This window comes from Gossypium hirsutum, chromosome D12 (assembly GCF_007990345.1).
Source record: "Gossypium hirsutum isolate 1008001.06 chromosome D12, Gossypium_hirsutum_v2.1, whole genome shotgun sequence".
Taxonomy (NCBI): domain Eukaryota; kingdom Viridiplantae; phylum Streptophyta; class Magnoliopsida; order Malvales; family Malvaceae; genus Gossypium; species Gossypium hirsutum.
In genome coordinates, this window is record NC_053448.1 from 16,103,714 (window position 1) to 16,175,802 (window position 72,089).

Below are 72,089 nucleotides of genomic sequence, written 5' to 3' on the forward strand. Positions count from 1 at the left end.
CTCACAAAAGGATTCTTACTGCTCTTAGGTTTAGAGCAACAAACATGTTTTAGACATTACTCTGAGTTAGGTCTAAAAAGTATAGGGATCTCTTCCACAGTCCCATTGTTCAAAACACTCCCAATATGTAAGGGTAGATATCTAATAAGGTCCTTTTTCAATTGTGTCCTCATGTATGGCATTGATGTGAACGTTTCCCTCCTTTTTCATACATTGTATTCACCCTATTATCAATGTGATTGGGTAACGGATTGTCTGCAATAGATGAATCATCAAATTTGACAATGCCCATACTGACGAGCCTTTTAACTAATTTTTTAAAAGCAGTGTAATTTTCTATGGAATGCCCCGTAATTCTCACATGATAGTCACATTGCGCATTTGTGTCGTACCATTTTGGGTACAGAGGTTGTAAAGGCTTCAAGTAGAAAGGGGAAACAACATGTGCGTCAAATAAACTCTGATACAGCTCCTGGTATGACATTGGGATTAACGCAAATTGGGGCTTCTCGATGTTTTGCTTTGTGCCAGATTCTTGTCTTTGGGGGACCTGATGGCTAGTGGTTTTTGTCTTTGACTGGTCCATAATGATTGGTTTTGAGTAGCCCTTGTTATACTTGCTCGCATTATCCCTTTTATCCCTATTCTTCTTTGAGGCTTTTATAGTATTTGGGTATTCTACCCTCGCTTGTTTCGGATCATCAAAGGCAATAGGCTTAACTAGATTGCTCCTCAGATTGGATCCTGAGCCTATTGAGAAATTCAGCGGTGTCAAGGTACCGGTCTGGTATTGTGGTCGGACGTTAACAGTTACTCTTTGTGGATATGTATTTGGTTGTGCTTGGATGTTTGTTGGGGTAAAGCCTAGAAAATAAGCAGGGTCTTCATCATCCCCAAAGTGGACCACTGGTTTTTTTCCTGTTTTTAACCCTCTATGCATTGGTTTGGTAGGTCGGTTTCCATTGACTCTGAAATGATTTCGTTTGATTAGGGTCTTTTAGTGAAATTTGATGCATGCAATGAAATGTAATGCAGATGCATGAATGCAAAAAAGACATTGACTCTGATTCAATTCCATTTAGAAAACTTTACTAAAAAACAAATTTCTTTACATAAAACGGATGCATGTACGGCCTTGTCTTCATACTCCAAGAAACAACATCAATCCTTTTCTTCATCCGGATGTTAAAATGAATCTCACGAAATGCCACTACTAACTCCTTCTTGCTTGATCCTGGTTGTGATCCATCATTTACCCATCCTCGTTATGCTCATCAGCTTCTTTAAGGAAGTTAGAATGTCGGCGACCCTCAAATAATTAGCTTGAATCTTCGGGCCACGAAATAAAGTCATGTATTTTTTCATCACCCTTCTTTTGTTGTGTTTCTTGGGATATATTCGGGCAGCCATATTATCTTCCACTTTATCAAGAAATTCGTTCTCCATGACAAGCTTTCTAATTTAGTAATCAAATTTGAATTAACACCTGTTTTCTAAGATGAAAATGCAATGCAATCATGACCAAAACAAAACGAGTTAGTACAAAGCAAAAGCAAACAAGAAAAATAAAGTACCTATTCGGGTAACCACTAAGGGTTTGAAGTGGCTCTACCTAGGCTGGGCTCTTAAGGTCTTTTACATGTAGTTTGGTTCTAAAGCAAAGGTACCCGAACCGACAGATTCCTCAATCCTCGCCCATTATAGGCTTATACAGACTGAGTTCAGTTCAGGGGAATACATTTCCCTATGGCTGCACAGAGATGAAAATCTCACGAAGACATAGGTATGGATGCATCCCGAAAGCGGTCCGCTATCCTACACAGAGGTGAAAACCTCACTAAGGAAATAGCTTCTCGCTCCCACTTAGAAGGATATAATTGTAACAAAAACGGGAAAAATACAACAAAATGATCGTAAATTTAAACCAAGTTTTCAGGTGACCTCTAGGCATTCGATGTGATTCTACCTAGGGTAGGCTCCTAGGCTCATTATATGCGGTTCAGTTCTAAAGTAAGGGTACCTGAACCAGTAGATTCGTCGATCCTCACCCATTATAGGCTCAGACGGACCAAGTTCAGCTCAGTGGAATACATTTCCCTATGTCCATATGGAGATGAAAATCTCACGAAGACATAGGTACGGATGTATCCCAAAAGTGATCCACTATCCCATGCGGAGGTGAAAACCTCACGAAGGCGTAGTTTCTCACTCCCACTTAGAAGGGGATGACCGAGTGGTCATACAATGCAATGTGCAGAAATATATATCTAAACACAAAATAACGCAACAATTATAAACAAAATGATAAAGACCGAAATAAGGACGAATGAAATACAACAAAAGGATCGTGTCGAATTTTCAATCTTTGACAAAAGACAAAAAGTACTCAACACATGGCTTGACACTCTTATTTTTTGTCCCCAGTGGAGTTGCCAAGCTGTTGACACCATTTTTTTGATAAAACGGGGTCGACTTAGATTTTAAAAATAAAACGAAAATGGGAGTCGCCATCGATCCTTTTGATGAGGTGTGATCGGGTCACCTCGTAAAACGGTTGTTTTCAATAAACGATTTAGATTTATTAAAACAATACTTTTGGTCTGCGAAATTCAAAAAAATAGGTTCAGGAGTCGGTTACGTACGACGAAGGATTAGCACCCTCGTAACGCCCAAAAATTGGTACCTAGTTGATTAATTAACGTCTTAATGTTGAAGATTGAAAGATTTTAAAATACAATCCTTGTATTAAAGAACTTGGATAAATCAAATTAGCCGTCATTTCAGAGAGAGAAAACGCCATATCCCATGAGTTAGGGCATAATATTTCACCTCCTCGAAAATGAACTTGTCTGAAAACTCGTACAATAAAGTTTAAAAGGATATTCAATTGTTTAAGTCAAATGAAAAATTGCAACCCAATACGTTAGGGCACAATTTCTCAAAATCCTAAACATCGAATATTACCTATACTATTTTTTAGAAAAAATCCTTATCTCGAGAAAACGTGTCATATCCAATGCGTTAGGGCACAACGTATTGAATTCCCGACAATGAGATTTTTATTTATGTTTTTTGATTAAAGAGCATTTTCGATTATTTAGATTCAATGAAAAAAATTGGAACCCAATACGTTAGGGCTCAATCTTCTCGAAGATCCCAAATACCGAGTATTGCCTTTATTTTCAAAATTTTCTTTTTTCTTTTTATGAATTTGGGGTAAAAAATTATATATGAAGGAATAACAATTATGATGATGTAAGTAAAAATAATACGAGCAACAGCAATAAAGATGAATAAATAAAAGGACAAATTAATAACATGCAAAATAATGAATACATGAACAAATTAGATTGAAATATTCCTTTTTTTTAAATAATAATAAAGACGTGAATAAATAATTAAAATGAACATGAAGAAAAATATAAAACTATAAATATGCATATAGATATGTACGTGGAAATTATAAAATCTAAAAACAAAACAACAAAGATATACGTAAATATACCAATAAACATCAAGTATAATAAAAATACAATAAATAAAAAAATTATAAAAATAAGTGTGTGTATATATATACATTTTAAAATTATAAAATATAACAGAAACATACGTATATATATAAATTATTAAATATATGTACATAAATGTATTATCAAAATGTATGTATGTATGTATGTATGTATGTATGTATGTATGTATGTATGTATGTATGTATACATAGATATATATAAAAAGAATATATGTATATATAGGGGTTATAAAATATACGTATATATTATAAAAACATATGTATGCATGTATATATTTTGAAATTCTTAAATATAAAAGGTATATATGTATGTATACATATATATTATAGAAATGTATATATACACATACATAACAAAGTTTGGAATAAAAAAATAAAATAAAAAGGACAAATAAACAGACAATAATATTAATATAATAAGACAAATATCTTTAATATTTAAATAAGTAACATAAATAACAATAACAAATGATAGTAATAATAATATTTAGTTTACTAATATTATTAATAAAATAACTAAAATAATAAAACAAACAGGTTAAATTGAATTTTGAAACGAAATCCAGGGTTTAAAACGTAAATAACAAAAAATGGGTCTTCAGGGACCAAAATATAATGCGCTCAAAGAACGGAGGGCTGATTTGGAAAATATCCTAAGCCCTATGCGCAGCGTTTTGGTGCGGACTGAAATGAAACAACAATAAAATTACACGGCTAAATTAAAGTAAAAGAAAAGAAATAGAGAGGGCCAAATTACAACGCGTTGCAAAAGCGAAGGGACCGCGCGCGCAAATAACCCTTTTTAAAACGGAGCCGTTTTGGTGCCTAGAAGCTTGCCCGAAACGACGTCATTTTGGGGGCCTATAAAAGTCAAGTTTTTAAGAAAATAAATTCATTTGACCTTGTTTTTCAGAAAAAAATTTTAAAACTCTCTCCCCCTCTCCTCTTTCAACCCAACCTCTGGCCTAAAGTCTGGCCGATCGCCGCCAATTCGGCCGCCTGGCACCGCCGCACACGATGGCTGGCGAAAGTGAAAAAGTCCCTCTCGAAGGTTTCGACCCCTCCGAGTCATGATCCGGCCTCAAAGCTTCAAAAAAATGAAGGAAATGGGACCATCGGCCTCTTCAATGACCGACTGAGCATCGAAGAAGGAGCCCGACGACAAAGAGGTGGATCGACTCCCGTAGGCTTCTTTTCTTTTTCTTTTTTTATGTTTTCGTGTATATAAAAAAGTAAAGTAAATAAAATAGAAGTATATAATATTAATAAGTATCTAAAAATGGAAAATAGATCACCTTGAAAAGTGTTGTAATTTTATTCCCTATTTTATGAAAAAACCGAGAGTTTACAAGCATTCATTCTTGGTTTTTATACATGATTCATTTGTGGTTTTTGTTTCTGTTTGCTGCTTGCGTGTTTATCCTTTTCTTGCAGGTGATTTGATGGCGCAAGTGGGGGTGGGTGGCAGACGCGCGGCGGTGTGTTGCGGAATAATTTGAAGAAGAGAATAAAAGGGAAGAATGAAGGAAGAAGAGAGAACGCAGAGAAAGAAAATTCTGTTGTATTTCCTCAATGATCGGTACCATGCAAAACATGCAGAATTAAAAGAAGTTACAACGTAATGACGTGGCCAAGTTTTTTTATACTCCAAAACGCCCCGTATCATTAATTCATAAAACGCTCCGTATATGCTTGACAAGGCTTGCTAATTTTTTTGTCTCGCAACAATACTCTCTCCCTGGAAGAATAGCCTTGTCCTCAAGGCTGAAAATTAGGAAATTTGTCCTGGAATGCAGTAAAAGGCTCCCACGTTGCATCTTCTGGAAAAAAGTTGGCCCATTCTACCAACACCTCAGTTACAGCTTGATTCCCTCTTTTAACTATCCTCCTGTCGATAATACGAACTGGCTCCTTTGGCAAGACTCCATGGTCATCCACAAGTGGCAATTGAGCTTGGGTTGGTGCCAAGCCAACATGTTTCTTCAGTTGAGAAACATGGAATGTCGGATGGATTCTCGAGTGCTGTGGTAGTTGTAGAGTATAAGCCACTTTCCCTACCTTCCTCAGTACTGGATAAGGGTCGTAATACTTCGGAGATAGCTTCTGATTAGATACCTTCTTGATAGATTGCTGTCTATAGGGTTGTAGGCGCAAATAAACCATATCCCCCATTTCAAAACTTCGCTCCGATCGGTGTCTGTCTGCCAATTGTTTCATGCGGTTTTGAGATTTCTTGAGGCAAGACTGGAGCAATTCCTGGGCAGCTTCTCTGGCTTGTAAGCTGCGATCCACCACCGCTACTAAAGATGCACCAGCCAAGTAGGGCATGTGAGAGGGAGGAGGCTGTCCATACAGTGCTTCATATGGTGTGAGTTGAATAGCAGAGTGATAGGAGGAATTGTACCACCATTCAGCTAATGGTAACCAGTGAACCCACTGGGTAGGTGTTTCCCCTGTCATGCACCTCAAATAGTTTTCCAAGCATCGATTAAGCACTTCCGTCTGACCATCCGTCTGTGGGTGATAGGCAGTCGATAGTAGAAGCTTAGTTCCCGACTGCCGGAACAACTCCTGCCAGAAGTTACTAATGAAAATCCTGTCTCTGTCTGAAATGATGGAATCAGGCATATCGTGCAACTTGTAGACCTGGTTCAAATACTCGTGGGCTATATCCTTAGCAGTGAACGGATGGCTCAATGCTAGAAAATGGCCGTATTTGGTGAGATGGTCAACCACAACAAGAATAGAAGTCTTCTTGTTGGAAGCTGGCAATCCTTCAATAAAGTCCAGGCTAATCATTGACCATGCTCTCTCGGATGTCGGCAGAGGCTGTAAAAGACTGGGAACAGCTACTGACTCTCTTTTGCATTTCTGACAAACTAAACATTCCTGAACCCACTTCTTGTAACACCCCTAACCCGTCTCCGTCGTCGAATTAGGGTTACGAGGCATTACCGAACAAATACAACCATTTCTAAAACCAAACTGATCACAACATGAAAATTTAATTACTTTCGCATAGCTATTATAATTTACAATCAAAATGTAATTAACATCGTACTCAAACCTATACATGCCATAAGATTAAGTTCAAATATTTAACAAAATACCAAAAGAAGTCGATAGTGTGATGGACTATGCTGATGATCCCCGAGCTCGTAACGCGTCTCCAAAATCTATAAAATCAAATGGACGAAAACAAACAAAGTAAGCTTTTATAGCTTAGTAAGTTTACAGCATAACTAAATGTATATAAATATATATATAATATAACCTTTTAATCTATTTCACTGAGATTTCAATTAACACGAATAACTAATTTTTTTATACATTATTTACTCAGACCATTTTATTTATATTCAGATATGTATGCCTGTCGAATGCGATCAATTGAATATTTATTTATATCAAACAACATTACAACCGAATGTATACAACCGATCATATATATATATTATACACATATCATAACCGAATGTGTATGTATACTCATGATAAACTTTAAACCAATACAAATCTAATACATATGAACGAATGCATTCATTTCATAAAATACTTATAAACAAAGATATATATATCTCGAATGCATATGTAGTTACTAATCAAGTATGCGTACCAAATATTTATAAGTATATATTTATCAAATGCAAAATCCCAAAGCATATATATATTTTACAATTGCATAAACCGAATATATATATAATCATCAAACACACTTAGCCGAATGTATATATAAATATACTTATCAATTAAATATATCCAAAATCATATAATTGTACACTTAATCACATGCTTAAAAACAGATTCACCGGCATTTAGCCTGCTAGGCTTAAAGCCTGATTCAGTACACCGGCACTTAGCCTGCTAGACATATAGTCTGAAATATTTCACCGGCATTAAGCCTGCTAGACATTTAGTCTGAAGTGTTTCACCGGCAATAAGCCTGCTAAGCGCTAAGCCTGAAAATTTCAATTTTCCCATATACATAATAATTTCCTCAAATACTTATTAATAGCAAACACACATTCATTGTAGTCCATATTCAATCACAAAAGAGTTTGCAAATCATACATTCAATTCAATTCAAGAATCTGCACACGAATATACATTTAGATATATTCGAACTCCCAAGTACGTATTTAACATTTATACCTTAAAATATAATCAAGACCTATTCATATATATATAGATGTTCCAACTCCCATATACCTACTTATTCGAACTTATCTGTACAATTACAACATACATACCTTTAATCAAACCCAAATGTTTTTACCTACATATATATATGTTCGAAACTTATGTGCACATATATATATAACTCTCATACAATCAACCAAATTCAAGTATATATACATATAGATACATATATAATTATTTGAATATATATATACCTTTATACCATTCATACTTTAACTTAATTCAAATATTTATATAAGCATATACCTATATATTCGAACATTGTATATACATATTTATACCATTTATAATTTGAATTTATTCAATTAAATTACTTTTAATTATAGCTCAACAACAAACATAATAGATATACATACATATATATTGATTTGATAACATTAAATAGCTGATAGACTTACCTCGGATATCAGCAGACACGATCGACTATTCGATTACTTTCGTTTTTCCCCGATCCAAATTCGTTTTCTTCGTTTCTTGATCTAAACATAATCAAATTTAACCTTTTTATTCATCAAAACATTCAATTAAGTCCAAAAATACATAAATGGAAAAATTACCATTTTGCCCCTAACATTTTGCACTTTTTGCAATTTAGTCCTAATACAAAAATACACCAAATACACAAAATTCATCAAAATCATGCCTTAGCCGAATCTTCCAATGGTCCCTAGTAGCCCATATATTTCATTTATTTCACATTTAAGCCCCTAAATTTTCAAATTCCACAATTAAATCCCTAATTTGGATTTTTTATAAAAAAAACACTTAATTAAACATGATAATCAAACATCAAAGATTTATTTTTCATCATCAAACAATAAATTCCTCACATTATCAACAATGGCAAATCTCAAATTCATCATCAAATCCGAAAATTAAAGCATGGGCTAGGTAATATACAAAGCAACGATCTCAAAAACGTAAAAATTATTGAAAACCAAACAAAATCCACACCTCAATTTGAGCTTCAAAGTGTCGAATCTTTAAAGCTTTCAAATGGTTCTTTTTCTCTTCAATATTCAGCCAAAAGATGAACATGCATGGCCCTTTTAATTTGTTATATTAAGCATATATTAGCCTTATTTTTAATTTACTATATTAACCTTTATATATATATATGACATATATAATAAGGTTACATTAGTCCTTTGCCACGCACTAACTTACATAGTGGACTATTTGCATAATAAAACCTCTAAGTTATAAAGACAACAACAATTAGGTGCTTTTATAATTAACCCCTAAATTTTCATTTTACGCGATTAAGCCCTTTTATTAAATCGAACACTTAAACAACGAAATTAAAACACGAAAATTTCACACAATCAAATGCACACAAAATAAACACACAAAATAATATTAAAATATTTTTTTGACTCGGACTTGTGGTCCCGAAACCACTATGTCCGATTAGAGTCAAAACCGGGTTGTTACACTTCTTCACATCCGTTGTCATCCCCTTCCAATATAATATACTCGAAATTCTCTTTCTAGTAGCATGCACCCCCGAATGTCCCCCAATGGAGCTGGAATGAAAGTGAAGGAACAGTTTCTTGCGCAATTCAGTAGCTTTACCCACCATAATTTTCCCTCTTCTAAATAAAAAATGACCATCCCAAGAATACTTGGGGTCAGTATTTCGGGATTGTAAAAACTTCTGAATGAGCCTTTGTAGTTTGTCATCCAACACATATGACTGTTGTACCTGCTCCAAAAGACCCGAGATAACCGAACTAGTCGACATCTGAAAATATTGGTTCTGGTTGAACTGTGGTTGTCGAGAAAGAGCGTCCGTCACCGTGTTATTAATCCCCTTCCTGTATGATATTTCAAAATCATATCCCAACATCTTCGCTACCCACCTCTGTTGGTACGGTGTAACCGCCATTTGATCTGTTACAAACCGTAGACTTTGGTGGTCAGTTCTGATTTTAAAGTGTCGGCTAACCAAATAGGGATGCCACTTCCGAACCGCCAACAACACTGCCATCATCTCCTTTTCATAGATCGACAAAGCTTGATGGCGTAACCCGAGAGCCTTGCTAAAGAAAGCAATCGGTCTTCCTTGCTGCTGTAGCACCGCCCCAGTGCCAACCCCACTAGCGTCTGTATCGACCACGAATTCCAGCTCAAAATTTGGAATTGCCAATACCGGAGCCGAACTTATAGCTTGTTTAAGCATCTGAAATGCTGTGGTAGCACGATCAGACCATTCCCACCCATTTTTCTCTAAAAAATCGGTTAAGGGTCGAGCTATTGTCCCATAGTTCTTAATAAACCTTCTATAGTACCCAGTGAGGCCAAGGAAGCTACGTAGTTCCTTCACTGACCGTGGAGTAGCCCAAGCAAGTATGCAGTCGACTTTAGAAGTATCCATGGAAACTGTTCCTTCTTGCAGGATGTGGCCTAAGTAATGAATTTGAGAGGATCCAAAACAACACTTGTTCTTCTTTGCATATAACTGCTGCTCCCTTAAAATCAACAAAACTGACCTTAAATGATGTAGACTTTGAGTAAACAAGAATGTCGTCAAAGAATACCAGCACAAATTTCCTCAGCAACGATTTAAAGATGGAATTCATGAGGGCTTGGAAGCTTGATGGAGCATTAGTGAGACCAAAGGGCATCACTAAAAATTCATAGTGCCCTTCATGCGTACGGAAAGTAGTTTTATGCACATCAGGCTCCCACATACGAATCTGATGATAACCGAACCTTAAGTCCAGCTTAGAAAATACCTTAGCCTCCCCTAGTTCATCCAACAATTCTTCAATCACTAGAATAGGGAACTTATCTTTGACTGTATGTTGGTTCAATTGCCTATAGTCCACGCAAAGTCTCCAACTACCATCCTTCTTTTTGACCATGACAATGGGAGAAGCAAAGGAGCTGGTACTATCACGAATGATCCCCGCCTGCAACATTTCTTGAATGAGCTTCTCCATTTCATTTTTTTGGAACGTTGGATACCTATAAGGTCGCATTTTGACTATTGCTCCCTCGTCCCTTAACGGAATCTTGTGGTCGTGCAACTTTCGAGGTGGCAACCCTTTTGGAACCTGAAAGATGTCATCAAACTCCTTCAACAGTTCTTAGAGATGATTACCCTGGTCCTTGTTTGCTGGTGTTGAAAGTATTACTTGTTCGGGTGAACTCAACACTGCTGTAAAAGGACCTATTGACTGCCCCACTGCTGTAAAACAACGTGGTTTAATTTCCCTGTCCACTACCGCCAGTGAACCAGGAACTATGCCTCGAAGTATACAAGATTCCCCTGCAACCTTAAACTGCATAGTGAGAGAACCAAAATTCCACATGATATCCCCAAGAGTTAATAACCATTGCACCCCCAATACCATATCACATCCTTTCAAGGCTAACACCATGAAGTCCATGGTAAACTTATGTTGCTGCACTTCCCATGTAACCCCTTTACACAAACCTCTAGTAAACAAGCAGCTCCCATTCGCCATAGAAACTCTCAATTGTTCTTGTCGTCCCACTGGTATAAACAACCTATGAACCAATTTTGAGTCTATAAAATTGTGGGTACTTCCGGAATCGACTAGAATAATGGCCCACTGAGTTCCCATTTTAGCAACCATCCTCATCGTATTATGCCCTTGCATCCCTGTTAAAGAATTTAGTGAAATGATAGGAGCTTTGATACCCTCACCATCATTCTCATTTTCTTCCAACTTGTCAGCACATTCATGGAACTCCTTGCTCTCTCACTCCGAATAAGGTTCCAATAAAACTTGATAAAGTTGCGATCTCATGCACTTGTGACCCGCCTGATATTTAGCCCCACACCAATAACATAGGCCCTTCTGCTTCCTTTCCGCTATCAATGCTGGAGAGATGTTCCTAGTCCCCGAATTCATGGATGAAACCTTAGTACTCGCCTGACCATTGCTCCCTGATTTTGTGAAAAAAATAGAGTGCCTCGATATAGCCGGAGGACTGCTAACATTTCTGGTTAAATTAACTCCCAATGTCGAAGGCCCTTTCCTAGAGTGGGAAACTAATATTTCAATTTTTTTAGCTAATTGAAAGGCTTCCATTAACGTCGATGGTGCGAAAAGATCTAAATAGTGGCCTATTTCAGTTTTCAAATTCCCTAGAAATATACTAAGAGCATACTTTTCAGGCAAATGCAATTGATTAAGTAACCCCACAAAGAGATCTTGGAACTGCTCAACCGTACCTTGCTGTTTCAGATTGACCAACTCTCTCATAGGATCCCCGAAAGATCCACAACCAAAATGATCCTGGAGACTCTTGATGCATGGCGACCAGGACAGCATCTACAGGCCACCATTTTGTTGAGAATAGAAATGATGCCACTCCAACGCTCGCCCTTCCAAGTTCAGCATTACCAAACGAACCTTGCTAACGTCCGGTACCTCCTCTGCTTTGAAATACTGCTCCAACTTGGTCCACCAACCCCGAAAATCGGTTCCATCGAACTTGGGACATTCCAATCGGCTATGATTCACCGAACCTCCAGTCGCAAATGAAGAATCCTTCATCTGTACACTGCCTCCATTTGTTGGCATCTGGGGTAACTCCGTGTTCTTAGGTACGAAACCAGGCGGAGCCCCCAACACCCCTTTGCCCTTATCCCCTGAAGCATTCGCCGACGATCCTATCGGAGGGGGCCCAAAGTACTGACCTAGCAGCGCTTGAAGATCTCCTTGCAACTCCGATTTAAGATCCTGCAGCCGATGCTCCAACTTTGCTTCCACCCGAGCGATTTCCTCATGGAATTTTGAAATCTCCTGTTGTAAACTGCCCACTTCCTTCTGTAGCCTAGTAGATACTCCATCACCAGTCATCTTAAGGGATCGTAGAGGCTCTGATACCTTTGTTGCAGAATAATTTGAAGAAGAGAAATAGAAGGGAAGAAGGAAGGAAGAAGAGAGAACGCAGAGAAAGAAAATTTTGTTGTATTTCCTCAATGATCGGTACCATGCAAAACATGCAGAATTAAAAAAAGTTACAACGTAATGACGTGGCCAAGTTCTGTTATACTCCAAAACGCCCCGTATCATTAATTCATAAAACGCTCCGTATATGCTTGACAAGACCTGCTAATTTTTTTGTCTCGCAACACGGTGGTAGAAGGCAGGTGGCTGCGGCGGCAAGCGTCAGAAGGGCTAGGGTTTAGCTTTTCTGAAACCCTAGTTTGACTTGGTTTGTTGGGCTGGGGTGATTTTGGGCTTGTTGGGCTTGCTGATTTGTGTTTAAATTTTGTAATGGACTGTGGATTTTGTTTAATCTGGGCCCCGGGCAAAATTTGGGTTGTAAATTAATTTTGCAAAGTTTTTTTTTAAGTAAAACATTGAAATATTTTTTTGTGTTTTTAACATATTTTTATTTTCATTTCTCAAAATCCAGTTCTTTTATATTTTGTTTTTCAAGAAAATGAACCTGATAATAAATTTGGGTTACTTTTCCTTCACTTTCCAAGAATTCATTGTTACGGGGCAAGATTCAAAGATTATGAGATGACGGCGTTTAGAATGAATGAAATGAAACGGGACATATTGAGTAAGTGAAACGGGGCGTTTTGGGTAGGGTGTAGTCAGCAGCGATTATCAAATCAGTTTGTGTAATCAATCAGAAATTTGTGTTTCTCATTCTTGTTCATTATTTCAAGGTAAAAGAATTCATTGCTATAATAATACAATTACGACAAGTGAGATGGAAATAATATACACCCACGGATTAGTTTAGTTTGTAAAGACGATTATATTCATGGGGTGAGTTTAAAAATATCAGCTTTCTCTGGGTGTTTTCCTTTTTTTTTTAAAAAAAATTTTCAGAAATATTTATATCAGTTACTTTGTGTTAAAATTGAAGTACAAATATATTCTTGAACTAAAAACTGAAACACAAATCCTTTATTTTCCGTCAACGGTTCAATCAACAAATTAGATACGTATTTATATATGCAATATTTATAAAGGTTATAGTTAGGGGAGTAAAATTCGATTTGATTCGAAAAAAAATCGAATTGAGTTATTTGAATTATTCGAGTCAACTCGAATAAGTAATTCGAGTTTCGAGTTGGAATTAGTTAAATTTTACAATTCGAATAACTCAAATAATTCGAATAACATATTTGTATAAATACTTTTTTGATCCCTGTTAAGTTTGAAAATGAGCAAATTGGTCCTTTAGTGAAAATTACAAAATAATTCAAAATAATTTTCATAAATTCAAAATAACTTTGAAAATTCAAAACATTTATAAAAATTCCAAAATTTATATTTTTTAAAAAATTCTAATTTTTTTTAAAAAATCCTAAAAAATATATAAAGAAAGTTAAAAACTTTCTAGAACAATAATTTTGGGACCTAAATAAGTTAATTAATGATTCTAATTTATTATATTAAAATATTTATTATTATTATTTTGCTTTGAATTTTTTGTCAAATATATATGGTTTCAAATTTTTGTGCTCCAACATGGAATTAGTTATACTGTAACAAGATTTTAATTTGACATGTTTAACTTTTTAATTTAACTTGAATAATTTCACTTGATTCGATTCGACTCGAATTTCATTTCACTCGACTTGATTCGGAAAAATTTCAAATCGAGTTAAGATGATAAAATAAGACTTGTCAACTTGATTAACTCAAAATTTCTTCACTCGATTCGATCGAATGCTCATCCCTACTCATACTAATATAAAATTAAAATAATTTTATACTTTACTTTTTGTACGATTGATATTTTAATAATTTGACCGTGTTATTGTAATATTATACTTAAATAAATCATGCATCTCAAGAATGGGTGAGCAATTGATCGAATCGATGAAAAAATTTCGAGTTAATCGAGTTGAAGAATCCTATTTTATCATCCTAACTTGATTTGAAATTTTCTCGAATCAAGTCAAGTGAAATGGAATTCGAATTGAATTGAATATATTTGTTCAAGTTAAATTAAAAAAAAAAGAATTTGAATCTTTGTAACCATTGTCACCCACTATAATCAGATTTGTTATTAAGTTTCATCTTCTCATAATTTATTTATTAATATTTTATATATGGGTTAGCTTCTTTGCTTGCTTAGTTGCTTCAATTATATTTTGATTTTTGTCACTATGTATTTTGAAATTAAAAAATATATTAAATATAAAAAATGTGATTTTTTAATAAAATTTACTTTAAAGATAAAATGTGAAATTAATACCAACATAAAATGTTAACACAAATATTTTATGACATCATCAATAATTTAATTTTAACATAAATTTATAAAGATTTAATATGATTAAACAATTCAATAATAAAAATAGTACAAAATGTGAAATTTAATTTAATAATATAAATAGTAGATATAAATAAAATTATTACTATTTAGGTTTAAGGATTTTTTTAGATAATTTTTTATTTAAGGGTAAAGGGTGAAAAGTAAAAGTTTAGGGGGAAAATATTAAAAAAAAATTGGGGGAAAATGGGTTTGGAGTAGATGAGAGGTGGGATGGGAGGGGAGTAAAAGCTATGGGGGAAAAGTGAGAAGGAGTAACAGTATTAAGGGAAAAGTAAAAATGTTTGGAGATTTGTGGTAAAAATGTAAAATATTATAAGTTGATATTTAGTTTATTCAAATTATTTTTGTTTTATTGAAGACAAACAGGAATAACTAATTAATTTCATCCGAAAGGTTTAAGAAAAAACTCCTAGATTGTTCCAATTCTAAGAAATTTTGGACCATAACAGGGGGAAATTCTAAAAATTGCAAATAAACTCTAGAGGATAAAGCTTATTTTGCCATACAATCTGCAACTTAATTTTGTTCTTTGGGAATGTGACGCAATAATCATAATTCGCCGAATTATTTGAGTTATTCAAATTTCAACATTAAACTCAATTTGAACTCAAAATTAAAAAAAAAAAGTTAACTCGAATAACTTAAATAACTCGATTCATTTAACTCAGATTTCAAATTTTTTTTTTGAATTGAATCGAATTTTGCTCATCACTAATCTCAAGTTGTGAATAAAAAAATATTTAATATAATTTACTTTCAACCGTCAATTTAATAAAAGATTTTAAATTTGCATGATAAAAATAGATTGATTTGAGAAATACAATTATATTAATATATTCAATAAATAAATTATTAAAACATCAATCTAATTTTACACTAATTTAGATGCTGATTAACTTCTCGACGAGGAAAAAAACAAATCAATCTCTGTGCTGAGAACATAAAAAACTTAATGGATGGAAAAACTTGATTTAAAAATTGAATACAGTGAAAAGAGGAAGCTAAAATATAGACTACAGAACAGAGATAAGGAAAACAATTGCATGCATGATATATCTTTTCTATTTAATTCATATCATAAAATCAAATATTTATAAAATCCAATTGTTTTTGGAAACTTCAATTATTTGTTTCTAAATTATTACTAAATTAGTGAAATAAATTATCACACACAAGATGCCATAAATAATTAATATTAAAGAGCTGCACTTTAATTGATATTTACAAAATAACACATTACTACGGCTTTTTGACTCCGTTCGCGTATCAAATAAAGATAATAGATAAAAAAAAAATGTAAATAATCTATTCCCTTGTATCTTATTCTTTAGGCAAGAATAATTAAGGCGTCAATTCTTACAACATGAATCCCATAAGAGAGGGTAAAAATGGGGGAGGGAACGAAAAACCTGTACATTATTTTTCTTTATGCTCACATAGATTATAAAATTAAGATTTTACTTTGATTGTTCTCTTTTACTAATTCTTGACTAAAAATAATCTGTTCTAATTTGATTCCCCTTTCTGAATCCAGCCAATACCGCAAAGCCTGTGGTATTCCAATACCATTAAAGAACTCAGAATTATCACTACCACCATACCTTTGGCTTACCCATTGTTCGCAGCATGATAACAAATTTATCCTGCCTATAACTATATGTCAACTGATAACTTGTCCCCCCGCATCATACGGAGCACAAACAAAGAGCTTGTCATTGCACCATCATTGCTTGATTGAACGAAGCTCCCACTTACCCTCGCCATCAACAAGTCGTAACTCCAAAGCATGGAATGGTATTAGAGCTGGTCGCTGAGGAATCACAATAAATTACAAAAGAAATGGTTTAAATTTTAAATTTTAAATTAGAAAGGAACTAGTTATGTTGCTATTTGCTTCAGGAAGTGCTGCAGCAGACAATGACAAAATCAAGAAGAGCATCCCAAGTGTTCTATTATTTGTCAAATTCTGAAAATAACTAGTTGCATGCTTGTCTCTAATTAACTATCTGATCGAACTACTTGCCTGTGATGAGGTAATAACAGTAATACCCAAATCTTTTGCCAGTCTATAAAGTTGCTCCTCAACATCAACACTCGTGGCACTGCCATTGGAAGAATACCAAGGTAAATTAGACAACTAGTTACTGGTTTTTTAAAAGAATGCATAGTGATTAGTTACATACTTTGTACACTCGTCAAGGATTCCAAATTTAGGCGTGTGGAAGAACAACCTTGCCTGGTAAAACAGAAAGTTTGATATCAAAATAACAGAACTCTGCCGGGAATGAAAAGTAAAATATTCTAGTCTGAAAAGTGTTGAAGTTAGCTTGACTCACCATGCCTAATCTCTGCTGTTCTCCGAGCGATAGGATGTCTTCCCAATTGAGATTAGCATCCCAACCACCTTCCTCCCGTTCTAAAAGATAATTCAATCGAACATTTTCAAGAATGGTTTTCAAACGTGCATCAAGAACGCTGGCACTGTCCACTGGCTTTTTACCTGAAATTTTACATGTTCAGAATTCCCAAAAACATAGACAGTTTCAGTTCATTGTTTTCCAAGAGGTCAATGAAGAAATAAATTTTTACCTCACCATCACACAATAAATTATTTGTCATTCTACCACGCTTTCTAAAGTGTTATGGCATTCTTAATTAATAGTGAAGGGAGACCAGATAAAATCTCATGTGAACCGCCAAGATCAAAATTTGAGCATTTCAGACTTAATTACAGTCTATGTCCCTTGATAAACTCATCCCCAGAGAAAAAATGCAAATGTCAGTTGCCAAAATTCCGGATAATTTTGTTCTCTTTTGTAACACGAAAACTTAATGTAGTTTTCATTAACTAATTTTTAGGGAACAGGAAGACCAAAATGTTAATTGATGAAAATTGTATATATTAAAAGGGAAAAAGAAAAAGGACCTCAATCTTTACTGACTGTTAAAGTTGTATATTGAGGGAAAAGGCTCAGTTTCTTCTTGTAGCAAATTGTTAATGTCACTAGACAATTTACACATCAAAGTGGTACCTCTTTCTTTACTATATAACTCAAGAGTCCAGAAAGTAGTCAAATTAACCAAGCAAGGGCATGTTTCATGGTTATACTGTTGGAACAAAATGGCTATTCAATCATAAATAAATAGTAGGTATCAAATTGGAAACTCAAAAGATAAGGAAATCATTGCATCTTATGCAAGTAGATTACCTTGTCCATACAACTTAAATTCTCTCAGCTCTGCTTCCTCACAGGAGAGAGGATATATGATTTGATCCCTCAAAGTTCCCAAGCATGTATATGGGCGCTGAGGAACATAGAAGATGCCACCAGAAGCTGTTTCTTCATCAAAATGGTGGGATGGTTTATAAAGCCTTCCACTCACGATGGGCCACAGACCTCGAAGTACTCTGAAAACAGAACTTTTTCCGCTCCCATTGGGGCCTTAAGAGATTAAAGGTAAGTCAGATGCAAATATCTTATCAATGCATACAATAAAAATTTCCTATACTAACCAGTAACTAGCAGGCTTTTTCCTGGTACTACATCACATGTCAACTGTCTAGCCAATAGCTTCTGTGCTGGAGTAATTATATCCACCTCAGCAAAAGAAATAACATCTTCAGCAGAGAGAGCAGTCCTCTGAGATCGAGATAAGTTATCAGTGCTCAAATCCCCTGATTAGATGACAACCTTGTTAGATTAATGTGCAACATTTAGGCAACCAAGTCAGTCTTAAAATAAATAAATTGAACAACAAAAGAAGATGGGTAAGAAAAGAAGTTGATCCTAATCAAATAGATAGGACCAGTAGCTGATCAGCAAGAATAGTTCTGAAGGCCAAAGCAGATGTGTAGCACAGAAGCAAATACATCAGAAGAAAGACTTTCTCAGGTGATAAATATTATGAGCATAAGTACGCCAACTTGAAACACAATCTACGTTACAAAACCTATGTTTTGGTAAGGCCCAACAATTCAATGTATTCTGGTTTTTGTTGAAATGTCCCGAGGAACAATGTATGCAGTGTTATATTGTAAGCAGCTTATATGCACTTGCACCTAACAGTTATATCAACCTACTTCAGTCGTAATTGTATCAATAAATTTACAAGAACTTCAATGGTCCATTGGTACCTTATCAAACAAGCAAACTAACTTCTATGCAGTTATATTGGTGTAGTTTATAAATTATTCCTTGAAGATACAACAGAAAACCTTCATCTCCAAACATGTGATATTTCACTTTTGTAAAGCTTTTTCACACTCATAAGCAGTAGATTGGAAAAGAAGACTATCAAAAGAATGATAGCAACCATGCGAATTTGACTAAAATCTTTTTATGCCATTGTTTCAACAAAAATAATGAAAATACACATAAAAAGGAAATGCAAAGTCAAGATTTTAAATATACCAGACTGAGCAGCATCAAGAAGCTCTTCGAGCTCAAAAATTCGGTTGATACTCCCAGACAGCTCCAGAAACTTTCTATGCAGTTCTAGGATGTCACCAAAGGCTAAAAAGCTTTGAGACACAACAGATGCCAGGAACCTCAGTGCATGTGCCAACTCACCTAAAAATGGTTAAGTACTTTTAGAGAGAGATGGGGGGACCAGAAAGTACTGTAAAATTGAGTCAGATATCTCACCTTGGGTAGAAACTAAGGCTCGATCCCCCTTGTGTTCCAAGGCATATAATAAGCTCAAACCCCAAGTAACATTATGCGGAAGCTGTTTTGTCACAAAATCATCAAGTATACCAAACAGCCATTTCTTCTTCAAAAGAAGCAAAGAGTGATCAAGAAGCTCCCTAAATCTTGAGTCAACCATCTGTTAAATATAAGAAACATAGAATAAGAAACAGGAATGCAAGTTTGGAGACATAGGAGTCTGGTAATGCTGCATAGTGCATGCTTAGAAGCAAACCATGCAAGGTGGGGGGGAGGGGGGAATCAGTACTGTGATTCGTAAAATGTTCACTAAGTCATGTCATTTCACTGTAAAATATTCCTTTACATCATAAAATAACAAGAGGCAGGGTGTCAATCAACCAGTATCTGCCTTTAAAATAATAGCTAAATGCATCAATTAAACATAGAATTATAGACAAGGAACGGAAATTATAGAGAAATAGGAGTCTAGAAATGTTGCATGATGCATGCTCAGCAGCAAACCATGCAAAAGGGGAAAAAACAGTAGATCATGATCCACAAAATATCCCTGAAGTCATGTCATTTTACTGTAAAATATTCCTTTATATAATATAATAACAGGAGAGGGAGGGCACCAATCAAACAATATCTGCCTTTGCAATAGTAAGCTAGAAAATATTTATACCTAGCTTAATTAAGTAACACATGGAACCTGCAACATGTGGGTATCTTTTAATCAAAGGATTGACATTTTGAAAAATTCTAAAAGCAAAGTTCAAGCCTGTATCAAACCAGAAAATGTAGGAACAGTACAAGAGTTCTTGTTTTTTTTTTGTTATTCAGTCTAACATGTAAACTATAAATTATAGTTGTGCAATTCAAACGCAAGGTGCATTCGGACTTGCAGCCTATAGAAAGATTTTAAACTCCTCCTGATTTCAGCCTAATTTTCCACAACAAAATTTCCACATCAGCATCAGAAATGATGGAAACAACAGTTGGCATTCAAATTTATTGGATCCTTAAATATCTTACAGCTTTTTCTCGAGCACCGCCTCCAAAGAATGCAACAGATTCAGCATGAGTGCGCAGTCTTTCATGCATGAACCTAATTAAAATATAGTATAAGTTATTAGAATGATATATGCAGAAACATCCTCATATCCATAAATTACACAGAAGTACCTACTTGGATACATGTATTTATATTATGTATATTCACCAATATTTAGGAACTTAACAGGTGAAGAACTGTAAGTGTATGAGAAGACCTAAAGTTGAAAAGTTGAACGAACGCAAAACTCATTGTTTAGAGAAATAAACCTAGAAATAATTAACAATAAAAGTACAAATAAAAAAAAGAGATAGCAACATATTAGAGACTTTTAATTGTTCTAATCAATCCACTGTATCACGTAAGTCAGCTCAAAACTACAGTTTTTAAACATACCATTCTTGCCACATATCTTCACAATCTAACTTCCTGAGCTTCTCTTTTTAAACTACCAGACTAGTCTGGATTCATGGTATTACACGTGGAGATACTTGCATGAACATGGATGTGCCAGTTTAGATTGGCACTTCAGCACATCCATGTTCATGCAAGTATCTCCACGTGTAATACATCTAGCATTCATAGTATTAGTAACATGGATTCTAGAATTACCTGAAGGTTCCCTCAAGCTGTTGTTCTCGACTTGTCAAATCACCAAAATCAGGAGTAACAGTCCTTAGAAAACCTAGACCAAGAAACATATATGCATACAAAATGGAAACACCCCTTCTCCCAGTTAAGAGCTTCATTCTCCAGGTGAACCTAAAATTTGCAGCATTGGTTAAGAATTTTTCTTAGAAAGATAAATGAGGCAGGAAAGGAACATATGCATTCAAAGCCTAGAATCAAGATTAGACAGAAAACAAGTCCTGTGATCAAAATAATGTACTCACCACAAAATGTCAACAGATGGCTTTACCATTCCAGTAACCAGTCCTGATAAATCAGTTGTTAACTTTTCAAGATCATGAGTTATTCTTTGATCTGCATCAATATTTTTGCTTGACATGTGAAAAACCTACAATGATATGCATGAGATGTGAATTTAGTATTTCTGAATTCTCGGTAATAGTATAGACCATTATAAACATTGTGCAATGTCTGCCAGGTACACAGGCATCAGTGTATCTGAGCTGATCAAACTACCTGGTAAAATGCATTATTTCTTAAGTAGTTCTTTAGCAAATTTTGGGTCAACCTAATCCTCCATCCAAGGGCCAGCCTAGCAGTCAAGTGCCTGCAAACCAAGAAAAAGGATATTCAAAAAACTATTTTTCACTAAGAAGGCATGAAACTAGATGTGAAAAAAGCAAGGGATGAGACTAAAATTTGTGGTAAAATTCATACCACCAAAAACCAAGTATAATCAAAGTCTTTTGAGCACTAACAACATAAAGATAATATAAAAGAAAATATTGCTGGAGATTATCCACGAAATTCTTATGTGCATGACCTACATTCATTGTCTTCATATGACCCAAAGATCCACTCAGAAATTTACCAGCCTGGTATGAAGTAATGGAAATATAATAGGATACAAACCATGACAAAATTTAACATGAAAGCATTTATCATTTAAAAGTCACAAATTACGGGCAAATACAAGCCAACAAGTTAGACAAGCAGCCCTCTGCATAGGCTACACAATCTGTACATACAGAACAAAAAACATACTGAAACACAAAAAGGATAGTCTTAAAAAGCATTATTTTTACAGTATAGGAGAAAAAGCACACTAATATGAATGAAGGTGAGATCTCTCCTATTTAGGAAAATCTCAGAAGTCAGAACTTTGTAAGAGATTTGGTGACAAGTTTAACTGGGAAAGCACAGTATGATAGAGAAGTCAGAAAGCTGAGAAATCAATTTCAGTAACTTCAGGAGAAAACAAGAAAACTTTCTTTTAGACTTCAACAACATGTAGACACTGGAGTTAGGGCTTAACATTCATACTAACCAATCACAGATACCAGTAAGATATCACTTTCTTTAGACTTCAAGAGAATATATGCATGTCTACATATCTTATGCCTATATTGCAGATAAGTAAAATAACAGTACTATATTAGCATAGATTAAATAGATAATTATACTGATAGATCTTTTCTGTATTAGTATCTCCCTCTTTTAGTTTACATGGAGGTCAAAACCTGCTCTTTAGAAAAAAGTACCTTAAGGAAGGTGCAATGAAAGAAGATGCACCACTTTGAAGAACACTTATACCAATTAATCGGATAAAGGCTGCCTTATTCTGCTCCAAAACATGCTTCACAGTCGTTCCTGGAAGTGTATGCATTTAAATAACAATAAAATAACCTCTCAGATTTTAAATTGGATAAATAGTAAAATGATGGATTTGTAATACCATTCAATGAAGCAATCCGATCTGATATCCATGTTCTTGAGACAACAAGAAAAGCAACTGCAAGTAGTTGAGCCCCCTGTTTCTCAAATAGCGTAGGCACCTGAATCCAAGAATTTAAGATTGTAGATAAAGAATTAAAAAACTAGTGTTAGTAGATGAACACAACATTATCTCATTACTTATATTAAGGACTTTGAACCAGATTTACTCAAATTCAAACTTTGAAGAGAAGTAAAATATCACAAAAAGAATGCTCCTCATGCTCAACAAAATGTTATACAACAGTGTCTAAGCAACTTGTATCAGCTATGTTACAGTTATCTAAGTATATTAGAGAAGATGTAGCAAATAAGGGTGGTTCCATCTTTGCTAATCCATAATGGCACTTTCAGAACAGATAAGGATATAATTTTAAACTGTATATAAATAAAAAAGGATATAACTTTAAACATTTACTCTCTAGGATTCAAACTCCGCGCTTAAAGCCAATTTAATAAAAAATGTTGTTTTTACCAAAAAAATTTTCCTGGATTTTAAAAGCTAATGAAAAATCACTTCAGGAATAAGCAATATCAACTACATAAATGTCCTACTCAAGGACCAAGAAAGACATAATGATCTACATTTTTGGGGAACTCATCATTCAAATTCCATTAACATTTAGAACTTTACATAGTCAACTACTGATACCAACTTTGGGCACAATAACAGGCAAATCATCCCCTAAGTTCACAAGGCTAGTTTACGAGAATAAAGAAGGCTAGTCCAAAACATACCAATACTTTAAACATGGCAGCTACTCTCAATGGCAGTGCTCTTGGAACCTTGTGGAGTTGAGGAACAATAGGCAATTTAACACCATGGTTCACAGAGGGCGATGTTGTTATAACCTCTGATACATATGATTGAGTCTTTGGACTTGAGAATGCAGAGTCCTAGAGAAGTTCACTCAACATGAGATATAACAGATACAAAAAAGAAGAAAAATTACAGGAACCAGGTTTCAGAAGTTTTTAGACCTTTTTAGCAGCAGTGAATGCCCGTTGAACTGCAATTGCATCATTTTGGCGGTCTGTCTCAGAAAGTGCGGTTAAAACAATCCCACCTTCACTTTGCACTGAAGAATCCTCCCTGCAGGTTACATAAAAATTTGAGTAATACACCATAGCTAATGGTAATGCCAATACACACAACTTTATGCTTGGTACCTTTTGTAATGAACTTTCCATCCTCCTTCCCCATCCAAGGACAAAACCACATCATGGAATGCAACTAGTGCTGGACGATGTGATATGGTTATGCATGACGTACCCATTGCTCTAACCTTAGCACAAAATCGCTCCTCCATATCAGTTGTCACAGCACTAGTGCACTCATCAAGAATTGCAAATTTAGGCTTATGGTAGAACAGTCTAGCCATCCCCAATCTCTGTTGCTCTCCAAGAGAGAGTTCATCACCCCAGTTGACCTCTTTCTCAGGAGGATAACGATCCAATAGGTAGTCAAGGTCAACCTAAAGGAACAACGAAATGAAGAAATATTTTAAAGGTAGCCTATAAAACTCAAAAGGAAACAAAAAGCATCAATACATAATCAAGGAAGAAATAACAAGAAAAACATTATGAGATGAAACTCATACATTTTTCAACAGGTCCACCATTCCACTATGTGTAAGAGGTTCAACCTCCTGATCTGCAGTAAGAGGGTAAATTAGCTGGTCTCGAAGGGTTCCAACAGCTGTATATGGTCTTTGTGGCACATAGAATATTTCTTTATTAAGATCGGAACCAACCCCAGGTTTCACAATATGGCCAGATACCAGTGGCCAAAGACCACCTAAAACGCGAAAAAGGGAACTCTTTCCACTGCCATTTGGACCTTCAGAAAAAAATAAATGAAGATTTATATATGCCTAAAAACCAGAACACAAATTTGAAACAAGATTAAGCACAGACAGATTAATTTTAAAAAAGATAAACTTAAAGAGCTCTGTGTATATAAATACACACATACATAAAAAAGAACAAGGAGACTTTTCACTATTCTCTGGAAAAGAACAGATACAGGATACTAATGATAATCAATAGTTAAAGGCAGGTAAGGTTGCCAAAGGCCTGATGAGGATAAGGTGGAGAGAGAAGAGTATATTCTCCATCTTCAACCCATTCTTGCTCCAGGACTGAAGCATAAATCCAGGTATCTGCCTTGTCCGAATAGAGAATGTTCACTCAAAGAGAAAAGGAACTCTGCTTCTTTTCATGTAACTAGAATTAAACATATAGTATTTTTTTGTCTTTCTCCCTCTAAACCAATCTCTGGTCCTCTTATTCAGCTTTCCTTATCTTCCAAGTAAATCACAGAGAGTTTGTCTTTGGAGACTTAGCAGAAAACAATGTAATAAAAGAAAATCATAGATGCCAGAGAAAATGTGAACCTTTTTCCTGCTTTTATTTAAAAGCTAAAGCAAAGGGATTCTAAAACAACAACAACAATAATAACAATAGTAAAGAACTACAAATTCATGTTCTACACCAGTTAGTGATTTCTATTCTACTTTAAAATTAAATATGTTCTGAAATATATGCTACAAAGCAAGATTGTTATCAAATAGAACTGTTACCAGGTTTGATATTTAAATTATGCCACTTCGGTAAATATAACATACAAAGAACAAAACTCCAAGAAAAGCCCCACCGCAACCAACCAAAGCTAGAAGTGAATCATCACTTTGTAACAAAATCTACAATTTGTTTATTGTCACTCTCACTTCCAATAAAAACACATTATGCTTCCTCGAAAATAATAGAAAAGGATGAAAAATAGCAAAAAATAGAAGAATGTTTAAAACATGAGAAAATGGCAACATAAGACATATTAAAGGGACAAATGTAAATCAATTTTTTTTCAAGGGAAAAAGCACCTGTAATCAAAAGATTAGAGCCCGATTCAACCCTTAGAGAGAGATCCTTCACCAAAACATTTCCGGTTGGAGTGACAACCTGGAAGGCATTATAACTATTACAACAAAAAATATGGCCAAGGCATATTAAGAATCATAAAGGATTCAATGTTCTCAAATACCTTGACACCAGAAAACTCAACATAGTTAGCTTCAGTTAAGTAATTCCTACTTCCAGGTCTTTGCAGGGATGACTTTTTATCATCAGCACTTAACTCTCTTGTTATGAGCATCAACTCATGAATACGGTCAGCATAACCACTAGAAGATATTAAGAGAAATGATAAAAAGAATAAAACATAAGGTAATAGATGAACCAGAAATATGTCTCACTCACGTTTTACTTGTAATAATCAACAATTATTATTGAAGATGCAATGAATTTTAAGGATGCTTAAGGGGTAAGATTTCAGAGGTTTCTAGAAAATTCTTAATGTTCCTCTATCTGTCCCACTGAAGTTCAATTTTGTAATAATCAACAACTCTTATTGACTAATCAACATATTGATTATGAATTTTAGGGATGTGCCTGGTAAGATTTCAGAGGTTGCTTAGAAAGTGTTTAATGTTCCTCCTAATGGTATTATCACTAACACTTCTAGAAGGCCAGAAATGAACAAAGAAATACCTGAGACGATTCAGCCGCCTTGAACTTATAGAAAGGGTTCCCAAGGCCTGAAATAGTGAAATTACAACACTCGTGTGGTATCTTAAATTGCTCAACATCTCTGCACGTCCCAATGTTGAAGCATCTGGCCTAAGATGGCCAGCAAAGAAAGGCTCAATAATCAAAACAACAGCCACAGTAGCACCAAGGTACTTCAATAAGAAGTCCTGAATCATGCCAAACCACCAATGGTCATGAAGTACAACCCTCATGTGCTTAACAAGAGTCTTAAACTTCTGTTGAATATGAGATTCTTCTCTACTTTCTCCACCATAAAACGCTATACTCTCTGCATGGGTCCTTAGCCTTGAATGAAGTTGTCTGTATTCTCCTTCCAACTGTTGTTCTTTCGACATTAGCTTCCCAAAAGCAGGAGAGAAGTTTCTTATTGCAGCTCCGGCTCCCAAAACATAGGCCTGCAAAGAAATATCCTGTGTTAATTTGACAACAAGACAATATGGTAATTACTACATTCGCAGAGCAGTGCCAGAAAAATATGTAAGCCAGTAACAATACAAATAAATAGGGCAAAAAATTACCAAAATCCAGAGTATGTATTTTGGGCTAGCATAAGAACAAAGACGCCAAGTATAAAGCAGACCATCAGTAACTGCTGTCAAATCATCCTGTACAAGTTCACTCAATTCTGAACAGAATCTTGGTAAATCACTTGCGATTCGTTGTTCAGGATTCCTAATCCGTCCATCAACATGCGATATTTTGTAATATGCCATGTTCTGTAATTAAATATTTTGTCAGGAAACAATAACTAGAATATATTAAAAAAAGTAACGTATAGGGCATGTAAACCTATTAGGTACTTCTTACTTCATGAGAGAACAAACAAACTAAAGCAGCATCATTAGAGATGGAGATTGTATTTGCATTTCATATATCAGATAGACATTCTCATTGCAGTTTGAAGCAAAAAAGGAATTGGTAAACACCTTTCAAGGAAGGTGTAAGTGACTAGATATCAGGATTAGAACAGAATACTCAAAAATCTCAGCATTCATAAGAAAATATACTCAGTTCCAGGAAAGAAAATTTTATAAGATTCCAAATTTTTCATATCTTTAAGTCTAAGACAATTTAGACTTTAGTTCCACAATGCTTTGTTTAAACTTATTACGCACATTTTAAAAGAGATGATGAAAACTACCAGAAAAAAAGAATGTTAGAAAATTAAACATTAAACAACAAACGTGTATTCCACCCACAGTGGTTGATATGAGCAAACAAGATAGGTCATTTATGCAAGCACAGATGAACAGTGAAGCATGATTAAGATTTCTGATAGGAAATATACCTGATCCAACAAGAGTAAAAAATGAATAGCATAGGATAGAAACTTTAAAATAAAATAATAATAAATTATGCCAGCAGCAAAGGAAGAAAACTACCTCAAAGTAATGTGCATGGATGAGTTTTGTCAGTATTTTTCTGAACCTCAAACTTAGGGTACCCGTTATGTATTTTGAAGTAGAATGAATAGTTGACAGGAGAAAGCACAATAAAATGTTTTCAGATATTAGCCAGAAAAATGATGGTACACGCCGAAGAAAAGCAGCACGGAATAGAAATCCCTGAACTTTTGCTAATCTATTGCTCAAAGCAGCTCTCAGCACCTGCAAAAATTCATAAAATAGATGTTACTTAAAAAGAAAACAAAACTTCTTCTCTAAAGTTCAAGCTACAAAGGTCTCCTATGTCACATTCAATATAAGGAGATTTTTAGATATTTTCTGTCCCAATTGCTGTATCTGATGCATGTCAAAGAGAACTGCAAACTAAAATTGTAGTCATGTAAGGATCTGTCTGCACAAATACTTGCATAATGAGGGCAGATAGATAAAGTTCTTTGCCTTAACCAATTTCCTTCTTGAGTTCCTTAACCTTGTTTCTATTTGAGTAGTAAATATAGTAAGTAAATATAAATTTAATCATAAAATGATTTGATTCTCCCGATTTATTTAATTCTCTAGTTTGTGTACTACTTAAGATATTCAATAGATGGAATTCTTTCTTAAATATAGGAGACCCTACCAAGTTTCTTTCTTTCTAACCTGTGATGTTTGTGCTATGACCCTATTGAGCCTCTTTATTTTTGAAAAGGTCAATTCTTATTTACCACAACAAAATCCGGACACTTGCATAACGGTAATTTCTGATGTTATTCCCACAACATCAAAAAACACTGACCATAAACTTAGTGGCAAAAACTATTTGGATTAGAGCAAATTGTGTTGGACATGGGACACAAATAAGATGGCTTACCACAATGCCCACCAATGCCAAGAGATCTCTTGTACCTATTTTGCCCATCTCAGATAGAAGAATTGCTGCTAAAACCTGAAGGGACTTCAATCCACCTTTCTTTTGTTTGATTCTCTTTACATTATTATTCTTTTTGAGAACCTTATCAGGATTTTCTTTGTTTTCTCGGATCCCATTGTAATGACTATATGAATCAGCCTTTTTATTGCTAAACCTTGAATGTACATAAGCAGCAGTTCCACCAGCAACCACAATACCAGAAGCAAGCAGTAGTGCTTTCCTGTGAAATTATAAAAATAGAAAAATAGTAACATACTGGACAGTCACAAGGAGAGGAGAGAAGACAAAGATTATGTGGCTAGAGCACTGCAACATGAGTATCATAGCATGAACATCCAACAAAGCACCACCAGGCAAGTAGGTAGAGGAATAATATCATGCCACATAACATATCAATTAGTAAAACTATAGTAAGACACAATAGGACCTCGCTTAGATTACAAGTCCTTATCATAAGACAGCATGTTCTCCAACATCATCTTTTACAATAGAATACCCCCAGCCAATAGGGGTTTCCTAAACTAAACATTTTCCAGATGTCTTTTTGTGTTTTCTAACTCTTAAAAATATGCTCATTCCAAATAGTTGATTTAAAAATTTTCCAAGATAATTATCATTAACATTTCTTCTTTTGGCCTAAGGTAATTGGGGCATAGACCTAAAAGATAAAGGGAATGTGGGATTGCACCCCAGGCCCATATAAAATCACTTATCCTTTGGAGAAAAAGGTAACCACGTATGGGGAAAGCCCCAAGGTTATTTATGATTAAACTGATCAGGAAGGCATTTACTCAAGACCAGTTGCTATATGGCTAAATTACCCCATACAACGGTAAGTGTCTCAACCTCCTCTGTTGCTTGCTTGAAATAAAATAAAAAACACTGTGATTTCCCTTCTCTACGTTATTATCCCTCTAAAATGTTGAAATTTTTTATAATAATTAAAGAAACAACTTTCAAGGTTTCCTAATTGACAGAAATTATTGTGTTGATACAATGATTGTTTCCAAGATGAAGAGACAGAGTCAAAAACATGCCAGGGTAAAATAAAAAGGTAACCACGTATGGGTAAAGCCCCAAGGTTATTTAAGATTAAACTGATCATAAAGGCATTTTCTCGACCAGTTCCTATATGGATAAATTACCCCATACAACAATAAGTGTCTCAACCTCTTCTGTTGCTTGCTTGAAATAAAATAAAAAACACTATGATTTCCCTTTTCTACGTTATTATCCCTCTAAAATGTTGAAATTTTTTATAATAATTAAAGAAACAACTTTCAAGGTTTCCTAATAGACAGAAATTATTGTCTTGATACAATGATTGTTTCCAAGATGAAGAGACACAGTCAAAAACATGCCAGGGTAAAATAAAAAGGTAACCACTTATGGGGAAAGCCCCAAGGTTATTTATGATTAAACTGATCATAAAGGCATTTACTCGACCAGTTCCTATATGTATAAATTACCCCAGACAATAATAAGTGTCTCAACCTCCTCCGTTGCTTGCTTGAAATAAAATAAAAAACACTATGATTTCCCTTCTCTACATTATTATCCCTCTAAAATGTTGAAATTTTTTATAATAATTAAAGAAACAACTTTCAAGGTTTCCTAATTGATAGAAATTATTGTCTTGATACAATGATTGTTTCCAAGATGACGAGAGAGAGTCAAAAACATGCCAGGGTCTTCATCAACTAAATGTACAATGCTACAAAACCCCTACAAAATGACAATGTGTCACATTATTCTTCCAACATCTTCAAAGCTTATAAGATGTGTATAGTGTAGGCTTTTCTACCCATAAGGTCATTCACTATACTACTCAGCAGACCCCAAACAAACAGAAAATCTGAAGACATTTTTCTCTATGTTATTCACACTCATCAAAAAAGTAGATATGACGAAAAGTCCAGAGAAAAAAGAGAAATACAAGGTAATAATTGCCCTAGAAGAAACATAAAATATTAGCATCATCAGTAACAAACCGGTTTGAGAAAAGCACCAACCCTTGTCATTTGTACAAAAAATAAATTCATTCAATTAAGATACAGAAGTGTCAAATATAATTATTTAAATTGAAAATCGCCATAAAATACATCAATACCTCTTAGAAGCCAGAAGATTTTGGCCATGCTCAGTTAGCTGCAGCAATTGAAGAGAAGGCATTGTTGAAGGTGGAACTCTGCACGGTAGCAAAGATTAGCCACCAAGCAAGGATTGGAGAATCTGGGCTGCATTAACAACAATTGTTAAATGATAATGTTTAACTTCAGGTTTTCCCACAATCAATATTGGAAATCAATATATAGAAAGAGGGACAACTAGTACTCATTACTTTTTACGAAAAAGTGAAGAATCTTCACTAGAAATGTAAATATCGGTTGTTATATAAGATGATATTTATACCCCTATAACGTGATTTGTTGTAAATGACAAACAATAGGATACACGATTATATGTGAAAATAAAGTCGAGGAAGCTTCAAATTAGAGAAACTCTATGAGTGGTTTTTTTGTTATTGACCAAAACATCCCAAATCTTCCCCAACCTTCCCCCAAATGGAAAATCTCCAAATTTTATGGCCAATGCCTAACCAATTAGAATTAAATAAGCAGGGTAGTTGCAATACCATCTAATGCAATGAGTAGTATAGCAAAAGATAATGCTCTGCAGAAGGAAAGACAATTATAACAATTTCAAACTACAAAACATAAGATGATTCTCCAAAGTCACATCCTATTGTTTAACAGAATAAAGCAAATATTTATCTAGAAAAAAGGACAAAAAATACATTCTAATTGCCAGATTACAATTTCCTAATAAGGAATCTTGAGTGTATCAGATAGGATTCTGTAAATATTTTATTAATTGCTATCCCTAACTTTAAGGCTGTTTTTAAGGGACAGCATCCCTAGAATTAGTCTGTTTCCTAGTATAGAGTTTCCTAAGTTAGGCTCACTATGTATATAAATATTAGTGTAATTCCTTGTGAGAAAATATAATAGAAAAAACCTATTTCTAACATGGTATCAGATTAGCCCGACTTCTGGGAATTTTTTCTTTTGTCCAGAACTGAATACGAGGAGGATGATTGGACATGACAAGCAAGTAAATGGCCTATACTATCTTGAAGAATCCAGTGGAGAAGTTAGTGCTCTGAATTCCTCACCATTATCCTTCATATCCAAATCTGTTAAAACCAATAAAGACCAAATTTGGCTCCATCACCTCCGCCTTGGTCATCCATCATTTAGAGTCCTTAAAATTATGTTTCCTTCATTGTTCAAAGGGATAACAGTTGAAAAATTCCATTGTGATGTCTGTGAACTTGCCAAACATAAACGTACCTCTTTTCCGGTAAGCAATAAAAGAACATCCGCTCATTTTACTCTTATTCATAGTGATATTTGGGGACCATCCACTATTTCAAACATCTCTGGGGCTCGGTGGTTTGTATCCTTTATTGATAATTGTACCTGTGTGTCTTGGATATTTCTTTTAAAACAGAAATCTGATGTAAGGTCTGTCTTTTCAACCTTTTACAACATGATCAAAACACAATTTGGAGCTGAAATAAAAAGGTTTAGGTCAGACAATGCCAAGGACTATTTCAATCAATTTCACTCCCCATATTTTCAAGAAAAAGGCATTATACATGAGTCATATTGTGTTAGCATACCTCAACAAAATGGTGTTGCCGAAAGAAAGAATGGTCACATTTTAGCTATTACCAGAGCTCTCTTATTTCAAAAAAATGTCCCTAAACAATACTGGGGGAGGCTGTTTTAACTGCTCGTATGATAAATAGATTGCCTACAAAAGTCCTTAAATCTCAAAGTCCTATGCAAGTTCTAGCAAAATTTTTTCCTTATTTCAATACCTCAAACCTTACTCCCAAAATATTTGGATGTGTTGCCTTTGTACATGTACATTCTCAAATTAGGGGAAAACTCAATCTACGAGCTGTCAAATGTGTCTTTCTCGGTTATTCTTCCACACAAAAAGGGTACAAATGCTATCATCTAGCCACCAAAAAATTTTATGTTTCAGCGGATGTTACTTTTGCAAAATAAGAGAATTTCTTTACTTGTCCTTATCTTCAGGGGGAGAGCTTATTCACAGAAGATAAGGACAGAGAATTCTTTCTTCTTGATTTTCCAACTCCTGTCCAACAGCCAAACACTCAGTCATTGCCTACCAACCAGACATCCCAACTTGAACCTATGCAACCCGAACTAGAGCCTAATACACCCGAATCACAAAAAGGGATTCAGGACACTACTCGTCCTTTACTAGTTTACTCAAGGAAGAAGACACCAGTGCAAGTTCAATCATCTTCTTCGGATATACAACCTGCTACTCTACAACCCGAGGTAATTGCTGAACCTACTTTGAATACTACTGAAAATTCAAATCAGAGAGACTATGATTTTCCCATTGCTATTAGAAAAGGAACTAGAGCCTGTACAAAACATCCCTTGTACTTATTCATGTCTTACAAAAATTTGTCCCATAACCACAAAGCCTTTCTTACTAGCCTAAATTCTATCTCCATTCCCAAAATTGTAACCGAGGCATTAGATGATGAGAATTGGAAAAATGTCATGAAGATTGAAATGGAAGCCCTTGAAAAAAATAAGACATGAGATTTGGTAAAATTACCAAGAGGAAAGAAACCAGTTGGATGTCGTTGGGTGTACACAGTGAAATATAAGTCAAATGGTTCTTTGGAGAGGTACAAAGCAAGATTGGTTGCTAAATGGTACACTCAAATGTATGGAATAGACTACCTTGAGACATTTGCCCCTATTGCAAAGATAAACACTGTGAGAGTGTTGTTGTCACTCATTGCCAACCGAGGTTGGAAATTACAGCAATTTGACATCAAAAACGCCTTTTTACATGGTGCTCTTGAGGAGGAAGTCTATATGGATATTCCACCAGGATTCGGTCCAAATACAGGACAAGTAGTTTGCAGACTAAAAAAAGCTTTGTACGGACTAAAACAGTCCCCGAGAGCTTGGTTTGGAAGATTTACCAAAGTAATGCTCATGTTGGGGTATAAACAGAGTCAAGGAAATCACACTTTGTTTGTAAAGCACTCATCTTTAGGGGGAATGACCGCTTTATTAGTCTATGTAGATGACATTATAGTGACTGGTGATGATCTGGAAGGAATGGAAAATTTAAAGAAATGCCTAGTAAAAGAATTTGAAGTCAAAGAGCTTGGTAAGTTAAAATATTTCCTTGGTATTGAAGTAACACACTCTCAGGAATCTTCATATCTCAGCAAAAATACGTAATTGATTTGTTGACAGAGATGGGCGAGTTGGGATGTAAACCAGCAGAGACACCCATAGAGGTGAACCACAGACTTGGAGATGCACTAGAAGATGCAACAGTTGATAAAGGTTCATATCAAAGACTTGTGGGGAAGCTCATTTACTTGTCACATACTAGACCGGATATTGCCTATGCAGTTGGTGTTGTAAGTCAGTTCATGCACAACCCCAAAGAATCACATCTTCGATCTGTGTATCAGATTCTACAGTACTTAAAAGGCACTCCAGGCAAAGGAATCCTATTTAAGAAAGGGGAGAATTTAACCCTTGAAGCTTATACTGATGCAGATTATGCAGGGTCTATGGTTGATAGAAGATCAACCTCGGGCTATTGCACTTTTCTAGGAGGCAACCTTGTAACTTGGAGGAGTAAAAAACAGAATGTTGTGGCTAGATCTAGTGTAGAAGTTGAATTTAGGGTGATGGCTCTTGAAATTTGTGAATTATTATGGTTGAAAATTATTTTGGAAGATTTGAAGATCAAGTGGGAATGTCCAATGAAGTTGTATTGTGATAATAAGTCTGCTATCAATATTGCACATAATCCATTTCAACATGATCTTACGAAGCACGTTGAGGTTGACAGACATTTTATAAAGGAGAAACTTGACAGTGGCTTAATTTGCACTCCATTTGTGTCCACTGATGGTCAACTGACAGACATACTTACCAAAGGATTATCTGGGAAAATCTTTCAGAAACTAGCAAGCAAGCTGAGAATGGATGATATCCACTTCCCAGCCTGAGGGGGAGTGTCAGATTACAGTTTCCTAATAAGGAATCTTAAGTGTATCAGGTAAGATTCTGTAAATATTTTATTAATTGCTATCCCTAACTTTAAGGCTGTTTTTAAGGGACAGCATCCCTAGAATTAGTCTGTTTCCTAGTATAGAGTTTCCTAAGTTAAGCTCACTATGTATATAAATATTAGTGTAATTCCTTGTGAGAAAATATAATAGAAAAAGCCTACTTCTAACACTAACTATTGTGTTGTTTTTAGCTCTCACAATTTTACTTCAAAGGCCAATACTGTTAACCAAGCTCCAACAAAAGTAGATGTTGGCAAGTGGTAATACTTCATTTTTTTCTTAATATGAAAACTTCTAAGCTGTGAATACGCCTTGTAATATTGCTTCTTATCAAATAATTCTCAACAAATTATCAGGCATAACACATATGTGAGACAAATTATTAAAGCATAACAAAATTTACTAGAAAAGAAAAGCAGCAGCGACAAACAAATAAAAAATCATAATCCAAGAGAACTGTAGTTCAGTAAAATGTTCTTTGGAGAGACAAGAAAACACTGAAGAGCATATCTTAAAGTATAAACCGGTGGTGGTTTCAGGAAGTAATTTTATTCAATTTGGATCTACCATTAGTGGTGAGAAGAAATAGAAAAAATAGAAGGCTGAAAAAAGCCATGCAATTGTTTTTTGGAAAGCACATTCCATTCACAGTATTGCAATAACCAGCCCAATTAAAGAATCCAAACAACTTGAGTCCTTGAACACGATAGAGAAATGGAATTGCATAGATCAAAACTATTGCATACTCCCTACTTCAGAAGAAGAGGAATTAGTCAACAAAATAAACATGAGAAAAGGGGAAAAAAAACATTTTTCAAAAGCTGTGCAAAATGATAAAGTAAAGATGTGCAAGTGAAGTGTCTTGCATGGGTAAAATACTTATACAAGTTGACATACCTGGACAGATGAAGACTCAAAAAGACACACATAGTCAAATCGAGTGTTACTGGTTTAGTTCGAACCCTTTTTAATCTGTTGCAAACTCCCTTGCTTGAATATTTATAAAAAAGACAAAGATGAACATTCTTCATTTGATGTAAACGAATCTGAGCAACCCCACCTCCTTTTCATTAAACAATTGTTAAATTAATTTTGTGCCCACGTCCAACATGCAACAAACCTGAATTTCTAATGCTTAATTACCAGACTAGAACTTAGGGGCATTGAACCCTTTGTCACAAACCAGACAAGCTTGTCTCAAACACGAATACCACATAAAATTCTCCATTACTAACCACATGATTTGCCAAAGCAGATACCACAAGTGCTGAGAACTTAATGCGAATCAAGGTTGTGCAATTTAACCTTAATAGTAACCAGAACACTTCCAACTTAATAAATACACAGCTACAATTCATTACTTCCTTTCCTCTTTGACATTCTCGGCTCAAACTTTCGAAAATCAACCTAGAAGAGCTAAAGTCTCACTGTAGCATTAAATTTTACAACTTCAACAACGCAGAACTAAACTTTTAGAGCTCCAATTCAGTTAAGCTTTCTATAATTTGATCAAATACCTTACCATAATAAACATATTTTTTAAAAGAAGTACGCAGTCTTTTTTTTTTCTGATTTTTATAAAATTATTTCCTAAAAATATTATAATCATAAAATTGTCACCTAAACTAATCGAAACTGCTGATTCGAAAAGGAAAAAAATGAAAATTCAACTACAAGCGAAAATAAATCTAACTTGTTGGTAGCTTTAAACAATACCTGAGCAACTGCAGCAGCCGAAAGTTCTCAAAATCGCATCAAAACAATGCAAACCACATTAATCTTTGCAATTCCCGTCTCTCTCTCCCCCTCTCTCAATTGTTGTAACTGAAATTTCCAACGCTTTTTTCTTTTTTCTTTAAATATTAGTAATAAAATCGCCAAGCGCTACAATCATTGAACCCAAAATTCAAACCTAGGATGATTAGGGAAAAGAATGAGAGGTGGCTCGATAAACAAATTTCCAAACGAAAGACAAGGGAGAACGAAGAAGATAATTTTTCCCTTAGAACTAAGAGAGAAAGAAAGCCCCTGGCAGATGATATATAGATGATGATGATGAGCCTTTTACGGCGCCTTATTTACATGATTTTTTAATATGTTATTCCAACTTTTGATCTAAAGTACCGAAATTGTTTTTTCCTTTTTTCTGCAAATAGAAGTTTCTTTTGTTTTCTTTTATCTTATTTTTACTTTAATCCAATCAAACTTACGACCAAGCTGCTGATTCAGAGGCTCCACACTTTTAGATCCGATATTTAATTTTTAAAAATTGGTAATGAAATTATATACATCATTCTAAAAAATTTTACTTTTAATATATTTTTCTTAAATTTCCCAAAGAAATGACAACATAAAAGTCGTGTTTTATTTTTTTATATGAATTTAATGTGGGATGACTTAATACTTTTTTATCTTAAGTTAATAAATATATTTATAAAAAAATATTTTTTTCTAAATTAAATGGTAAAGTTTGAAAACTATGATATTTTAAGTTGGAAAATTTTATGAAGTGTATTTTTCTAAACTTTACCTAAATATAAAATAATAAAATTATCTTCATAATAATGTTTATTATTTTATAAAAGAAATGGGTTTTCAATAATTTTCTAATTGAATTGGGACTCAATTGAGGGTGACGGCAATCCATTTAGCTCTTTAAATAATTGTAAGTACAAATTTAGGTTTTGCTAATGTTTTCTTCTTTTAGTAACAGCTAAGGGTTGCAACAATTTGGAACTTGTGATGTTTAAAGCAATAAGCTTGTTACCTAGATTATACTTGTGTTTTTAGATTAGGTGGACTAAGTCATTCCCGGCCTCAACCATTCAATCTTCTCTTCTATCCTCGATCTTAGTTTGCTAGAGTGTAGGTTCTATTCGCAAATCGAAAACTTTTAGTGAAACTTTTAGGGTCGAATCCAAAGACGATTTCAAAAAAAATAGAATTTATTCTCAAAATAATTTAATTACATTTTGATAGAATGTTGATATGATTTTGATAGAATGTTGACATGAAGAAGTGTATATATGTGTGTTAACTAGAGTCTCAGTACAATAAGAAATAGCCGAATAATAATATTTTAATAGGAAAACACGACTCCTTCTTGAAGTGTGTTATTAGGGGTGACGGTAAACCTGTAACGACCCGGCTTCCAATAGTGTCGAGAAATACAATTTTGAAATCTCGTTTCTGTAATCCGAGTCCATTAATATTAAATAGAGATATTTATGGAGTTAGTTTATAGATATATTGAAATTCGGTTAAGTAATTTAACTAAAATTTTGGTTAATTAAGTCCCAAGGACTAAATTGTAAAAATTTAATCGCTATAGAGTCTTAATTAGAAAAAGTATTGGGGACTTAAATAGAAATTATCCAAAGGACTAATGATACATGCACGGATGGGGTGAAATTTATTAAATTCTATTCACCAAAGCTGCCAATTTTCAAGTTCAGGAAATCAGCTGACTTGCAAAAACTTCTTGGATGGGAACCAAGTATTTCTGAGTTGAGATGTCTTCAGGGGATTTAGAGATCTATCTCAGCTTCGAAATGCAATTTGAATGGCTCAATTTTGAGTTTGGGATCTCAAGTTATGACTGTTTTAGTGAAGACTACGTGAACAAAATTTCTGGACAGGACTATTATGGAAATTATGAATTTTGGGCTTTTAATTTGAGTTTAAAACATATTGGGTTCGATTTTTAGGCTTAATTTTTATTATATATGAGCTCAATATTGTATTGATTAGTTTTTATTATTTTATTATTTATTCATTCCAAATTTTGGATATTGTTTAAGTATTTTAAGTTATTTAGGAGTTTTATGTTTCTTAGTCAAACAAGAAATTTTAGTTTAAAACTATTTGTTTAGATTATGTAACACCTTGCAGACAGGCCTTGAAGTTTTGGGTCATGTGAAGAGAAAGTTCGCCAGTGTTTAGATGAGTCGGGAGTCAGCCAAGAGTTAGGTGAACTATAGGTTTGCCAAGAGCTGTGCGAACAGAGTGTTCGCTAGAAGAGTATCAGCAAGGGTGTTCACCAGCAACAGTACGCCAAAGGTAATGGTAAGGGGGTTAGCTAGTTTCTATGTGAGGTAGGTTCACCAGTCTGTGTTGCGAACTGGCATTCGCCAGTTAATGTTGCGAACTGGAAGCTAAGTTGCGAACTTGTGATCGACGGTCAAAGATACAGTCAAACTCAAATTAGGAAAAAGGGATTTAGTGTATCTAGGAATACTTTACGTACAAGTAACAAATTTTCTAAGTCAATTAAGGTATCCTAATATTTCCAAGACTCCTAGGTATATAAATAAAAACCTTAAATTCTGTGAATTCTTCACTGAATACTCTATCGTCAAAGTCTATGTTCTTAGTTTGGAACATAACTATCAGGGTAAGTCTCTGTCTTGTTAGGTGTGACTGCCCAGGTTCGCATTGCATGAATTCTGTATGTTTTGTTTTGTCTAAGTAATATACGTGTGTATTGTTGCGAACCAACCGGGCCGTCTACCAGTAAGGATAAGGGCAAATCTAAACTTGTTTAAGTTCTCCATTTTTTGATAAGTGATCGGGCTCCGCTATAAGTATGTTATTTACTAAGGTTATAAAAGTATGAGTGATTAGGCTCCATTATGATTATGTTCTTTACTAAGCTTTTAAAAGTGGGAGTGATTGGGCTCCGTTATGAGTATGTTTTTTACTAAGTTTTTAAAAGTGTGAGTGGTTTGGAATTATTTAGAGTATGATAATTGCTATGATTTTCAGTTTAACTGAATATGTTTTCTAAAGAATTATGTTTTTGAAATAGGTTTAAAGGTAAGTTACTGAAAAGCTCTATTTTAAACTACGATACTCTATTTTCAGTTATGATTTGAAAATATGATTTTAACACAGTTTGTGCAAGCTCCTATGTGAACTAAGGTTTTCAAAGAATGTTTTAAGAACAATTTACAAGCTGTGTATCGACAAAGCTCCTCCATGAGTTAAGGATAAGTTGTGTATTAATGAAGCTCCCTTGTAAGCTTATGGACAAGCTGTGTATCAATGAAGCTCCCCTGTGAGCTTATAGATCAACTGTGTATTAGTAAAGCTCCTCTATGAGCTAAGGATAAGCTGTGGATCAGTGAAGCTCCCCACGTGAGCTTAAGTGATGAAGCTGTGTATCAGCGAATCTCTCCATGCAAACTTAAGTGATAATGCTCCTTAGTGAGCCCTACTTTATGTGAGCTAGGTTGGATTATGTTCATCGAGACAAAGTGAAAAACCAAACTTGTGACCTAAGGAAGACTTTATTCGTAAGTGAGAACTGGTCTTGTGAGCTAAGGCAGACTTTGTTCTAAGAAAATGTTTTCTAAAAAAGTACGAGCTCGTTTCGTAATTAAAGGCGAACCCAAACTCTGGTTTTTAAAGGCTTTGTTAAACAAAATAGGCTCGGGATTTCAATGCGAACCCTACCAAGGATGTTTTAAGAAAAATTAATGAGTTTTTAAATTGAATTCGAAAAGTTATGTTTTTTGACAAAAAGGTGAACTGGGTCTCGCAACCTCACCCGCTAACCCAACACGCAAAACGTTTTCAAGCTAAAAGTCTACAACTATTTTCAAATACTATTTTAAGACATGTTCTAAGAATTCTAATTATTCATTTAGTTCTCAACGAACTCACCCACTCCTCTCTTACTCCTTCTTAGGTAAGTAGGTCATGATGGCACAAGCATGGTCGATGATTAGGCAAGGACATTTCTGAATAGATACCGATTAACCTGGGTTAACAACGATGAGATTTTATTTATGGGTTTTAGAGATGTTTATGATTTCGTGACTCTGACAATTATATTCAAAGATTGATTATTATATTCTGTTCAGTTTTCTAGTTTATTGCAAATCATGTTTTAATTACATAAATAAAGCTGATGTTATTTATGCATGAAAGTATTGTGTTTGTATATGTCTAAGTTAAAGTTATAATATTTTGTATGTTACGTGGTATAATTACATGTGTACCCCTATAGTTTTTGTATTATTTCTTGCGAAATTTTGTGTGTATGCATGTGAACCTATAAATGTGCAAACCGTGTATTTGCATGAACCTTACTAAATTTTAATAGCCTTACATGCATAATTCTTTTAACTGCGAAACTTGTTTATTCGTAAAAGCATGATATTCCTACGAACTAATTATTTTATACAACCTTTAGTTTTGTGCGAAGCTCATACCTTAGGAGTTATGCAAACCCTTACGCTATGTGTTTTGTTTTCATACGAAGTCTTTTACGTATGCATGCATATGTGTTATACGAAGCTATGAACTCAAGTGTTTTTTGTTATGCAAACTATGATGACGTTTGATAAAAACATAAGTTGTGTTGAGAACTCTTAAGTATATTGTATTAGACATGCGAACCTACTTATGATGTTTGTGTAGCTAGCATGTTTGCCTACTTTTTCTGCTGCTGTATTTTGAGTTAGCGCAACTTTTGCTAAGACTGAAGTGGTGTGTTAGAGGTTAGGTTGGGAGTCAATGGAGAGTTACATCGGTGACTAATGTAGCTCACCAAATCTAAGTTGAAACTTCTAGGCTAAGTTTAGGGTGTTACATTTGTTGGTATCAGAGCAAACCAGGCTGAGCTTGCCAAAGCAAGGCCAAGCTAGGTAAGTTCGCCAGAAAATGGCAACGTGTGTTCGCCAAAAAGTGCCGAAATGTGCCACCAAAGTTGAAAAGGTAAGTTTACTTATATGAAAAATTTAGAGTACTCCGTATGGATGATTGACCGGCTGGGTGCATGCGCACTAAGACACTGAATTTAGCAAACTACTTTTAAAGCCCAGTTTTACTGCAAGCATACAAGTTAGTTTTAATGTTTATAATGTTACAATGAAAAATGAGAATATTCCAAGGATCGAACCTAAAGGAATAGGCGATTGATTAATAACTAGTATACACGATAGAGTCTAAGTGACTATTAATACGATTTTATAGTACGACAATTTATAAAAAGATAAATTTCCAAAACAATTAAATGTTCTACTCTATGGACTAAAGTGCAAGAAATTTAAAACTAGAGGGACTATCCAACAAATAACTAATAGGGGTTGGTTTAATTTGACGTGGTTCACCAAATCTCAAACTAGGGACATAAATCACATAAATTGCCAAGTGACTCCATTTTCTCTTCCAATCTCAATTTTACTAACTTAGATGAATTGGGTCCGATTTATCTTCCAATCTCGCCGATTACTCCGGACTAATGAACGGGTGCGCGACCAAATTACCTTCTGGTCTTATTTTATCTTAATATTCCATTAAGGGCGTCACTACCCAAGTTCTTAATTTTATTCAAATTAGTCCAATTTGTTACGATTTAGTCCTTTTTTTAAGGGATGTTAGTTTACCCACATCTCCATCAACCAACCTCCTCAACGGTTTAGCTACACATGCTCAAAGTGAAGAAAATAAACATAAACATGGAAAACAAGGCAACCGTGAAAGTAAAGCTTGAGAAAAATATAAAAGTTAAGATTTTTATGCAAGAAAACTTAAATAGCATGAAACCAAAAGCATTTAACAGAGAAATCTAAAGAAAAAAACATAAAGAAACAAGTTTTAATAGATTGAAAGCAAAATAAACTGAAATACATTAAACTAAAGCTTAAAAAATCTTGAAAGTAAGGTACAAGGATTAGAAATGTAAATAAACTTAGCTATAATGTTAACTAACTTAACTAACACTAAGAACAACAAGAATAAGAAGTAAATGTAGAAAAATAAACTCATCTAAGGTAGAAGAAGAGAAAAAGAAAAACCCTAGAAACGTATAGAGAAAAACTAAAGAAAACTTAGAGAAAAATAAATCTAAAACTAAGCTAATGTATGTCTTTCTCCTCATCAGCAATTTTTGGCTATTTTGAAGTGTATTCTGATGACTTTTTTATGCCAAAAATTCCCCTACATGAGTTTTGTGTGATTGGTTGGCTGAATAGACAAAGGCCGAGTTTGTCCCCTTGACGAAGGTGATATTGTGATACTTAGAAGAGGATATCGCGATATCTCAGGCAGTATTGAAACTTGGGGTCTTTCTTGGGAGGTGGATATTACGATACCACTAAAGGGAATCCTTAATCTTCTACACTGTTGGAGGTATCGCATTTCCAAGGGTTGGATATCACAATACACTTGCCCTAGGTGTTGTTCTCGCTCATTTTCGACCTCTGGCATGTCCCTATAAAACTCAAACACACAGTAGCCCTCCAAATGGCACTATTGACCAATTTGGGTAAAAAATAGATAAAAATAAGATATTTTCACTTACTACCCTAAAATATGAAAATAACAAAAATGACAAAAAAACTATGCGAAAAACTCTTTTTTTTTCTCGCGAAGAAACTCCTTAAGTACGTCGAAAAAATTGAATTTGCCACATCAATTTGTGGCAGATCAACTCCCCCACACGCAAGTCTTTGCTTGTCCTCAAGCAAACACACAAAACATGCAAAAAGACGACCCTTGGACTAAATTAAGTAATTAAGTTATAAAGTCGTACAACATCAAATTTGTACAATAATTACTTCGCATGCACTTTAAGAATGATACCTAGCTAATTTACCTATTCCTAATGTAAACATTATTAGTTTAATAAGTTAAAGTGTCAATAGAGGTAGATGCAATGTAAATGAACATATGTAAAAATGTTATCCATCAAAATAAATTATATGAATCGCTCATAGATATTTAAAGAGAATTGTTCATGTTCTTTCCAAAAAATACAAGCTATGTACAAATTAGTGCATTGGTGACTTATTCATGTCCCAAAGGTCTTTTAAGCTTGTACCGTTTTGAGGTTGAGGTTGGTACGGATTCAAAGAAAGTTCATCTCAAAGTGGTTCAAGCACTATGAATATTATAACACACGAAAATGTTCCTAATTCCCCCCAAATGTGATCGTTACATCTCACTACCTTATTTCTCCTTCTCTCACATTCCTTATTTCTCCAACAATGTGGAAAAGGATGATTTATATTAGCTCATTTTTGTGCAATATGATTTCAAGACTATTTTATGCTCCTTTCTTTTTATTGTTTTGAGCATCTTTATAATTTGTTTATTCTTTTCTCACACAATGTTTTTTATCCTCACTTTTATTTCTTTCAAGTTTTTCTTTTCTTTTTAAGCATGATATCTAGCAAGAATCAATTACGAGCTAATTCAATCCCTCTTCACTAATCATTCGAGTACACTTTTGTGAGAAACCCTCCATAATGTTCCTACCTAACCCTCGATCTCCATGGCCTGACATTCATTCAATAGTGCCTTACAAAATTCAAGGACTGTGAAGGGTTGAGTTTCAAACACAATTTCAGCTCAAGGTTTCAAACATAGAGGCTCATTAAGAAGGGTAATATAAGGCTCAAATTCGAGAACTAGGGATAATGTAATGTTTAAGGTTGGTCCTTTGGGCTCAAGGCTATACAAACAATGCCTAAAGTTTTTCCCGGATTAGTCACCTAGCAACAATCTATTTAGCATGCATCTATTTAAACGAACAATTTGCAATTCGAATTATTTATCTACAAGGATCTGTATCTTTTATTCATTCTACGGTACATTTTATACATTTTCATTTCGGTTATTGCCTCTAGTCTATTATACATATTACCTAAGTGAACTAATTAATCTATAATTAAGAGTAAGAAATTATCTAGTATCATTCAAAATTTACAAGCTTGGCAATCCTATATACTCATTTGATAGGTACAACTACTAACTTAGTACTCAATCGCAGTCCAAGCACAATTGCAGTCCAAGCACCATGCAATAATAAAAATTAAAAATAAAAGCAAGAAATATTTTTGGATTTTTGAAAAATTTTAAAAAAATAGAATTTTTTTTGGAATTTTTAAAAAATGCATAAAAACTAAAATAAACTCACAAATAGACATAAAAACAAGAAAACATAAAGACACATAAATCTTATGTGCCCCCCACACTCAGACTACACATTGTCCTCAATGTGTTCAAAAGAAAGGATATGAGGTTACTAGATTTCCCTAGAATTAAGTATCAGACTAGCTTGGATGTCCACCTCCTCGTTGAAGCTATATATGTTGTGTAGTCTTTCAGGTTAACTCGCTGTACATAAGAAAAATAAACAAAGAAAATAACCAACCACAACCACAAAAAAATAATAAATATAGAATAAAAAACAACAAATACAAAATTATTCAATAGTTTAATGCTGCATAAATAAGTAAAAATAAAGTTAAAATTGTGAGAGCGTGTAACTAATTTGAATAATCTTCGAAACCTTTGCTCGGTCCTACGATTCCTTTCGCTTTTTCGTTCACAATGGGACTTGACGGTTGCATCCAAGATCGGTCAATAGGCTTTCGAAAGATGGGTCCCCCTTTTGGTTGCCTTGTAGATGGAAAGTCACTCTTAAAGTTTCCCTGATAAGAGGTGAAGTCGTCATCCTCCATAGCCTCATCATCTTCCTCTTCTTGTGGCTTTTCCAAGTCTTCATTTCCCTCAAACGAGTCACTCAACCATTCGGACCATTCTATACTTTGTCCCCCCTTGGCTCCTTACGAACATGTCCATGACTATTTTCATGGGCTCTAGGAGTTTTATGTTATAGCGCACGTTGTCGCCTAGCCTACACTCCTATTGTGTAGGCTCATCGGTCTTTTTCTCTTTTTCCTTCATGGATTTCTTCGGTAGGACCAGAGGCATCTTCATTTTCTATTTTTGCCTCTGATTCTATTCTTGAATTTGCTTTCTATGAAGCTTTTGGAATTGGTGCATGAAAGTGTCTCCAATCATACTAATGGTGGGACAATGAAATTATTTCGTAGACCCCATCACCACTCTAGCATGACGGCACAAATTGGTGATTAAGTGAGGAAAATTAATCCCAACCTTGATGCGGTATACATATTTTCGGATCTCTTTATTGATTTTTTTCCTGAGGCTAATTCATTTACACTGCAAGATACAATACAACAAAACAGCTCAAAAAACATTAACAGTATTAGTGTTGAGTAATGGTGATATACGAGTGCAAATAAATTGCATCCACATATTAGCAATAGGAAAAATTATAGCTTACTTAAAAGATAAGGGGTAATTATTGTACCCCTCTCATTTCCATTCCCCTCCCTTCAGTTAAAAATGCTAAAATGGCATCCATATCAACATTTTCAAATTCGTTAATATCCATAGCATGTAAACCATCATTTTTATAATAGGGTATGCCATAATATTCAGTAATAGCTCTCGGGGATATATCGATCTTCTTGTTCCTCACATACATCTTGTTCGTTTAGAAAATTTTAAATTGGAGTAGAACTCCAAAACAACTAGAATTTCGGCTGAGGTAGTGGGTACCATGGCAAGATTCAACCAATAATTAAAACGAACCAAGTTTTAAATGTTTTCACAATCCAAAGCCGAAGGGTCAAAGCCCCTTTCAAGAATAAAAGTTCGTCCTTGAATGTTTGAGAAAAAGGTTTCGACTTCTTTTTAAATTTATCAAGGACATACTTTGTGATGGAGGTGGTTCGGGTTGGGACTTAACTCGCTTTTTAGTCTTAGGGGGAATGTTTATCAATTTCTCAACAACCTAAATATAATATAAGTGCTACAAAAATACTCACAACTAATCAACACTAAAAATGGAATAATATATCAAAAATAATAACAAAGGCAACAATATTAATTGTAAAACTGAGAAAAAATGGGAAACTTAAACTATGTTATGTTGGTATCGATGGAGTTAATGAAATCCTGTGTTTCCCAAGCAAAATGAGAGACGAACAAGAAAAATGAAGTGAAATGTGAAAATATTTTGAATATGTTTGAAAGGATTTAAAAGAAGTATTGAGAGAAAATAGAGAGGGGGAGAGTTTTAGGGATGTAGGGTGGAGGATTTGGGAGAAATTGAGAAGAATGAGGGGCTTAGGGGTGTTTGGAGGCTTTTTAAGCCTCCAAAACATGCAGGTCACGATATCTGAAATTACGTATCGCGTGACTTGACTCGGACATCGCGATACCCAGGGTTGGATATTTTGATATCCCTTACTTTTGGACCCCTCACCTTCGAGTTTGTTTGAGGTATCCCAATACTAAGGAGTGGGTATTGCGATACGGGGGGTGGGTGTCACGATACCATTATGTAAAACCAAAATTTTTTACTTTTAAAATTCTAAGGGTATTGCGATATTGGGGATTTTTGGTCTTTATCGAAACTGTCCAGAAAATCATGATATCCCCCATTTGGTATCGCGATTTCACTGAACGTATCCTAAAAAACATGACGAATTCATCAATTTTCTACATTTGGATTTCTCTTTTGATGTCCATAGTCAATTCGCCCCGTCCTACATCTATGGTGGCCTTAGATATTACTAAGAAATGTCTCCCTAAGAGTATGAAAATTTCTAGATCCTTCTTGAAGTCAAGCAGGATAAAACCAACAGGAAAATGAATTGTCTAACCCTCACTAACACGTTTTCAAGGAATCCTTTTGGACATACTAAAGATCGGTCAGCTAATTACAGGTGACTTCCGTTTCCTTAAGCTTTCCCAAACATTACCTCCTATAAATTGACAATGGCATGAGGTTAATACTAGTACCTAGGTCACACAGGGCCTTCCCAAAACTCACTTCAACTGCCTTAATGGGGATGGTAAAGCTACCTGGATCCTTTAGTTTGGGAGGAAATCTGCTAGACACTACCACACTACATTCTTCGTTAAGTGTAATTTGTTCTCCTCTCCCTATTTTCCTTCGACGAGACATGACATCCTTAAGGAATTTGGCATATTTGGGCATTTTTTTCAAGGAGTTCTAACAAGGGGAGGTTCAAATTCAAGGCCTTAAACATCTTAAGGAAGTCTATGAAGTCCTCATCATCCATTTTTTTCTTATCCTCCAAGCAGCTTAGAAAGGTTATGGGCTTCGGGCTCGGTGGAGGAGGTGGAATGGCTCTATCCTCAGTTTCGACTTGTACCGGGTGATTAATGCTACTTCAAACTGCATCTAAGTTGGGCATCGCATAGTCACACAAAGTTCTTTGCTCCATGGGTAGTTGTGATGGTTGTCTAATTTCTCTATGGATTTCCAATGGGTTGCTCTTTTAGTGGAAATGGAATATTTCTCGAATGTTGCTCCCTTCTTGCGTGTGTGATGATATGTTCCAGTTCCGGCTAAAATGGTAAGACACCGTTATTGGTTCAAGTCATAAAACGCCTCCTACAAACACAAGAGATTGAATGAAATTAGTTAAATCTGAAAACAAAACAATAACAATAAAAAATAATGCCATATCTATAAATCCTACTTTGGCTACTTATCTCTACCTAAAAGTGTACACTAAAAATTACTCAATTTTACACCGTCTTCCCCAGCAACGACATCAACAACTTGACTGGCTGTGCATGCGTACACTAAAACACTGAATCTATGAAACTATTTTTAATGCCCGATTTTACGACAAACGTATAGGTCAATTGTAATATTTATAGTGTTATAATGCAGCACCAAAGTATTCCAAGGAACGAACCCAAATGAAGAGGCGACTGAGTAATAACTAACATACACGATAGACTCTAAGTGGCTACTAATACAATTTTATAGTATGACAATTCATAAAAAGATAAGTTTCAAAAAAAATTAAATATTCTACTATAAGGACTAAAGTGTAAGAAATGTAAAACTAGAGGGACTATCCAACAAATAACTAATGGGAGTTGGTTGACTTTGATGTGGTTCACCTAATCCCAAACTAGGGACATAAATCGCGTAAATTACCAAGTGGCTCCATTTTATCTTTCAATCTCAATTTTATCGACTTAAACGAATTAGGACCAATTTATCTTCTAATCTCACCGGTTAATCTAGGACTAACGAACTGGTGCGGGACCAGATTACCTTCCTGTCTCACTTTATCTTAATATTCCTTTAAGGGCATCACTACCTAAGTTCTTAGTTCTATTCAAATTAGTCCAATTTGTTATGGTTTATTCCTTTGTACAAGGGATGTTAGTTTACCCACATCTCTATCAACCAACCTTCTCAAAGGTTTAGCTACACATGCTCAAAGTGAAGAAAATAAACATAAACATGGAAAACAAGGTAGCCATGAAAGTAAATCTTGAGAAAAATATAAAAGGTAAGATTTTTATGTAGAAAAACTTAAATAGCATGAAACGAAAAACATTTAACAGAGAAATCTAAGGCAAGAAACATAAAAGGAACAAGCTTTAACAGATTGAAAGAAAAATAAACCGAAATACATTAAACTAAAGCTTAAAGAGTCTTGAAAGTAAGGTACAAAGACTGGAAATGTAAATAAACCTTAGCTACAGTGTTAATTAACACTAAGAACAACAGGAACAAGAAGTAAATGCAAAAAATAAACTCTAATGTAAGGTAGAAGAAGAGAAAAATAAAAACCCTAAAAAAGCACAGAGAAAAAACTAAAGAAAACCTAGAGAAAACTAAACCTAAAACTAAGCTAATTTTTGTGTCTCTCTTCGTCAGCAATTTTTGGCTATTTTGAAGTGTTTTCTAAAAACTTTTCGATCCCAAAAATTTCCCTACATGGGTCTTGTGTGATTGGTGGGCTAGAAAGACAAATGTTGCCCTTTTTGTCCATGTTTGTCCCCTTAATGAAGATGATATCATGATACCTAGAAGAGGATATCACGATATCTTAGGTAGTATTGAAACTTGGGGTCTTCTTTGGGAGGTGGATATCGCGATATCCAAAGGGTATATTGTGATACCATTGAAAGAAATCCTTGATCTTCTACATTGTAGGAGGTATCATGATCTTGACGATTGGGTATTGTGATACCCTTGCGTTATTTGCCTTTCTTGTTGATTTTTAACCTTTGACATGTCCCTACAGCACTCAAAAACACATTAGGCCTCCAAATGGCACTATCAACCAATTTGGGTAGAAAAATAGACAAAAATGAGACATTTTCACTTATTACCCTAAAATAACAAAAATAACAAAAAACCTATGCTAAAAAATTATTTTTCTTGAGAAAAAGCTCCTTAAGTGTGTCAAAAAAGCTTAATTTGCCACATTAATTTGTGAAAATTCAATAATTGTATGATAATTTACTGGGGTAGGGCTAGGAATAAACATCATTTTGGTTCAACTATATGTTCTACAGGACGATGCCTTGAATCATCCCTCTACTATCTGCTAGCTCTGTAAGTAAGTTATGTTCTCTATGAGCAGTGTTCGTGTAAAAGTCTACTTTAAGTGTGAATAATATTCACAAGTGTAAGATTTTATGGTGCGAATTGTGTTTGCAAGTGTGTCTGGTAGTTTGAGTACTCAATTATATGTTTGATTTCTTACTTAAATTAGTATCTTGTGTACGATAGAAAAAGCCAGAATGCTTCATCGTAGAGTGAATGCACACCATACCAATGAAGCTACTAACCATGCAGAAGATTACTAGATTTCAATTACGCAAGAGCGACACCCCAGGGCAAATGTTTTGGAAGAAAGCATGGAACCTCTAGTTTAGGCTATGGTTGGAGCTTTTTAATGAGCTACTAGAACTAATGTTGCATTTACAAACCATGGACTGCCATTGGAGTTTCTGTAAACTCTAGGTGGTTAGGAATTTAATGGTGGCCATGGAGCTAATGCCATTAAGGTTGAGTACTGGCTTGAGGGTGTTGTGAAAATCCTTGAACAGATGGCTTGTTCTAATTCAAAGAAATTAGGATGTATTGTGTCCCTACTTATCGACAAAACACATCACTAGTGGAATAGTGTAAAACGTGGAACTGCTACAGATAGACTGACTATGAGGCTGAATTCGTGCGACTTAGTCAATATGCTTCTGAGATGGTTCTTTTTGAGAGGAACTGTTGTAAGAGGTTCCATTTTAGGTTAAACAGCGAGATTCAGGTTTATTTGGTAGCTCAGCCTATAGAGATGTTTGATGAGTTGGTTGAGAGAACTAAGACTGTGGAAGAGACCTTAGCTAAACTGCCTCGTTCTATGGTTACTAATTTTGGCAAGAGAGCTTCTGATAGTGTATCGGGTCGACCAGCTAAGAGAGTGATGCGATCCTGGCCGCATCATGTTATGACACAACTCGATGCTACCGAGATTGGCCCAAACTCAAGGGGCCCAGGTGCAAAATGAAGTTTTAATTTCAGTTTGTCAATTTGGCTACTAGAAAATAAGGACTTTGATTCATTAATTTTTAGTTATTTTAGTTTGTGTTTTTAATTATGTCATAGTTTGCACATCATTAATATGTGTTCTGCATTTAATAAAGTCATGCATTATGTAACTTTCATGTTAGTTAAGTTTGCATCATTAAATTAAGTCAAGTTAGTTTAATTATGTAACTCTCATGTTAGTTAAATTTACATTTCAAAATCATGCATTTAAGCATCTTAGTTTAATAAATGAGTTGCTGGACATTTATTCAACTCATCTTAGTTTAATTAATAAGTGTTTTTGTTGAACTTTATTTAATAAGTGTTGTTCTTAATTAATCTAGTTCCTAGGATTACTTTTTGATGCATGAGTTAAATTCATTTAACTATGATTCTTTAATTAAACTAGTTGCTGGAATAATTATTGCATATGTTTTTAGTTCATTTATTTAAGTAATAATGTGTGTTCTGTTTAATAAGTGTTTTAATGTGTTTAATTAACTCATTTTAATGTGTTTATTGCAAGTGACTTTTCAGCTCATACCTCAAGAACTCAAGGCTATTATAAATTGAATTAAATGGCTGTTCAAGTTATTTTCAGTTACAAATTAAAGGTGTTGTTATAAAGGAGGCTTAAACATCATTAAAGGAGTTTTTAAGAGCATTTTTATGCCCTTTAAAATTCAGCAGCAACCTTTCTTCTTCCAGCAGTTTTTGATCTTTCAAGAGAATTAATCAAGCCTTTAAAATGTCATTAAGGAGCTGGTTAATAAGTTGGTGTCTATTCAGCTGGCCAAGGACAACTCAAGAGTCATTTTCAAGCAATTAAAGACATTCAAATCAGTTGAATTGAAGTGACTTCAAGGAAGGAGTTATTTGGTTCAAGCATAAGAAAAGACTTGAGTTTTTATGGCACATTAAGTTGGATGTTTTTGACCATTCGGGTAGCTTGTTCTAGCACTATATATAGATGTAATCAGCCTTAGAAAGGAAGACTTTTTGCTAAATATATATGAAATCTTTGAATTGTGAGTTATCCAATTTTATTTGTTCTTACAGAATTGATTTGACTTATCAAGCTTAGCTTGTGGCGTCTATCCATTTCTTATTTTCGAACTTATCACTTTCATTGTGTGGCGTTCATTATATTCCAAGGTTCTTATCATCCTTGATAGTGGGTCGAGGTTCATCATATACCAAGGTTCCTATCATTCTTGATAGTGGGTTGAGGTCTTTTCTTTGTTGTTTTCCTATACCGTCATTCACCTAAGAGCTACTTTGAGACTCGGGTCAACAATCTCTATTGTTGGTTCATTCTCTGCCCTTAGCCAAATTTTCCATTTGTAGTTAAACCTATTTCCCTTTTAAACTTTTTTTTGTAGCCTTTCTTCTATTTTGTAGAAACAAACCTAGCCTTACTCAAATTCACGATCAGGAAACAAACTACTTGAATCAATCACGAAATGAGATCGTATCAGAGAGGGTGTGATAGTCATGTCTCTGGTAAGGGTGCAAAATGTGGGACTTGACCGAGTCAGTCTAAGCAGTAGAATAATACTGTGGTTAGTGCTAGTGGTTCAGCAGGTAGCTCTGGATGGTCGATTTGTGTGCACTGTGAGTGTAGGCATTCTAGAGAGTGTCATAAGTTAACTGGTGGATGTTTCAAATGTGGTTCAAAGGAACATTTTCTAAGGGATTGTCCACTTAGGGTTGAGGTTTCACAGACTCAGAGTTTGACACCTAATACTACGCCTGCTAGAGGTGTGGGTGTGATAGAGGTACTGGGAGACCAAGTGGGCAGCGGATTGTTACACATGTTGAGTCTGGAGATCCAGCTCGAGTTTACGTTGTTAGGGAGCTGGAGGATCAAGATTCGACTGATGTTATCGTAGGTACCTTTACTTTGCGATCTACTCCATTATTTTCTTTAGTTGATTATGGATCGACGCATTTATGTATCTTGAGTGAATTGGCATGTAAGTTAGAGATCCTTGTTGAGACTATTGGTTTAGGTATGACAGTCATTAGTTCCTTTGGTGATAGTGTACTAGTGAATAAAGTTTACCATAGATGTCTTCTTATAATTCAAGGACATGTTTTCTCGATTGATCTTATGGAATTGTCGTTTTATGGTTTTGATATGATACTTGGTATGGATTGGCTAACTGAACATAAGACTAGGGTAGATTTTAAGACTAAGTGAATTACTTTGAGGAATAGTGATTGAATAGAAATAGTTGTAGTGGGTGAAATACTGAGTTTCATGTCTAATGTGGTTTCAGTTATGAAGGCTGACAAGTTGATGGGTAAGGTTGTGAGGCTTATTTTGCTTATGTGATAAATTCTGTTAGTAAGGAGTTAAGAGTTCAGGATATTCGCACTGTTAGGGATTTTCCTAACGTGTTTTCAAAAGAGTCACTAGGTTTGCCACCGGATCAGGAAGTGGAGTTTGGAATTAAGCTTTATCTTAGTACTGCATCGGTGTCTATTGTGCCCAATCGCATGGCACCAAAAGAGTTCAAGAAGTTAAAGGTTCAGTTGTAAGAGTTGTTGGATAGAAGGTTTATTCAAATTGACTGTATCTCCGTAGGGTGCACTGGTTTTGTTTGTGAACAAGAAGGATGATTCGATGAGGATGTGTATCGATTATAGACAGTTGAACAAGTTAACTATTAAGCATAAGTATCCTTTACCTCGAATTGATGATTTGTTTGATCAATTCGAGGTGCAACGGTGTTCTCGAAGATTGATATTAGATCTGGGTATTATCAATTAAAGGTGAAGGATTATGATTTGTTGAAAACTGCTTTTAATACTCAGTATAGGCATTATGAGTTTTTGATGATGCCATTTGGACTGAATAATACTCCTATCATGTTCATGGATTTGATGAGGCATTTGTTTCATTCATATTTGGATCAATTCATGGTTGTGTTCATAGATGACATCTTGGAATATTCTGGTTCTGAGGAAGATCACGACGAACACTTCAGGGTTGTTTTGCATATTCTTCGAGATAAGTAGTTGTATGCGAAGTTAAGTAAGTGTGAATTCTGGCTTAGGAAAGTGGTGTTCTTAGGTTATGTTGTTGCGGCAGAAGGGATTCGAGTGGATCTTAAAAAGATAGAGGCGATTTTGGAATTAAAGTCGCCTAAGAGTGTTATTAAAGGTAGGAGTTTCTTGGGTTTAGTTGGTTACTACCGTAGGTTTGTTGAAGGGTTTTCTCTTATTGCTGCACCCTTAACGAAACTACTACGGAAGGATGTGGTGTTTGAATAGACTGTTGAAAGGCAGAAGAGTTTTAATCAGCTTAAGGCAGTTTTGGCTAAGGCACTTGTGTTGGTTCAACTGAAACCTAGAAAAGATTTTGTAGTTTATAATGATGCTTCGTATTCGGGACTTGGTTGCACTTTGATGCGAGCAGGTAAAGTTGGGGCTTATTCTTTAAGGTAGTTGAAGACGTATGAACAAAACTATCTTACTCATGATTTGGAGTTAGCCACTATGGTGTTCGCGCTTAAGATTTGGCGTCATTATCTTTATGGAGAGAAGTGTGTTATCTATACTAATCATATGAGCCTTAAGTACCTCATCACCCAAAAGGAGTTGAATTTAAGGTAAAGGCGTTAGATTGAGTTGTTAAAGGATTACGATTGTGTGATAGAGTATCATCCTGGCAAGACAAATGTAGTTGCTAATACTTTAAGTAGGAAGTCAATGGTAGAGTTAAAAGCTATGTTTGTGTGCTTGAGTTTAGTTAGTGATGCTGGATTATGTGTTGAACTTTAAGTGAGGCCGACTTTGTCACAACAAACCAAGGAGAAATAACCGTCAGATGGAGAATTTTTGAAAAGGATTCCACAAGTTGAACAAGGTATTAAGAGAGATTTTAATGTTGATAGTGATGGTATCTTGAATTTTTGAGGTAGGTTGTGTGTTCCATAGGATGTGGATTTAAGGCAAGTGATCCTTACCGAGGCGCATAGTAGCCCTTACGTTATGGATTTTAGAAGTGGAAAGATGTATCATGATCTTAGGGAAGTTTATTGGTGGCTAGGTTTAAAACGTGATGTTACAGATTTTGTGACTCGATGTTTGGTTTGTCAAAAGGTGAAGGCTGAACTTCAGTTTCCTTCGGGTTTGTTGCAACCTATTACGATTCCTGAATGGAAGTGGGAAAAAATTACTATAGATTTGGTTTCGGGTTTGCCATTGACCCCTCAAGGAAAGATTCAGTATGGGTTACAGTTGATCAATTTTTGAAGAGTGCATATTTCTTAGTTGTGCGAATCAATTATTCTTTGCAGAAGTTAGCGGAGTTGTATATTACTTAGATTGTTCATCTTCATAGTGTTCCAGTTTTGATTATTTTGGATAGGTATCCAAGGTTGACTTCAAGGTTTTGGAAAAGTTTGCAAGAAGCTTTAGGATCGAAGCTTACTTTCAGTATGATTTATCACACTCAAACTGATGGCCAATTTGAAAGGGTAGTTCAAGTTCTAGAAGATATGTTGCGAAGTTGTGTGATCGAGTTTAATGGTAGTTGGGAGTGATATTTGCCTATAGCAGAGTTTGCTTACAACAGCAGTTTTCAAGCGAGTATTCGTATGGCACCTTTTGAAGCATTGTATGGTAGGAAGTGTAGAACTCCTTTATGTTGGACAGAATTAGATAAGAGGCGAGTTGTTGGCAGATTTGGTTTGTGAGACTGAAGAGACGGTTAAGTTAATTTGTGATTGTTTGAAAGCAACATTTAATAGGTAGAAATCTTTTGCGAATCTGAAACATCGAGATATAGAGTTTCAAGTTGGTGATAAGGTATTTTTGAATGTTTCACCGTGGAAGAAAGTTTTGAGATTTGATAGGAAGGGTAAGTAAGGTCCTAGATACATTGGAATTTATGAAGTTGTTGAGAGGATAGGTTTGGTAGCTTATCGTCTCAAGTGGCCATTGGAACTTGAACAAATTCATGATGTTTTCCATGTGTCCATGCTAAGGAAGTATCGTTCTAATTCCACATATTGTGCCAGTTGAGGAAATTGAATTCCTTTATAATCTTTCCTATGAGGAAGGACTACTGGAAGAGGCTACTTGGGAAATCAAGGAAGCAATGAGATGCCAATATCCTTATTTGTTTAACTCAGGTAATTTCGAGAACAAAATTCCTTTTAGAGGGGGAGAATTATAACACCCCAAAATAGGGCCTAGGAGTTTTAGGGGTATTTTAGGAATTTTGGCCTATATTAGCTCGAAATTTTGTAAGGTTGGTACTTGGTAGTGTTTTCGACTATGGCATCTTAACAGTCAAATCAAAATTTGAAAAAGTGTTCTAGAAACCCTTAATTTTGAAAAAGGACTGATTTGTAACATAGTCAAAACTGTGAGCATTTATGTGGAAATTAAATCAAGTTTTAAAACTGAACCTAAAAACCCCCACTTTCAGCCTAAACTCACGATAGTTGTTCTTTAAACTTGTAGTTGCCGCCCCTTGCTATTCCCATTGCTTTCTTAATTGATTTTTGGTCCCAAATCACAATACATTGATTTCCTATCATTCCTAAGTCATTTATTACCATAAATCTTCAAGAAAAACACTCAAAACTCCATAGATTTCATCATCATCTTCAAACATTGGGTTTCTGAATTTTCATCAAAACTCATTCCTTCTTCTGCCAAATGTAATCATTCATGAATCCATAAGTTTCTAAAGTTATTTAGACTACAAACCTGAATTATTAGCCCTCAAATTGCATGTTTTAAATAAAATTTGAAAATCGAGCCATTAATGGTGGATTTCAGGATTTTGCATAAAAATTTGGTTTTAAAGTGTTTGTCAAATCGTTTTAGCATGATTGGAAGGTTTTTAAACTTATCTAGAAGTTTCGTTAATGATTTCTCATGTTTTAATGAATTTTATGAAGATTGTCTAAAAGATGTCGAAAAATGTCGACACCATGAATTGAGTAGATTTGTCTAGTTTGAAGGTTGCGAATTAGGCGTAGATGATTAAGTAGATGAACAGAATTGATTTTATGCAAAAAGGTTGAGTATAGATCGAGATATTAGTATATAAGGTTTGTTATGTTAATAGTTTAAGTCACATGAGAACTTAGCTTAAGGCTTGTGTTTTAGTTGGTTTGAGTGAATATTTGGTTGATATCTGACTATGGCTATTGTATGATCTATATGTGTAAAGCTTCAGATTCGTTGGAACTTGTTACGAGCTAGAGAAACGTTAGTTGAGCTTCTGGTTTTTGTCAAAAGTATAAAATGGTGAGTGTATGGAATTGCTACTCATAAACACAAATCATGTGTTGTTGGGAATTTAGATGTAGCCTAAACCCCTACTCTAAATTCTGAATGCAAGTTTTCTTGAACTAGTATTGTGGTTACGTGGTTATATAATATGAATAATATGTGATATGGGGATATGGTGCTTATTGTGTTAAGTGCAATTATATATACATGCAACAAATGTGCAATATATGTTATATGACTATGTTAGTGTTTTGAAAAAGATGCTAATATGCAGTGTTAATTCACAGTTAATCTATAAGTAACATGTGATGTTTTTCAGATATTTTGGCCTTGCGATCTTGGAACCATTGGATATAGTTGGCATGCTATAGGATTGTGAGTACCCACTATATGTATAGAGGTTTTGAGCATTGAGGCTCTAGGACATGTTGGAGGGAAAAGGGAATGTGAGCTAAGCTTCATTCAGGGGGACATGAAAGGGGAAATAAGTAGAGTGTTAGCTATACACTTCACTTTTGGGACATGTTTGACTCTACGAGTCTATGTGGTGTAAGGAGATCCGTGTATTCGATGCGTGATGATAGAGCTCACTACATGTTTCATAATCCAAGTGTCATCTTATCTTATGTTATATAATTGTGTGGAATATTTTTATGCTTGAATGAGTATATATATGTGTTATTAGAATGACCTATTAGACGATACATGATGTAACGACCCAAAATCCATGGGCACTGGAAAAGTATATTATCGGGCCTCCGTATTAGAAAATTGAACATATAGATTATTATTAGAAATATTTATGAGTCTAGTGGTGTGTTTAATTATGTTTTAATTAAGTCAATTTATCCTAATTTAGGGTAATAAGTAAGAAGAGACTAAAGTGAATAAAGGTTAAAAGTTTAATTGTAGATTAGAAGGAAGAAATAGGGACCAAATAGGTAAATAAGCCAATGGCTTAAGATTAGGCGGCAATACATGGAAAAATCTTAGATTTTTAGTAATTTTTATTATTAAAATATTATAAATTATATTAATAAAAGTTAAGATGTTATATTATAGGAAATAAATAAGATAAAGACAATTGTATGGTGATAAAATAATACATGTGTAAAATATATAAAAACACACTTGTAATAAAATAAAATATTTTCTTATAATTTAAGTAAAAGATATTTATGAATTAAATAATATTATATTATTATTATAATATATTGTTATTATTATTAACTAATACATAAAGAAATAAAATAAAAGAATAAAAGAAACAAAAGAAGAAAAGAAACAGAGACCATTCAAAATAGGGGAAGGAAAAAGAAAGAAAGAAAAGAAAAAGGAAAAACTAGGGTATAAGGATTTAAGCTTTAATTTGGTAAGTCAATCAAGTCATTTTCTTTTAATTTTGATATTTTAGAAGCTTTAGAATAGAGTTTTGTTGAAATTAAGTTGAGGTTTTGGAAGTTTTTAAGTTTTTGAACATAGTTTATGTTGAACAAATTGTTGAATTAGGGATTTAATTGAATGAAATTCAAGTTAGAATTGATTAAAGGATTGAATTGTAAAGTAAGGTATAAGTTTTGAGTTTTAGGGATTAAATTGAAATAAATTCGAAATTATGAAAATATGATAAAAATTAGATAGTTAAATGTGAGTTTGGCAAGAAATTGAGTAGCAAAAGGGTATGAATTGAGAAAAAAAATATAGGTTTAGTTAGGATTCAAATTAAAATTAAAGTAAAAGTTAGATAAAAATTTCAGCAATTAAATTGTGTTGTGCTAATGATTGTGAAATTATTTTAATTTTTCATAGCTAATATCGAGCCTGAAGCATCGACCCAAAAAGGAAAAGAAAAGATCATCGAGGATTAAATCTAAAGAGAATTCTGGTTTGTATCACTACAATTCAAACTTTATCATTATTATGTGTTTAATTTACTAATTATGTATGGTAAGTATTTTAAGGTAAGTGTTTAGTAAAATGAAAATTTATGATTGGGTATTGAAATTGAGACTGATACTGAACTGAATTATGGAGAGTATTGAATTGAATTGTGAAGTTACTGAATATTGTTATGTGTACTGCATTAAATTGTGAAATTACTGAAGTAATGAATTACTGCAATACTGTGAAACTGATTGAAATAAGGAATTATAATTGATGCTGAACTAAGATGGAAATTGTACTGAAAAGTGAATTAATTACCCTATTAACTAGTCGGGCTAATCGGATATAGTTGGCATGCCATAGGATATGGAAGAGTATGGGTTTTTGCTGGCTTACTGATCAGGCATTTATATGCCGACTACTGTTACTATTACCGACTCAACACTTTGTGTGTTGAATACTGTTACCGTTACTGTTACAGATTCAGCACTTTGTGTGTTGAATACTGTTACTGTTACTGTTACTGCTACCGTTACTACTACCGTTACTAATTACTGTTTAGGTGCTGTGTAAGGTTAAGGTACAAGTGTAGTACTGATGTGTTGGTTGGAATCCGTGTATCCGCCGAGTCCGAGTTAAGTTAATAGGGCAAATGAAATAAATTTACTGATAATATAAAAGATTGAATTGTTCATTAAGTGATGATAATTGTAATGTAAAAGTATGTGTGTGTGATTTAATGTATTTAAATATAAATTAAATTATAGTGATACCACTGAGTATATGCATACTCAGCGTACGGTTGTTTCCGTGCACAGGTTGTAGAAGTCAAGTACTGAACCAGTATCCAAAGCCAGACCTGACTTCAGCAAACTTTTGGTGATGTATATTTTCTTTTGGTAATGTGGCATGTACATAGGATGTATATAAAGGTTATTATGTTTTGAATGTAAATGGTTAAAAATGTTAGTAGTTCAAGTCTAAGAATTATAATGAAAGAAATTTATCCGTTTCAACTTAATTAGTACATTGATAAATTTAAATTGATATTATATTGAATTGGTTGAATTGGTTATGTTTGGAAATGGATACAGTTTTAATTGCAGGGGGTTTTATGGAAAAATAAGTAGAAATACTGTCAAAATTTTTTAAAAGAATTTACGATAATTTTTTTCGGAATACTCGAACAAGTTCCATTCTACTTTTAATACATATTTTGAGCTTCGAGAGTTCACTATAGGGATTTAATTTTTAAATTATACTATGAATGCTATTTTAATTATTAATTATTCGTAAGTTATCTGATAGGTCCGGTAAAGCCTCGTAACCTTGTTTCGGCGACGGTTTGGGGTTAAGGGGTGTTACACATGAGTTAATACTATATGATGCTAGACTTAAGAATAAGATGCTTGTGAGTAATTGGTTGGTTGTGTTGCATGATGACATGTTTGCATTACAGAAATTCTTGCATTCACTAAGCTTGTCAAAACTCGCCCACTCATTTCAACCTATCCAAATTAGTGACGTCACGGTGTGGGCAGTGTTGTTTCCAATGGAGTGATCCAAGAAAGTCTAGTTATTCTTCGTAGGTGCTTATTTATTCTTATTTTTTTTGGGGAGTTAGGCAATGTGATAGACCTTTTGAGTTGTTGGTCTTCGGACATTTAAATTGGCTTATATGAATTTTATGTTATTTTTGTGTTGGAATACTTAGTCATTGATATTAGCATGATGATGATTGTTCAAACTCGATTCTAGTGTTTCGTGCTAAAGATTGAGTCGTTTGAACGGTTATTTAACTTAGTACTGATGTATGTTGTTTAGGAACTATTTGAGATAAATTATTTGTTTTTCCTGGCTAGCATCAGTAGCAGAGGTATCGATATTGGGCTTTAAAAATCGATACCTCTATGAAATAAAGTGTACATGAAATAGAATAGAGATTTGGTATCGATACCATTGCTCGACTATCGATACTCGGGGAATAAATACTGATACTTCATCTAGTGGTACCGATATTTTTTGATAGATGGGCTTTTACTCGAGAAACAGAGTGCTCATTTGGTATCAGTTTTCCAAGTGGTATCGATACACCTCAAGGGAAATATTGATACCTGGATATCAGTATAGATACCTACGAACATTTTTATGGAATTTTGTTAATTAGCTCCTAAGCATAATTCTAATGGAATGTATGATTGTTTAACGAATGATTTGTATGTAATAATGATAATTAACCATTTGGATGACTTAAAAACTTACTCGGTTAACAAAAAAACTATCGATTTACTTGAATCTAGCTTCTTGTTTAATGTAAATGAGACGAGACGGTGGTTGGGCATCTTGTATTCAGGCCTGGCAACCAGGCCAGGTATAGGGTGTTACAATCCATACCCTTGAACCCTAAGTATAAATGCAACTTTTTATTGTATTTTTCAGACTTGAATTCAATTTTTCCCTACCCTAGCCGTTCACCCTCTTCATCTCCTCTAATTATTTCAATTTTCTTTCTTTCTCGCATTGTTGTCGTCGCCTACATATCCCATTTTACCATCTCTTTCTTCTTCTTCTTTTTGCATCAAGATTGTGCACCATCTCTTTTAATATATTGTTGACATTTATCCTCATCTAAATCAGCCCCAAATCTAAAATCTTGAACCCCAAGATTGATCCCAAACATTGCCACAAAAGTGTTATTGCCGTTTCTCTCAACTAGCTTGGGTAAGATCTCTTTTCTCTTCAACTTTTGATTAATCTTGTCAATTAAAAACCAAAATTTCTAGATCTAGAATTTGAGGGGTTTTAAATTATTTCAAAGTTATTTTTCCAAATTTTAATGAGATCTCAAACCGTTTTAAAATTCAGCCCCAATTTTGGCCACCACGGGTGGTGGTGCGTGCGCCTATGTGCAAGAAAAAAGATTGTTTTGTTTATTGGGTCTTACCTATATTTTTCTGGAATTAAATTTTGTTCTTGAACCCTCCTAATCAGCCTTTAATCACATGTCAATTAGGGGAAAACGTTCTTGATCAATTAACCAATCAGATCCCACAAATCGTGAAACGTAAGTGCAATTAAGGATAACTAGTTTGTTATTTCGACATAGTAGTTGGGTAAAGGTTATGAATTGATTAAATGAAGGAATTTAATAATTAATTAGATACTAATTTTCCAGTATAATATTAAATTAGGTGCTGACCCAAACACCCCAAATCATCCGTAAAGGCGAAGAACGGTTGTACGTACGGTTCGCATTGATACAATGTAAGAAATCTAACTAGTTTGGATTCATAAAATAGTTATAATTTCAAAAATTGGTTTGATCTCATAAGTGGGTGTTTGGGGGCTGTTTTAATGGTAAATTTATTGAATTTATACTGAATTTTTATTTATGTTTGTTTAATGAATTATTAAGGAAAATTGGAAGATTCGCTAGTGTGTTGCGAGGAAACGAAAAATAAGGTGTGGATCCTAAACTCATAAAATTGTTTGAAAATGTAAATATGATGTTATATTTGATAAAATAGCTTGTTGATTGGATTGGCTTAATAGCCAAATTATTGATTTTGTGAGTGGCCGAACCAGGTATGTTTCGAGCCTTAAAAGATTGATATGTTGGCAAAATTGCTAGTTTGATAGTATGAACGTTTGATTGAGTTTGTAATTGCATATTTGAGTTATGAGATATGAGAATGTTTGACTGAATTATATAATGTGTTGAGATAATAAGCTTATGTGTGATTTAAACGCATGAGATATTTGTTATATTATGTACTAAAAAGGGTGTTATTTATGCATAATGAAAATCCGTAAAGCATGTGAAATTGAACGATATTGATTGATACCAACATAATGGTAATTTGAATGATTGGAACATTGTTTCTATTTACTGAAAGTATGTGATTATTGAGGACATGTCCAGCATGTCAAATGAATGTGAAAAGTATTGAGATATGATTATGTATGAGATTGTGTGAAATATTTCATATGTATTGGGTTGAGATTTTTTAGTTGACGGAGAAGTTCCATGGAGTACTAGCGGCATATTAAGTCTGCATTATTCGTAGCCAGTGCACTGCACCTAGAGTATTGAGGGGAATGAAAATTTATCGCATTTTTATTGGCAGCTTGTCTACATTTTTACTAGTAGAATTTTTTGCATATTGTTATCGGTGGTTTTAACCACAACGGGCTTAAGTCCATAATGTTTTGGAGTTTAGATGACGGGTTTTAGGGAACTCGTGGTGTGTAGCCAATGGTATGGGTAGGAACCTTTTTGCATTGCATCATGCTCACGACATATTCAAATGTTATTGATTTATGATATGTGTTGTATTACGTTGTATTGAATGGTATTAAAATTAATGATTGTTACTCAAATGAATGATGTCCCATGCTCATACACTGTTTGACATCAATTTGATAATGGCTATGTACTGATATGAAATTCCTATGATCGTTCTGTTTTCTTCTGTTAATGCTAATATGTTTCACTATATTCGATGTTTATGTCCATTTAAATAATTGTTCGACTCACACTTAGCTTTTCATAAGCTCACCCCCAATAGTGTTTAACTTTTCAAGAAAACCTCGAAATTAGGACCGAACTCGACATTCAAGGAATCACCTTGGACCTCAGATTATTTTTTATAAGTATTAATCAATCTCTATTGGTTTTGGTTTGTAATTTTTAATGACTTCTAGTCTGTGGCTTGGTAACTTTTCTTCTGAGATTTTTGCATGCATGGATTACTCAAACATAATAACCGAAAAATGCATGATATCGGGTTTAAGCAAAATTTGACATTGTTCCCTAATTTCCGCTACATTGCAAATGAACTGTTTTTGAAAAACAAATCGATAAGGCGACTAAGTTTCCAAAATGACTTGAAAAATGGTTTTTCCGCTGCATTAGTTTAACATTGTGTTTTTTTTAAAGAAGAGCGACAAGCAAACGATTTTTCTAAAACAACACTATCAACAATAAAATGAATCCTAAGTATACACGACCTAATGAACAAATGCTTTTAAGGTAACTCAAAGTACAACTACGGTTTTCTCTAAAATGATTTTTTTAAGGTCTTCAAAAGTAACATAAGTTAGCTTAGCCATAACATCTAGCCTTCTCAATCTAGCCATAACATCTAGGTCGGGTTTGGTAGGTTACAAGCCAAATCCTTTGACTGTGCTCGAAATCTCGGCGTTTGCAAACAAAGAATAAAAGAAAAATACTAAAACATTGAATTATGAAGACTTGGATTCAAATTGAATCTAAACCAAAGAACAAGAAATAAAAATTATTTAGAAAAACAAACTAAAACCTAAACTAACCTAAATCTACTAAAATAAACTCTAAAACTAATGTGGCAAAAAGCTCCTAAAGCTTTCCACAACTTAGCTATTTATAGAAGAGTTTAAAATCCCTAATTAGGGTAAACACCAACCTTAGTTACATAAAAAAATATATTGTGCGGACAGAAAGCTTATTTTTGGCCTTACGTCGCATCTATGTTGCGACACGTAACTTCGAATGTGAATTTCTTGATTAGCTCAATTGTGTTGCGACTCCAAAAGCTTGTGTTACGACCCAACCATAATGCCTGATGCTTTTGGGCCTTTAATGGGATATGTTGCACACTCTGTAACACCCTCTAACTGACCTGAATAACCAGATCTGGATATCATATATTACCACATACAAACACTTAACATAAACTTTAACAAGGTATGAATAATTCTTTTTCAATTTATTAATTTCTATTTTATTTAATTACATAAGATATAAAGAATAATATCAAATGTACAATAGATACTTAAAGGTGATTTAAGAAATTACAACATGACAATTTATTAATAATAATGTCTCATGGCATAGAGAGCTATACGTCACACTCCTAAGATATTTTCTGTATGCATACCACTTCTCTAATGCAATCCTGGCTTGGTCACTCTTGGTGAATTCAATTATATAGCCACACTTGTAATATGAGCACAATGCTTATAAGCTTACATATATTTAGTGAGTTTTAATACAATTTACCATGAAATCTTTCGAATTGAATTCCTCATTGTAAGATTTTGAAACACCACTCTGTCCTTGGGTGAATACTTTCACAATATTGGATATGAACCTACATGCAAATTTCCCTGCTTAATGTATCACTTAAACTTCATATTTTGATTGGATCTAGATCTTACCAGCCAGTATAAATCAGAATCCTTCTTACAACTCAAGATACATCTCAGCAGATTACCTATATAGAACTTCTAAATGGGTTTTTAAAAATAAGCTAGATGAGAATGGTAACATCGTAAGGAACAAGGCTAGATTTGTTGCTCAAGGTTACACTCAAGAGGAAGGAATAGATTATGATGAAACTTATGCTCTCGTAGCTAGGATGGAAGCTACTAAAATGCTTTTAGATTTTGTATGTTTTAATGAGTTTGAACCATATCAAATGGATGTTAAAAGAGCTTTTCTAAATGGTTTTATAAATGAAGAAGTGTATGTTGAACAACCACCTGATTTTGAAGATTCAAACTTTCCAAATCGTGTTTTCAAACTTTCAAAAGCCTTATTGGTTTAAAATAAGCTCCTAGAGCTTGGTATGAAAGATTATCAAATTTTCTCATTGAAATATATTTTTGTAAAGGGAAGGTTAACACAACACATTTTATCAAAAGAAAAGGCAAGGACTTTTTAGTAGCTCAAATTTATGTTGATGATATTAGGTTTTACTAATGATCTTTTTTGTCAAGAATTCTTTAAGCTAATGCAAGGTGAATTTGAGATGAGCATAATGGGTGAACCAAATTTTTTTTGGGTCTCGAAATCAAGTAAAGAAAGGATGGCATCTTCATCAATCAAGCTAAATACACAAAGAAATGCTCAAGAAGTTTGGGATGGACACTCTCAAACCACAAGCTACTCCTATGAGCTCTTCTACAAAGCTTTACAAAGATGAGGTAGGTAAGTGTGTTGATTTAAAGTTATATAGGTCAATGATTAGCTCTTTGCTTTATCTTACCGCAAGTAGACTCGATATCATGTTTAGTGTTTGCTTATATGCTAGATTTCATGTCTTAAAGAATAACATTTACATGCCCTTAAGAGAATCTTTAGATACCTTAGAGACCCTCCAAATTTAGGTCTTTGGTATCTTAGAAACTCATCCCTTAGTTTGCATGCATTCTCGGAAGCAGATTTTAAAGGATGCAAACTAGATAGGAAAAACACCTCCGGTACTTGTCAATTCCTAGGTAGCATGCTTGTATCATGGTTTTTAAAGAAACAAAATAGTGTTGCTTTGTCCACCACCGAAGCAGAATATATTTCTGTTGGTAGTTTTTGTGCTTAAGTTTTATGGATAAAACAACAACTTATGAACTATGGAATTGATGTAGGTATCATTCCCATCAAGTTTGATAATACTAGTGCTATTTATCTCACTAAAAATATATCCAACATTCTAGAACCAAGAATATTGAGATTAGACATCATTTCATTAGAGATCATGTCCAAAAAGGGGAGATTGTTCTAAAGTATGTTGACACCTTAAATCAATTAGCTGATATTTTTACAAAACTTTTAGATAAAAAAATATTTTGGACACTTAGGAGAGAATTAGGTATTACTACCTTACCTTAATTTTGTGTTCAAATGGATTTTTGCACTTTGTTGTTTTCAAAATATTTTATGACATAAAATTGATTGCAAAAGTGTCTATGCATGATTTTTATAGCTCGTATATGCAATTAGTTAGGAGGAGTTAATTGTTGCATGATTAATCTATTTTGATCAATATCGTCTAGCATAAAATTTTTGAATACCTTCAAATGTGCTCAATTAGACTTTATTTAATGAAAATGTTCAACTTTTGCATACCTCACAATACTTTATGTTTCAGATGCATCATACTCAATTTTGGCATATTCAAGCATATGAACTCATTAGAAATTGTTGTTCAGTCATCCTAAGTTAGTATAGAATAAAATTCATGTTAGGAAAATTTACTGCACTTTGAAAAATATTTTCATTATTTTGTATCGATATCGATTTTGGGACCACCTGTACGCCCCGTGGCTCAGCGGAAAGTCTATTCCAGCGATTCACAATCAAGGATCAATGTATGAAGAACGAATCAGGTTGAAAATATAACTTCTTTACTGAAAATGTTAAAAGGATGTTGTTGATTCGATGTTGATTCCAAGCCACAACAAAAACATCTCAACCTCTATGTAGTCCACCCCATCAAACATGAACAACCACTGTATCTTAAACATTTCGTAGAGAATTAAAAACAGTTGCTAGACCTTTTAAATTATTAAGTTGGTAACCTTAACACACTAAGAGATTATCATCTTTTTATCCTCTTTAATATCACATATTAAAAAGGAAAACCAGGATTATTCCCTTATTAATAAAGACGAGAAATAGAAAGTTAGAAAAAGGAATTATATTCTTCCAAAAGAATATAGGATTATTCCATTATTAATAGAAAAGACAAATGGAAAGTTAGAAAAACGAATTATATTATTTCCAAAAAATATAGGATTATTCATTTATTACTAGAGAATACAAATGGAAAGTTAGAAAAAAGGAATTGTATTATTTCCAAAAGAATATTAATTTTCGTGTTTTTTATATTTAAAAAAAATTAATTAATATAATCGTTTATATTAATAAATTCGGTAAAATATATGCAATTAATATTTTGTATGAATCAAATTCATATATTGATTATATTCTTTCCAAAAGAATATTACTTTCCATATCTTTTATATTTTGACCAAAATTAATTAATATAACTCCTTATATTAATAAATTCGGTAAAATATATACAATTAATATTTTGTATGAATCAAATTCATATATTAATTATATTCTTTCCAAAAGAATATTAATTTCCATGTCTTTTATATTTTGATAGAAACTAATTAACATAACTGTTTATATTAATAAATCTGGTAAAATATATACAACTAATATTTTGTATGAATCAAATTCATATATTAGTTATATTCTTTCCAAAAGAACATTAATTTCCATGTCTTTTATATTTTGACCGAAATCAATTAATATAAATGTTTATATTAATAAATTCGGTAAAATATATACAATTAATATTTTTGTATGAATCAAACTCATATATTAATTATATCTATGTTCTCTATTTGTGTACAACAAGTTTGTACATATAATGTGTTTAATATTTAACTATCAAATTAAATAATTAATTTAATTCATGTGACAACTAAATATAATACCAAATGTATTTTAGATCCTGTTCGTTTCAACTATAGGGTGTGAACTTGTAGGCTCTTGTAATGTTGGTAGTAATACTAGAATGTTTCTAACATTACAAGTAATGAGTGGCACCTAGCAATGCATCATTGCCACCCAAGTTAGAAAAAGTCGTGATTCAACATAACCATTCCGTGATAGTCTTTTCATGTGTTATATCATTTTATCCTTAATATCTAGATTAGAAACAAGTCATGGAATAGTCACACTTGTATAATCCAATCTCATATTTCTTGATTTTTTGAGCAGACTACAATAAACAAATAAGTGTTATATCTCATATCAACTTATTCCAGAATGACCATGCATTTCTATCCTCACTCCATCAAGAGGCCTAAGATATTACTCCCATTATGTAAGAGGGATAAATCCTATCTTGATCAACCATATCCTACTACATGGATTTTGGTATATCCAACATCAGCCTTTATAATACAACCTGTTATGGTAGACATTTTGACTATATCAAAATATATGAGTCACAATGGTGATCTCAAGTCTGAGGATCATATACATAGTTATCACTATGAGTAATATTGTGACTTTTACATAATAATCCAAGAAACATACTCATAGCGAGTTAGCCCAATACGTTGTTCTCTAACACATACTCATGTATTGATTTTGACATCTCTATGTCAATGACAATTCTTTGTCATCAATCAACTACACATTATTCTCAATGCTTTATTGTTGTCCAAGCCCACAATAATACTTGACTAAGGACATTTTTAAGAATATTTTCTTAGGACTTTATTACAATTCATTTTATTTATTTACACAGAAAAAGAAACTAAAATAATAATGGAAATGTCTTATATTAATAAACAAGGTAAAACGAGTATGTGATTACAATCATCTCATGATAGGTCTTTGGGCATACTTTAAAAATCTCTCACTAGCACTAAGACCAATCAATCATATATCTAATACCGAGTGACTTAGTGTGACGATCGTGCTTCCATTGTGTCAGAAGCTTTGTTAGTGGATCAGCTATGTTGTCATCTGTTGGTACTCTGCTTATTTCCAAATCTCCTCGATTAATGATTTCTCAAATGATATGAAAGTGTATAAGTATATTTTGGATCACTGGTGAGATTTGGTTTCCTTTGCTTGTGCAACAGCTCCGTTGTTGCCACAATGAATTCTATAGCATCTGATATACTAGGCACAACCCCTAGTTCAGATGTGAACTTCTTGATCCAAACAGCCTCTTTTACAGCCTCACTAGCTACAATATACTCGGCATTAGTTTTAGAATCAGCTATTGTATCTTGCTTTGAACTTTTCCAACTCACAGCACTACTATTAAGGCAAAACACAAAACTCGATTGCAATCGTGAATCATCCTTATCGGTTTGGAAACTAGCATCAGTGTAACCTTTTACACTCAACTCTTCCTCACCTCTCTATATAAAGAATTTATACTTAGTCATTTTCAAATACTTAAGGATATTTTTAACTTTGACCCAATTACTTTCACCGGGATCTACTTGGTATCGACTTGTCATGCTTAAAGCATCTAATACATCTGGACAAGTACATAGCATGGCATATGATAGATCCATAGTCGAAGCATATGGAATCTTACTCATGTGTTCTCTCTCTTGTGAAGTTAAAGGATACATTTCCTTCGAGAGTAAAATATCATGTCTCATAGGTAGAAATCCTCTCTTGGATTCTTCCATACTAAACATTTTCAGTACTTTATCTATGTATGTACTTTGGCTTAGACCTAGGAGTCGTCTTGATCTATCTATATAGATTTTGACTCCTAATATGTATGTAGCCTCACCTAAGGCCTTCATAGAAAAACAACTTCCTAACCAAGTCTAAATAGACTGTAAGGTAGGCATGTCATTCCATATGATAAGTATGTCATCTACATACAGTGCCAAGAATACAATAATGCTCCCACTATTTTTCTTGTAAACACAAGGCTCATCTTCATTTTTGATAAAACCAAAATCTTTGATCGCATCATTAAAACAAATATTCCAACTTCAAGAAGCTTGCTTTAATCTATAAATGGATCTTTTTAGCTTGCATATGTTACCAACATATTTTGGATCGACAAAACCTTCAGGTTGTCTCATGTACACATCGTATTCAAATTTTCCCTTAAGGAAAGTTGTTTTGACATCCATCTCCCAGATTTCATAATCATGAAATATAGTTATTGCAAGTAAAATTTGGATGGATTTAAACATAGCAACAAGAGAAAAGGTTTCATCATAGTCAATATCATAAACTTGGTGAAAACCTTTAGTGACTAATCGCCCTTTGTATGTTTGTACATTATCATCCATGTCAGTTTTCTTTTGAACACCCACTTGTACCCTATAGGTTTAACCTCTTCAGGTGGGTCAATCAAGATCCATACTTGGTTTTCTGACATGGAATCCATATCAGACTTCATGGCCTCAAGCCATTTCTTGGAATTTGGGCTCACCACCGCTTCTTGATAAGTCCTAGGCTCATCTTGATCCATAAGTAGAATATCACCATGTGTTGTAATGAGAAATCCAAATCTCTCAGGTACATTTTGTTCTCTTAAATATCTCTGTAATAGTTGTGTTTCCAAAATAGTTGATTGTTCTACAACAACTTGTGGACCCTGTTGTTGTTCAATCTCTGGTTCAATGATCTATTGTTATTATCGAATTTCTCTGAGTTCTCTTCTTTTACCATTTCCTTTTCTAGAGACAAACTCTCTTTCAAGGAAGACTCCTATTCGAGCAATAAACACTTTATTTTTAATAGGATTGAAGAAATAATATCCTTTAGTTTCCTTAGGATATCCCACAAATATGCACTTTTGAGATTTGGGTTCAAGCTAAGTAGACATTTGACATTCAACATAAGCTTCACAACCCCAAATATTCATGAAAGACATGCTAGGACACTTTCCAGTCCATATCTCATATGGTGTCTTTTGAACCAATTTAGATGGAACACGATTTAGTGTGAAATCAGTTATTTCAAGTGCATGTCACCAAAAGGCAGTAGGAAGATCAACATGAATCATCATTGATCGAACCATATCTAAAAATGTTTAATTTCTTCTTTCAGAAACTCTATTCCATTGTGGAGTACCAGGAGGTGTAAGTTGTGAGACAATCCAACATTCTTTCAAAAACTCATCAAACTCTAAGCTTGAGTATTCTCCTCCTCAATCTGATCGAAATGCCTTAATACTTTTACCTAGTTGGTTTTGTATTGTACTTTTAAATTCCTTGAAATTTTC

General features: G+C 34.1%; 2 protein-coding genes across 3 annotated transcripts; one reads left to right on the forward strand and one right to left on the reverse strand.

Annotated features, from left to right (window-relative positions):
* Window positions 1-16,313: 16,313 nt before the first annotated feature.
* On the reverse strand, window positions 16,314-37,349 carry LOC107945455 (ABC transporter D family member 1). 2 transcript variants are annotated; one of them, XM_041108527.1, is made up of 26 exons: window positions 36,921-37,349; window positions 31,158-31,279; window positions 28,988-29,267; window positions 28,114-28,338; window positions 27,250-27,447; window positions 26,672-27,126; window positions 26,166-26,304; window positions 26,005-26,083; window positions 24,724-24,962; window positions 24,293-24,597; window positions 24,104-24,215; window positions 23,861-24,019; window positions 23,085-23,184; window positions 22,891-22,999; window positions 21,866-21,956; window positions 21,613-21,737; window positions 21,332-21,481; window positions 20,701-20,773; window positions 19,663-19,843; window positions 19,429-19,587; window positions 18,531-18,692; window positions 18,226-18,459; window positions 17,353-17,516; window positions 17,200-17,252; window positions 17,040-17,118; window positions 16,314-16,826 (listed from the first exon to the last, which is right to left on the reverse strand). In XM_041108527.1, exons 2-26 carry the CDS (start codon window positions 31,217-31,219, stop codon window positions 16,740-16,742), a joined length of 4,020 nt encoding a protein of 1,339 aa, XP_040964461.1. In that variant the 5' UTR covers window positions 31,220-31,279; window positions 36,921-37,349; the 3' UTR covers window positions 16,314-16,739. The 2 variants fall into 2 exon arrangements, with proteins under 2 accessions (XP_040964461.1, XP_016734960.1); XM_016879471.2 differs by having other exon boundaries at window positions 31,158-31,284; window positions 36,921-37,290.
* A 15,541-nt stretch (window positions 37,350-52,890) lies between these two features.
* LOC121224521 (uncharacterized) lies at window positions 52,891-55,949 on the forward strand. The gene is made up of 7 exons (XM_041107962.1): window positions 52,891-53,010; window positions 53,156-53,288; window positions 53,708-53,928; window positions 54,175-54,416; window positions 54,459-54,663; window positions 55,342-55,631; window positions 55,775-55,949. Exons 1-7 carry the CDS (start codon window positions 52,891-52,893, stop codon window positions 55,947-55,949), a joined length of 1,386 nt encoding a protein of 461 aa, XP_040963896.1.
* Window positions 55,950-72,089: the final 16,140 nt, after the last annotated feature.

Coding starts and splice junctions, on each gene's coding strand:
- LOC121224521 (XM_041107962.1), top strand. CDS start 52,891: ATGTCTCTGGTAAGGGTGCAAAATGTGGGACTTGACCGAGTCAGTCTA. Junction 53,011..53,155: donor ATGGTCGATTTGTGTGCACT/GTGAGTGTAGGC, acceptor TACGCCTGCTAG/AGGTGTGGGTGTGATAGAGG. Junction 53,289..53,707: donor TTCGACTGATGTTATCGTAG/GTACCTTTACTT, acceptor TTGATGGGTAAG/GTTGTGAGGCTTATTTTGCT.
- LOC107945455 (XM_041108527.1), bottom strand. CDS start 31,219: ATGCCTTCTCTTCAATTGCTGCAGCTAACTGAGCATGGCCAAAATCTT. Junction 21,957..22,890: donor TTCATTGCACCTTCCTTAAG/GTACTTTTTTCT, acceptor CTTGGTTTGCAG/GCACTTGACTGCTAGGCTGG. Junction 16,827..17,039: donor CTGTTATTACCTCATCACAG/GCAAGTAGTTCG, acceptor GTGATTCCTCAG/CGACCAGCTCTAATACCATT.